Here is a 63,318-nt window from a genome sequence, read left to right as displayed (position 1 = left end):
CATTTTGCCTTTCGACATGTCATGAATCAGTTTTTAAAACTCAAAAATTTCAAAAATGCCTTCAACGTAATTTCTAACTAATTTTTTTAAACAATTTTTAAATAGGCTAATTATATAAAAAAATTCACTGAGGTGTTAATAGCAATGCAAGTTATACTGAAAGTTTTGCAGAACTGTGTCGCTCACTAATCGATCCTTTAAAAGTATGTTTGTATACCACTGCAGGATAAATCTGGGACATACTTCAGATTAGCCAAAATGCTCTGGTTATTTTTTAATACATGATACGGAATTGCTGCCAAACAACGATATGCCATATAGACCTTTTAAAGGCAAATTTTTTTAATCAAATTGAACATGAAAATCATCAAAACAATGTCTGGGGACTTTACCTTTGAGGAGTTGAGGGGGAAAATACCAAGGCCGAACCAATTTAACGATTTAAATTTTTTGTAAAAGTCCATGGGGGAAAAACAGAGAAAGGAGACTCAACTATATTCCATGGGAAACTCTATTCAATACAAAACAACAACACTTTATTTCTTAAAACAACTGCCTTCCTTTAAATGAGATAGAGGTATATAGGCTACTCATTAAGGAATGGAAAGTTACCTTAATTAATGGTATCTTGGCAATGATTAAACTAAACTTGCAGGTTGCAGGAAGAATTCCCCAAGAGGTCAAGATCATTTGAATGCCATGGTTCTGTACTTGTTTTCCCTTTCCTGTTGTGGGAAAGGTTAAAGTACACATCTATGAAAGGCCACCCATGCAGATCTCTCTCTTTTTCATCCACACACCCACCCACCCACCCACCCACCACACACACACACACACACACACACACACACACACACACACACACACACACACACACGCACACGAGAATTGCTATATCCAAATTTCCTCTGATGGCCAGTATGCAGGGATTTTAACAGAATAGGCCAATTTAAAGTCTGTAAGCTACAAAAATGGTGCTCGTGGTATTTTAATCTCTGAATTTAACATAGACAATACACTCTTGCTAGTCGTTTCTGGGAACGTAATGAAAGCAGCACTGACAGAACACAATTGTCCTTGGAACAAAGCTGCAGTGTATGTTCTAAGCTAACATTCAATGTCATTCCTTCTCAACCCATGCATTTACATTCATTTGAAAACCAAAGGTGAGAGACATGTACAGCCAAACCCCATCCTAACAACAAAGTTTACGTTCTTTAAACGCTTTAAATTTAAACACTTGGTGTATTAAACCATAAAGCAAGTAGAATTGTTTTGACGATGGCATGCATTGTATTCCTCCCACGCTGAAGGTTATTTACATAGAGGTGTGCCTTTGTTTCAGCCATGAGGAATAAGGAAGATGGTAATTCCGGCACTCGTCCGAGATATGGAAATGGAATGCAGATGTAAAGCTTCTCTCTGCCAGATTACAACGATTTTTTGACTCAGAACATGAAGTTATATAAAAGTCCGTGAATCATTAAACAGCTGATTCTAGAATTTCTGTGTTGAGAATGAACAGGTTTCGGCTTTTAAGAAAGAATGCCGATGCCATCAGTAAGAGCTTTGTGCTCAGAATGGTGTTTGGTTTCTTTTTTTCTTTGATGTCTGGCTTTAGTGTTCCCTGTTTCTTTCTCCCTCTCTCCCTCCTATAGCCTCTGTAGAATACAAAAACATTTGTGAAACTGAGAAGGGACACGCTCATTCACAGAAGAAATCAAAGCGGCCCCTGACAATATTGCATTGACATTAGTAGTGTTTACAGACTGGAGTCTGTTTGTTGTTGTTGTTGTTGTGCGGTACTGAGCTCAAAGGCTCTATCGTAGGCTGTGTGATTGGTACCATATGAAGGACGTTGTTGTTAGGGCCACTGAATACAGACATTATTCTGAGGGCTTTAGTGGAAAATGATCTCACAGTTTCGGAATGTGAAAACATGCTGCTGCTGGGAAGCGAGGTCTGTGGGGGTGTTACATATCCCATATCCCATACCCCCCCCCCCCCCCCCCAATCCCACTCCCTCCCTCCCTCTCAGGGATCTGGAATGCAGACCACATCCCCAAAAATACGAGGCAACGTTTTGGTCAGAGGAAATGATACATCATATGAACATCAGATAGAAATAGTAGGTAAAAAACTCTTTCCTTTTAAAGGTTTGTGTCCAGCGTTAATCAGTAGGGAAACATTACGCAATGAGTACAAAAAATAGTCCAGTTTGACTTGTTTGACCCAATTAGTAAACAGTTCTTAATGGGACACGTATGTTTTGAGGTATTTGGGTTGAGTCTATAAATTAGGTTTAGTCTGCTTTTGTTTGAGCTGTCATTCCCTTCTGCATCAATGTCCATGTCAAAAGCATTACATCGTGACATTACATAAGGCCAGGGTTCTGTTTGGGCATGTTAGAGGACTGATGTTTTGACCTCAGAACAGAATGTTCTTGTCTGCATCCATGGTGACGTAACGTCTCAGACGTCCAGCCCACCGCTCACATCATGACCTCTTTTTGCTTCACACAGAGAGAAGAGTTTTGATAAGGGGATCAAGAAACAACAACTGTTTGAATATGTTTTATAAGTCCCTGTGGAATGTACTGTTTCTACTGAATATTTAGTGTCTGACAGCAGTCCTCTGGAACATTGTTCACGACTATTCTCAACAAAAAAAATCTTTTCAGATTCAGATCAAGACATAAGCATTAGTGTCTTGAAATGACAGAAGTGAATCATTGGCACATGTATGAAATATGTGGAATTTTTCCAAAGATAAAACATTTTTGTCTTTTCAACAAATGGTGAAAGGAAGAACATTTAACCCTTAGAAAATGTTGATCAACCTCAGGTGCTTAAGATAACTAAAATATTAAGTGAGGTTTGCCTTTTTATTTTATTTGGGACATAAATACAGTTTAAAACCCAGTATGTACATTGTTTTTAATAGATATTTTCCTGCAATAAAAACACCAGACTAAAATAACAAAAACAACAGGGTGGCAAATTTAGTCTAAAATTAAACTGTCACTTAATTGGGGCTATAGTTGGTTTGTACAGTATAAACTCACTCTATCATTCAGGTTTGTGGTCAGAATTTCAAATGTTTTTGAAAGAACTCTCTTATGCTCACCAAGGTGGCATTTATTTCCTCAAAAATACAGTAAGAACAGTAATAGGCTATTGTGACATATTATTGCATTTTTACACAATATGTAATCTAATGACTCCAGTCTTCAGTGTCACATAATTTTTCAGAAATCGTTATAATATGCTGATTTGGTGCTCAAGAAACATTTCTAATTTCTGTGAATGTTGAAAATGTTGTGATGCTTAATATTTTTGTGGAAACTGTAATTTCAGAATTCTTTGATGAATAGAAAGTTCAAACGAACAGAAATGATCTGAAATAAGTCTTTACAGTCACTTTTGATCAATTTAATGCATCCTGTATGGGTCACAGTTCATAAATGGCAGTGACATGCTTTCTATCCATTAAAATGGTTACGTGAACAACTAGGGAGACTATAGAGGCCAAAAATATTTGCACACTTAATAACATCTCTGAGAAAAAGGGAAAAAACACACCACTGCAAACATTTGAACCTGCAAAGCAAACTCATTTACCAACATAGCATCACTTTGCTTGCATAAATCTTCATTAAATGATGCGTCAAAGTGTGACGCTATGCCATAAATCAGTTTAAAAGTGTCAAGCATAAATAAACACCACCACATGTGACTAAAAGGTGGGCTGTTAAAATGACAAGACATACCTCAAACAAACATACATTGATATACACACACCCCGTACTGACAATACAGCATGTACTGAAGCACTTTATGTTCTTAAATACACAACCTGCCATACATGTTGCAGTTGATTGTGTGAACATAAGTTAAACCAACTGTGCAACATTTTAAATGTCTTCACAATGCACCAAAGAGATAAACTGACTCGTTTGTATTGAGATATGATTTTAATGTTTACTTCGGTTTAATATGCGCTTGGTCCTCAAATAGAAAGAAGTCAAATTGTATTCTCCTTCAGGCATGTAACAAATCCACATTATTAAAAGAGTGCATCGCATGCCAGTCATACTCATGACTTATGAGATTAATGTTTAGAGGCAGGTACCATCATTACTAAACTCAACTCCCACGAATCATTCATCACCTACTGAACGAAACTATGAAAGGCAGAAACAAGATATTCTTTATGCATGCCTCTGCATGCAATTATCAATCAGTATGTGGTGTTTATCACATTTTGATATAAACAAATTCTGATAATACTTCGAAACTTTGTGATTGCCATTTGTTCTTTCGACGTGAATAGTGTCTAAATGAGTAATTGATTGAATATAATAATATTCAATATTATTGCTATAATACAGCAAACTTAAGCAATGAAATGAAAACAAAAAGCAAAAGTTTGACTTTTGAGATTTTTTGTAGTTTTAGCATGTCACTGCCAAGTTATTATTTGGCAAAACCCCCTGTTGAAGTAGCTTTTATTTCCCAGAAAGGTGTGGGAACAAGATCAATGGATGCCAGAACATGATGACATCAAAACATCAGGCATTGATGCCATGGATCGGACTATGCCACATGGTATGTTCAAAAACAAACACGACAAGCTGTGTCATGCAATTAGGTGACATAACAGCCACTAGAGCGGTGGGCGCACTGTGTACATTGTACATTTCTGTGAAGTTGAGAGAGAGGAACATTTGAAACTTTGAAAGATATTGAGATGTTTTAAGGTGAAAATGACAACAAAGCCCTGGCTGCTGGAAATGTGTTTCTAAGTAACTGAGTCCTGCATGGGAAAAAGAGTTCAGAGAGATCAACTGAAATAAGAGTCGGTCGTGGGAACAGAACAGTGACAAGTTCTCACGTGTTTATAGTTACTGTCAAGTTCGCTGTCAATGTCAAGGTCAATGTCCAATCAGAGGATAAATAACTTGTACTCAATGTTATTTGGCCATTCTTAAAAGAAGTATTTAAACCATTACCATTTGAGAATCCATCTTTTTTTCTACATTTGAGGGCAAGAACTCTGTCAAAGAAATGTCTTACTTGTAAGTAAAAATCATAGGCTACATAAACATAAATTTTTGTCATTTGGATATACATTGATACAAATTAATACTAGACATTGACTAAGTTAGCGCACATTACTAGTCTGTGTTAAAAAAAAAAAAAGTGTTTAGTCAAAATCAGAAAATTTGCTTTCTTTCTGAAATGGCATTCTTTGTCTGATGAAGTCATTTTGATGGACTAGGTATAGTCACTCCCCCGGTTGACCCTCAGTGAGCTAGAGATGGAAAGGAGGTGTGCTAAAATCAAGCCCGGCCCTTTATTCAATTTTTTGTTTAACTTTGAAATATGTCGTTGGTTGCAATGTCCAGTTCATGCTAACTAGTTTCTGCTAAGAAAAAAGTCCAGTACGATGTACAAAATATTCAGTTGTGCAAGATACACACTGCAACTATATTACAAGATGTATTTTCATTATAGTGTAATACATTTGTGAGATCATATTAAAGCGTGAACATTTAACCTCTTTAATCTGATTTGCCAACAGTGCATCTGAGACTCTATCTGACACTCCTCCATTCACGTTTATAAGGGGATCAAGAAAAAACAACTGTTTGAATATGTTATATAAGTACTTGTGGAATGTACTGTTTCAATATGCAGAATATTTAGTGTCTGACAGCAGTTCTCTGGAACATTGTTGGAATTTGCGTAGGCATCCAAACCTGCAATAGCAAGTTTTTGGAATGTACAAAACCCCTATTTGACGGCAGTGTTTTTGCAACAGAAATGTTCAATACAATGTTGTATATTGATATATGGATAAAAAATAAAACCTAGACACCTGCAAGTTGCAGAACCTTTGGCCTATTTACAACTGTATGCAGCATGCAAAACAGCTGACAGTTGAAAAATGATCCTTTTATACTGTGTTGTGTATGTGTTTACATTTTATTATCTGCAACATAAAACCTCCATCTTCGGAGGAGTTAGTCAAAGTGAAAAGTTTCTTCATTTACATTTCTTCTCAGGCAAAGTTTTCCACACCCTGGAACAAACATGCTGCAGCAAGACACTTTTCATGACAACTTGCATTTTGGCTGCATTTACAGACATGCGTGTGTATTTTGACATTCACGATGCAATAATTATAAATGTATAGACACAAATAAAATAAAATAAATATCTCACCCACCAGAGATGCATCATGCAAAATAATTGCAAATAATTTTCTAATAACTTCCTGGATGTAAATGGGTGTGGTTTCCTATTGTGCACATTCCTAAAAGCTACAGATATGTAATAAGCTGAAAAGAGAATCAATAATCTTTCTATTCTGCATACATTAGATATAATTAATGAATTAATAAAGAAACATGCTTTTCCATTAAAAATGACAACATCCCAGCTAACAAAATATGTTCTAAGAACACTTTGCTAATGTTTAAGATATAAAAAATATTATTTCTGAATGTTCAATCTTACATTTTTTCTTTTTTATGTTTTAAAAATGTTTTTCTTGTTTATGCAAACGTTAAGGGAACATTCCATGCTATCATTTGAAAATATTATTGGAATGCTATTTTTTAAGTAGCCTACATTTAGGCTAAAAAAAAACAGAACTTTAAACGGGCATCACCGTTAAACATCGGGCATCCCCGAAAAAAACGCTCCATGAACCATGTTGTCCCGGTTAAGTTCAGTTAGTTTCAGTTTTCATGGACTTTTAGTTTGTTTTCATTCCTTCCTGTGTTCCTTTGTTTAATTTCCCCACTTCTCCTTTGTTTACAGTATATGGTTACAGATTCTAAGTTCCTTGGGTTTAGCTGTGTTTGATTAATTATTTTGTTTGAGTCTGCACTTAAATTTCATTCTCTTCTCAGGTTATTGTTTGTGTGTCTGTGTAACACATGCTGTTACGTTTTATCACCTGGATTAAACCTCGTTTATATTTTGAATCTGCCTTCGTCCGTCTTTATCTTGTAACAGTATTTTTGGGCTAATATTCTGTAAACATTATTAAAGACCATATAATTTTGAATGAACATTCTTTTAATGTTTCATAACTTTGAGAGAACCTTGCCAGGACGTTAGCTAAAGTTCTGAGAACTTTACTGTTGGGATCTGTTTCTCTATTTTTATCTGACAGCATGTGACAAAAAATCCAGAAAGTTCAACGTTTAAAACAGCAGAAAGGAGAACTCCACTAATAGAGAAATTCCAAAGGACTGACTCCATTTCCCCTTAAAACAAAAAAATTCCAGTACTTCAAAATTACCAACTGTTTAGATGACTTGTAATAATTAATTAACCTTTATTTAACCAGTCACTTTAGAACAAGTTCTTATAAACTTGTAAATCAATCATTACACAGTTTAACTCTTAAACATTTGATTGTGATTGGACAGTTTGGATAGTAAGATTAAAAAGATCAACCTTACTATACAGATCAAAGTACAAGCCACATGTGTCCAGTCTGGACCATTCTTAAACGTCACACCTCTATGATGTCTATTTCTGTTTTAAGGCATTCAATCATCTTTTTTATCGTTTGGTCGATCGTAGGAGCAATATGCTCTATAGGCCTATCAATTCAACCTTTTTATCTCTTTGAATATTCTTGGTGAACAAAATAAAAATTATACTCTCACAAACAGAAACCTGTTTTAACAACTTGATATAGACTCCTGTAACATTTTATTGATAGACTGCAAGACTATGTCCTTTGCATTTGCTGATAAAATAGTAGGCCTAATGCAGTTTTGTGCAGTGGTAAAAGTACCAAGAAGTCAATCATCCCTTACCAGAATCTTATATAAAGAAAAGTGAAAGTAACTCAGTACATTTGGGTGAAGGAATTTTAGCTTTGGTCTAGGAACTGAAATCTAACGTGAAAGAAAAGTGGACTGAGAAAGCAGGAGCTTATACAGAATATAAAATATGGATAAAAGCAGACTCATACAAAATATAGAGACTATGGAATAATGAAGTGCCATATTATAAGGACATGTGGCATCACACAATATGTTATGGTGAATTATTATAGAAAAACTGTTGATTAATAAAGACTTCCACAAAGTATTTGAACAAATGTTTTCATAATTTCTATGCTAATATGCTCTATATAGAGTGACTTTTTCTCAAACCTGATGGTATACAAAAAAGTCATACAGCTGGAGTTGCTATGTTCTAAAAGAAAATCATACCGATTGCACAACATTTTTGACCACAACCTTTTCACAACACCAGTCAGTCTCAGATGTTAGTTGGAGCCATGAAGTTATTTTGACAATGAATGTATGGCATAGGTCAATAACCCTCTGGCCTTGTTCAACTCATACATTTTGCAGTCTAAACATCAAAACAGACCACATTGCCACTTAAAACTAGCCTGGACCTGCTGCCTGTTGACCACACGTCATTGAATAAATCCTCATGACTGTAAACATGGTGACTTTCTGTAAAATCTCTTAGACAAACATACTGGTGTCTAAATCCAAGAAGTGGCCTTCCATGATGGCAATACCTGACACTTACTCAGTATTTCTCAAAACTCTTTATGTAAACAGTTGTTTTAGCCACTAGCAGTGGAGTTCTCAATACTAACACATGAAGACAACAGATAGCTTATTTAAAAGTTGAATCTGATTTATTTTTCAACAGCTATTGAAACATCAGCATTACCACAAAGTACAAAATGCAACAGTTCCAAATGTTCAAAATCAGTTTCTGCTCAAATATAATTACAATATTGTACCATCTTTGGTGTAGCTAAACTCACCCAAACAGAGTAACATCTTTTGGATTATGCATTTACATGTGCTTGGAATTAATGATCCAGGACAGAAGCCTCCATAAGAGGAAAAAACATGAGAGGGCCGGAATAAGGGAAATCAGATCAGATAAGGAGATTTTATTTACATGATGAATGCTAGTCGGCAGCCTTCTACATGTGACTTGTGAATCTTTGCTCATTTGTTTGTGTACATAGAGCAAGGAACACTAATTGCAAGACACAAGTCAGGCGACTCAAAGGCAACAGTGAGTCCGTTTTTTTTTTTTTTTTCGGTTACACACTGACTAATATAGACTCCACTGGGAATTGTTTAGCCATTTAACCAGAAGATTCATTATTTGAAATATTTATTAAATACATAAATTACGCATTAAAGATAGTCACCTGAGGGGTCAGAGTTTGGCACACACTTTTTTATTTTAGAGCAGTTATCTTTATGACAGAATGTGGAAGTGACGTGTTTTCCCTCGTGGAATCATGCTGTATAGGGGAAAGGTCACAGACCTGATGATCCAGCAACGACCTACCATGACTAGCAGAATTTTTATTTCACCAAGATTACCATACCATGCTAATCTGGGAACTTGGGAATAAGGAAAACCTTGATAAAGTTAAACAGCAAGGTAAATGATCAAACAGGGCCACTTGCTTCCCTGCAGAACTTCATTTGGACAACACTTTATGGCCAACGTTTTGAAGATGCATGATCTTTAATGACTGAAATAACTCTTCTTGAGGAAACACTATGCTTCACAAAATAAACACAGAAAAAATATCATAATACAGTAATTAGATCTCAAACTAGAATACGAATCAAAGATGGCAATAAAGGTTATAAAATAATTGCTTAAGATAAAACAACTTTTATTTATACACCAAATGTTTTCTATTAAGTGCTACTATAGGTATTTTCTGCCTACTTCATTTAGACCAGGGGTTTTTGAGTTTTTCAATGCCACAAACCAGCAAATGATCATCCTCATGCGAGGGATCCCATCTTGAAATTTAAAAGGCAATTAAATGGCTAGTTAGTTAACTCTAGATGGCGCAAGGTTGATTGGTTCTTTAAGGAGTAGTTTACTTTACAATGAAAATTACCCCATGATTTACTCACCCTCAAGCCATCCTATGACTTTCATTTCTTCAAACGAATACAATCGAAGTTATAATAATAAACAACCTGATGCTTCCGAGCTTTATAATGGCATTGGATTGTAAGCAACCATTGCAACCATCAGATTGAAGTTTAAAAAAGTGCATCCATCCATCCATTATAAACGAACTCCACCTGGCTCCAGGGGGTTCATAAAGGCCTTCTGAAGCAAAGCATTTAAAAAGTATATGTAAGAGGAATTTTAAAACGCTACAAAGTAAAATGCTAGCTTCCGTCCAAACGGGCATAAGCAGTCTACTTGAATTTAAAGCACAACTTACGCAACTTATGGCGTTGGGAGTTGCATAGTGCTTTAATGGCGTAGCGTAAATATCAGCAGTACATCGCATTTATTCGCATAAGTTGCGCTTTACACTTAAGTCGAATGGCCGGAAGCTAGTTATTTTACTTTAGTTTCAAATATTCATATTTTTTTTACACAAACTCATCGTTTTGCTTCAGATGGCCTTTATTAACCCCACGGAGCCATGTGGAGTTTGTTTATGATGGATAGATACACTTTTTTGAGCTTCATAATACTAATGGTTGCAATTCACTGCCATCATCAAGCTCGGAAGCGTCAAGGTGTTTATTAATATAACTCTGATTGTATTCGTCTTAAGGAATAAAGTCATATACACCTATAGGATGGCTTGAGGGTGAGAAAATCATGAGGTTATTCTCATTTTAAAGTGAACTATTCCTTTAACGCAGCTGATGATATTTACTGCGTTAACTACTGGCAAAAGCTGAGTGGTTCATGTCGCATCTGCAAGCCAATGAGCTTGCTGCTCATAACATTAAAATGGCTGGTTGGCATTTCAGAGTTCCTCCAAACCACCCACCTTCCCCAGCTCCACCTGAATGGATCTGCTATGGGTAATTTATACTGTATATATATATATATATATATATGCTATTTGTGCAGCAGCAGTATAGTCTAATCTAATCACAGTAGCATATAAGCGTATGTGTTGGCAGTAGCAAGTTCCTGAACTTGCTCGGCAGCAGCAGCAAAAATCGGCAGCAGCAGAAATAATCTACAACAACACCAATAATCAACAGCAGCAGAAATAATCTACAACAACAGCAATAATCAACAGCAGCAGAAATAATCTACAACAACAGCAATAATCGACAGCAGAAGAAATAATCTACAACAACAGCAATAATCAACAGCAGCAGAAATAATCTACAACAACAGCAATAATCGACAGCAGCAGAAATAATCTACAACAACAGCAATAATCGACAGCAGCAGAAATAATCTACAACAACAGCAATAATCGACAGCAGAAGAAATAATCTACAACAACATCAATAATCAGCAGCAGCAGAAATTAAGCAGCAGCAGCGTAGCAGATCTATTCCACCAGGACCAAATAAAATAACATTGTCATAACCATTGCCATGCTAAAATCTTCCGAGAGTTGTCATGATAGAAATATTTATAAGTATAAAGACCCAATTAATACTGTGGAAAAAGTATATTATAAATGTAAATTGTGTTACATTGCGGTTTTCCATTGTACTGTTATTTGTATTATTTAAATCAATTTTATTGTATATATTTTACAAATGTTATTTACTTTAATCAAATGTTTTTATTTATTCATTTATTTATCAATATTCTTTTAATTTTAATCAATTTTATTTGTTTATCTAGTTAATTAGTTTAATCTTTTTTATTATTTATTTAAATCTTTTTTTTACACTGCTTTTCTCTTAACGTTTCCACGGACCTCAGCATTCCCTGGATCCCTGCTTGATAAACCATGCTTTAAACAATAATGCATGCTCCTCCTATTATTGTTCCAAATTCACAGAAGTCAATAGACAATAGGCCTACATCTAACAAAGCAGTTTCTAATAATAAATGCAGTCAGGATATCCATATTGTTTGGACACTCAATATTTGTACATTATTCTTTACATTATTATGTTCCACTGGATTTTTATCCACACCAAGTAGTCTATTGTATAACACAGTCTAGAATGTTTGATTCTGATTGCGTTCTAATGTTTTTCAAATAACAGCAAGGCTATTAAAGGGATAGTTAACCCAAAAATGAAAATTCTGTGAGTATTTACTCACCCTCATGTTGTTCCAACCCCATAAGTCTGTTTTTGATTAAATCTGAGAGCTGGATCGCTCCTCCATAGGCTTCTAAGGGATTGACACTTGCCAGCCCCGAAAAATTATTAAAGACATCGTTAAAATAGTCCAAGTGACTACAGTGGCTCAATCTTAAGTTTATCAAGCGACGAGAATACTTTTTGTGCGCAAAAACAAACAAAAATAACTACTTTATCTCAACTATTCATTTCCTTCTCTGTTGGCCTCTAGTCAGTTAACTGAGTGTAATAGCGTAGAGCTACATCACACGTAGGCTCACTAATTGGCCGACGCTGGTCATTATGTGTGATGCGTGTGACGTATAACAACAGAAGCACTTATGCTGTTACACTAGTGAACTGACTAGAGGCCCACGGAGAAGGAAATTAATTTGAAATAAAGTTGTTATTTTTGGGGGTTTTTGTGCACAAAAAGTATTCTCGTCGTTTGCTAAACTTAGGATTGGGCCACTGTAGTCACTTGGACTATTTTAACGATGTCTTTAATAACTTTTTGGGGAACAAGTGTCAATCCCTTAAGAAGCCTATGGAGGAGTGATCCAGCTCTCAGATTTAATCAAAAATATCTTTATTCGTGTTCCGAAGATGAACGAAGGTCTTACGGGGTTGGAACAACATGAGGGTGAGTAAATACTGACAGAATTTTCATTTTTGGGTGAACTATCCCTTTAAGTAGTTTCACTCTTTACCACATTACAGTTCCATATCACTTTGAAATTGTATTACAATTATTTTAAAGAACCAAGCAAAAATACATCTATCATAAATAAGTGGCTTTTTAAGATGTCTGTTTTGTAATACTTAAAAAAAAATACAATTCCAGGACTACCATAGCACAAGACTGTACAGATTAGTACATGTGTTGTCACATGGCTTTACCTGTATTCCACAGAGTTTAACAGCCCTGTGCCTCCTGGCTCAGGTAACCACAGCAGGTGAACTGGAGGATCAGGTGAAGCCCTGTGTGTGTCATTACCATAGTCCTCTTTAGACCCCACGGGTGGCCTGTAACCAGACACGAAGCCAATCTGAGCAAATAAGCACACTCACACAAATATTGTTTTGCTTATGCAGAAAAAACAACTACAGACTTCCTAATGAAGGACTAAAAAAATTTAGGACAGTTTTTTTTGTCAGCGGATTCTTTTTTTTAAAATTAGTTAAAGAAGTTTTAAGTAGACTAAATTGTTTTACATACTGCAAGCTGATAGATCTTGAAAAAAAGATGTTATATGTTACGTTGATAAGGAAATTCCTGGTTATAGGAGTTAAAAGGATAGTCCTAATTCTGTCATGTCACTTAAATGGTTTCACTTTAATTCTCCTAGGGAAAAATGTATCAGGTTTTTTCTTTCTTTCATGAAAGTCAATAGGGTCCAAGTTGATTTGGTCCCCATTGACTTTCATAGACAAAAATGTAAACCGTCTTCCTATTATCCTCTTTTGTGTTCCACATTGGAAAGAAGGTCAAACCTGTTTGGAGCAACAAGGCAGTAAATTATAGAATTTTCATTTTTGGATGAATTGCCCCTTTAAGCCATTCGTTTTTTGTTTTTCTTCTCTTGCATAAGTTGTCAAATGTGGGAATGCTAATGAAACAAACTATTTCTACCCTGTACCAGGTGTAGCTATCTCAAATACATCTCTTCCAGAGCAGGATATATCAGACTTTTGCTGTATCCCTATCAACCACACCCGAACCAGCTAGGATTCAGGATCACTAAAAACTTCCAGGCAGGTGTGTTACAGCTGAACTCTGCAGAATGGTGGCCCTCCAGAAGCAGGATTGGATACCCCTGGTGTAGAAATACAAGCATGTACTTTGGAAGATGTTCATAGACATCATAACATCTTCCCTCTCATTGGACCCTCACTGGAGATCCATTGACTTGCTCGTGTTACATGACTTTTCCAACTGGCCTTTCCTTATCACAAATATATGACACACACATGCAAAAATATTAAAGTTTCCATTTCGCTATGGAAACATTTCCTTTGCCCTTTTTATAGGTAGTGGAAGTCATTCATTAAGGAAGTGGATAATCCCATACAAGCCACTAACATCTGATTTCATTCACGCGATTCATTTCATTCATCCAGTAATGTTTTCGAATGATGTAACCTGCAGTTTTTTTGGAACCCCATGTGATTTTAAAACCATGGCCATAAAACGTGACTCATGGATACGGAAGTGTAAAGTCAGTAAAGTAAATCACACGGTTCTACTGTGTGACAGTCATATTGTTCGCAAACATTACTTCCACATTAAAAAAGCAACCCAAACTGGCTACATCCAACACCTTCAGGCAAAAAGTACAGCAAACGAGATTAAGAAATAAATTGGGAAACTTCTCTGTATGTGGAAGAATCAGAAGATGATGACAAATACTCAGTCAAGATTTTAACACCTTCTACAGTTAAAAAGCAAAAGGAATTTGTGCTAATGTATGTTTTGAAGAATAATCTCAGCAAGAATCTCACAAATTAAGATTCTACTTGAGCCAAAACCAGATTACAGTTAGCTGACAGTCATTCACATTGGCTAAGAGGTTTGGTTGCAGTAGTCACAGTAGTGACTCATGATGACAGCCAGAAAGATGGCAAGGGGTTTGTATATTTTTAATATGTTTGGGTCCTCTGAGTAGACAGTGATTCAACAAGGTGACTAAGCAACACAATGAACTCTTTGAAATAAGACACATGTATGAATGGCATTCATCAATGAGTTTCACTCTGACGATCCTCCTAAAAAATTTCCACAGCACAGTGCAACTTCATACCAAAGGCTGAAACAAGAGACTACACAGGAAATGTAAAGTCTTTGGCAATTTACACAACTCTGCTGCAATAAAAATGTAGAGGAAAAGCTAGAAAACCTTTGATGCTAATAATGGGCCAGATAAAGCACATATACTTCAGACTTAAGTTTACGACCTTGCCTTAAGAGTTTAATAGATTTTTTCTGTTTAAGGTTTCAATTCAAACACCTAAGAAAAAAAAAAACAGGTATCAGCATTTTGGTTTTAATTTAAGAGAACAGTATATTCACAGAAAAAGGGCAACGACCATGACATGTTCTCAAACATTTCAGTGTATGTTAACCAGCAGGTAAAGAAAACAATTAGCAGCCTTGTGGGTAAAGAGTTAGTTCACCCAAAAAGGAAAACACTGCATTTACACACCTTCAAATTGTTCCAAACCTATATGAATTTCTTCTGCTGAACACACAAAAAATATATTTTGAAGAATGTCAGTAACCAAACAGTTGGGCCCCATTGACTTCCACTGTACTTTTTTCCATACTATGGAAATGAATGGGGCCTATCAACTATTATATTGGTTACTCATATTCTACAAAATATCTTACTTTCATTCAGCAGAAGAAAAAAAAATCCATTCAGGTTTGGAACAACTTGATGGTGAGTAAATGAAAGAATTTAAATTTTTGGGTGAACTATCCCTTTAACTGCTGTCATAGTCCTAAATTAGGACTCAAAACAGAACCACCATGAGCTTTTAGATAAAAGCTTTAAAGCTTATTAAATCAGCTATAGCCGGCACCTGACGTTATATGTGTGTGCATTAGATTGCAAAAAAATATTTCTGAAACAGGAAGTGACTCCATGAAAATGTGAAGGTGTTTTACTACAAAGGCTAATTACACAAAACTATATACAATTGCAATAAAAACTTGAGCTTTAATATGCCAACTTCACAATTCAGCCAAGTTTATGAACATAATGTCTTTACACAGAACACTGGATGGAGGTGATCATTTCAAACGGGATTCCACAAAGAAAATCATCTGTCATTGAAAGTGTTCCATGTACTTCAGATCTGACAGCTGAAAATGATTTTAAATTTTTACTTTTAATAAAAAAATAGTTTTAGATTTTAAGAGATTTGGTGGACCAACTTTTATAAACGGAAGAGTGAAAACATGAATTTGCGCTCCTTCTCAAAAAAAAGGAAACATTTTAGAGTTCTTGTTTCTCAACATCGGTCACAAAGTCCATGTGATTCACCGTATCAAATAAGCAAGTGCAACTCCAAATGTAGCCACACTACCAATGGCCATCAGTGTGTTTCTCACAGCTGCCTCTGTATCCGGGATAAGAAAAAAATCCACAAAGCCATCCTAAGGGGGGGGGAGAAGAAAAAAAAACACAAGGTGATTACAGGTTAAAAACAAAGGGAAAAAAGAAGCATGCGCAATACTGTTAAGGACTTAAGCGAAATGAAAACTCACCCATGCTTTGTTTTTGAGCAGCCAGTCCCGCTGGGCTGTGAGAAGATAGGAAGCGATGTGTTCCGCCACCAGACTCACACACTTGCCAAGTCCTCTGTCATTCTGATGCCTGCACACAATTGCCCCAAAAGTCAGCAAGCTTGCAATACGGCCCCAGTTTGTGTTGCCATCGCTGAAGATTTCCGTTGCCACAGTCGTGACGAAACTCATGTCTTCTCCCTTCTGCTCCAGATCCAGACGTGCAATCATACCTAAAAGAATCAAATGTTAGAGGCCACTGCGGAATCATAAATGTGAAAATACGTGGCATAAAGTGGAACCTGCCAGGCCAGGTGCGTGTTTAGAGGGTGAGGCTCTTAACAATATTTAACCTGTTCTTATCAACAACTAAACATTATGAACGAAGCAAAGGGGAAACAGTGGAGCGCTAACGTTACATGTTCAAATAAAATGAGAACTTGTGAAATTACCTTTGTAAGCGATTTCGTGCTTTACCACGAGACTTTCCACAACCCGCTTCATCGTTGACAAAACTTGTTTTTTTCCCATTTTAGAATGAGGGAGTCCTGTAAAGTTTTTGAAGAAAATGTCAATAGTTTCTCTTGTTTCCATTTCAAGGGACGTGTAATCATCTATTTCCTCGCAATCCGACCCAGGCGTGGTTGGCACCGAGCCTTGGAGACCGTTCCCTGTAAATTGGTTCTGAGTTTTCAGCTCTGGCATGACCAGTCGCTTGCCACTAAACCCACTGGAGCTGTTGACGTTAAGAGCTGTTATTCCAAAGCATGGCCAAGAAACTTTACTCCCAGGCAACATGTTTGCAACTTCACATCAAAGCCTTTAATCCAGTAAATCGACGATGCATTTAAGAGGAAACGTCGTCTTTTTAAATTTCAATTTAAACCGAAAGCTAACCTACATTGTAATTTTGCAAGGCGGAGGCACAGAACTAGAAATTTCTGCATCTTTTATATGCTTTTTAAGGGGCGGGGCAAAGAGTTAGACCAATCACTGACGACACACGTACTGAACGCAAACTGCGCTTTCTAAACCTCAAGGACAGCGGGTTCTGCACGTAAAATGCATCATACGTTCGTGTAAACCCTATGGTGTAACCCCCCCCCCCCCAAATCTGTGACATTGAGAATATTTACATTCTCAGGAATGATATTTAAAATAATGTTATGTCAAAATGTTTCACCGTTAGGGAGTGTGGTAGGATTATTAACGACATTTCTGTATATGAACGAGCAGAGATGTTTGTGAAAACAAGATGTGTAGGCTATGTGTGGGTTTTAAAAATATCACCATGTTGTTCTTTCTTAGATCCACCCATTTCAGCTTTTCAAAGAGCGGCGCTCCCCCTAGTGAAATAGTTGTAGTAGAACAGAATTTGTAGAATTTGCTAGAATTTATAACATGCAGCACACCCAAATAAGTAGCTAGAAAGTTCAGATTGCTCTCGGTTTTAGGTTGTATTTTTCAAAGAGCTCCATTTTGAATTTTACAAACAAGATTAAAATCGGTACACTGGAAACTAGTAAACACTGAGAATGTTCAGCTCTATACTAAATATTTTACAACAAAATTTGTTTTGAATATATGATTATGATAGCCGCACGCGCCTTTTTTTTAATTCCTTGATTACATCAATTTTGCAGTGTCCTTTTTGTACACAGCAAAACAAGAATTGCCATAAATATTTTAAAAAATTGACAATTTGATGATACCTTCACACGACCTAAAAAAAGGGATGTCTGTATGTGATCATTCATTTGATTTTACTTGCACGTATAATAGCTACAATTGTTATATAAGTCAAATAAAACCAAAGTAAACACGTGGAAGTTTTAAACCTTTCATTTAGCAAATAGTTTAGCAAAAAGTACCACTCAATGTTTTTGCTATTAATGTAAAACTTTATTTGAAGTTCAGACAGCTCCAATATTGATTTTAAACATCTATCTTTGCTTCATTATTAGCCATCATTCCATGTAAATATAATCATAAGGAACCTGATGACTCTGGAAATCCATTATCAAACACAAATTAATTCAAGCAAAACATCTGAAATAATAATGCATATGGGGATGGAAAATATAAATAATTAGAACACCAAATGCTTCATAGTATGCAAATCATGAATATATTTTTTTGTGTATCTATATAGCGAGAGAGCCTTAAATTGTAGGTTTACAGTTAATGTTACATGAATATCACATTGCAGTATAGTGGAAGGTTTTCAGCTCCGACCTGTCTGAATTTAATCCATTCAATTACGAAGATTTCTTTAATTACAATGCAAGAATCCTTAACCCCCATATTTACATTTCTCACACTAGTTTGATGATATTCTTGTCATGTTGCATTAAAAAGCAGAGATTCAGACACATATTAACAAATGAAAAGATAAAACAAGCTTTGTGAATATTGGAAAGAACATTTAAAACTTTTAAAGACAACCAAAACAGGATGCAAGGCAAATTGCACAAATATGACACCAGATGCACAGTTTGACTATTTACAATTTGGCTGCAGCACAAAATAAGATTATCTCCTAGCATTGTGCAATAATGCATTCCTCAAAGGAAACATTGAACATCCACACATACCACTGAGTGTCAAATACTAAGTGCAAGACCATCATATTTCCCTGATGTATTGCCAACTGCCACCAGCACCTCAACCATATATGGAAAAAAACACATTCAATCCCTTAAATGTAAATCACCATTTAGTGAAATAAAGTACGGTATTTTTAAAAAATTTATTACCAAGAATAACATGCATTTATATACATGTTTTATTGTTAACTTCACTTGGCTAAACACATTTTCTTTTAAATCTTCAGGCCACGTGTAGGCAGGTGTGGTTTTAGAAGGGGCAACTTGATTCGACTATGCAAATCCTGACTTAGACATGTGGACTGTAAAACTGCCTAGGTTGAGTCTAGATTTCCCTGTAAAGTTATCTATAATCATACTAGGACTCGGTAAAGAGTGCACAAAGTCTTATAACCTGGAATAAATTATCTGTTAAGATCCACTACAAAGTTTCCAATGATTTACAAACTTTGAAGAAACTACAGATGTTTATCGATTCATGTCCTCTGGAGAACACTTTGCTAAATGATGAGTAACGGTATCTCTTTAAAGACCACAGATAATAAAAAAAAAATTAGTCAAGATATAATATTTAGTCATTTGATGTTGGTTTGAAACCCAATAATAGGCTGCACGTCAAAGCAATCCATGGGTAGGCCTAATATTTTCCAATTCTTTTATGCGTTTAAACATGTAACTGTGTCCCAGTTTAAGTAGAGCATTTCACTATTTAGATCTGAGATATTTTACAAATATTGAACCAAAGGTTCTGCTCCATTCTGCAAATGTCCTTCTACACCTCATTCCTCATAGATATTTAGGACCAAATAGACTCACTTTGTTAAGACGGACAAGATGATTGCATCTCAGATGATCAAAAGGGTCATGTGCATCATACCACATACCTGTTGGTTATAACAATATAATCCCATTAATAAACACACTGCTGATAATGTACATGAAAGCAGAATGACTCCCGATGCCAGTGAGATTTAACACAAATAGCCACTACTATTAAACATACCAAAACGTTTGACGCGTAACGTATGCTATGATAAGATAATTTTCTTACGCCCCTTTTCTTATGCCACATCCAAAGACTGTTTCTGCTCTTGGCTATTATCAGTGAATTACAACATTCTCTGTTTTCACCCAAAAGCTACGATTACAATAATCTAATCAGCCTGATTAGAACCGCTTGCTCAGGTCCTACCATGGAAGGTGAAGGCTGAGAAAAGTGAAACAATCCAGTCGTAAGCAGCTGTCATTTGGTTAAACTGAGCCATACTTAGAGAGCGAGAGGTAGAAGAGGTGATGAAGGCTACACACCCTACCAGCCACTCTTTAACACTATTGCTCTAACCACTTGTTCACTGACTTTTTCAAAGAAAATCTCATTAAACATTCATTCTTTTGTCACTGCGAATGATTAGAGGGCTGCCAATGTACATCTGGGGCCAATGGCTGTCAAGTATTATCTATGTAAAACAATGCCTTTTAAAACAATCTTAAATCATTTTCAAATTATTTTACACTTTTAAAAGCATCAAACAGCATTTTATGAAGTCTTCAGGGTTTTGTTCGTAATATGACTGATGTACAGGGTACACAGATTAAAGTGCATCATGCTCAACTGGGGTCTGGAATACCGAAGGTTTAGTTTTTACCCTACCATATGTGGGACACTGAAGAGGGTAACAGAGCTTGGTTGGTTAGACCTACTGAAGTTAAACAAAAATGACAGCAAAACTCAACACCCAAATGAAAACAAATTAAACAAAATAAATTGATAACCAGTCCTGATGAAGCTGGTCTGGTGGGGCTGGGGAGGTTTTGGAAGTTTGCTAAGAGGGTTTATTCAAAACCTCTGGGTGATGTTAGCCAGCCAGTTTACTTGTAACCAATGAGGACTTTCTTTGCGGAAGGTCTTGTGGGGTTGGAATGTGATCCCCGGTAACGATGTTCTTGTCTGGACCGGCTGCGGCAGGCAACTGTTTGTTCTTCATCTTTGCCTTTGCCATGTTGTAATCTCCTGAGTCAAAATACTTTTGCTGGAGACAAAAAATGCACAATTTGGATGACATTTTAGAAGTTACATTAAGGGTACATAAAGGGTATTGTTTGTTTTGGCTATGTTGCAAGTACCTGGAACTGTATGAATATGCCTTTTAAAATGTATTTTTTATTTAGATGTACAATTGAAGTAAAAAAGTATGTTGAAATCTTTAAACATACTCCTTTCTGCAGTCTCTTCATCAGAAAGTCAGAGCCACCTGGTTTTTGACCCAAACTGGGATACTTCGCTTTCAATTTGGCCTCCTCTGTCCGCACTGGGTTTGAGTTTGTGTCCTGAGATTCCTGAAAAACATTTATTTCCATCTGTATTTATTAGACAACAGTTTAAAAGTTTTCATAGTAAAAATTCTTATATGTACAGTACACAACCATTCAATGAGGTCATTAAAAATGTTTCATGTTTTTGAAAGAAGTCCCTTATGCTCAACAGGGCTGCATTTATTTAATCAAAAATACAGTAGACCATATTATAGTGAAATAGTATTGCAATTTCTAATAACCGTTTTCTTTTTTAATACATATTCAAATGTAATCTATTCCTGTGGTGGGTGGCAAAGCTGAATTTTCAGCATCATTACTCCAGTCTTCAGGGTCACACGAAATTATTCTAATATGCTGATTTGGTGCTCAAGAAACTATTGGTGCTATTATAATATATTAAAACAGTTGTCTGCTTATTTTTGTGGAAACCGTGATACATTCTTTTTAGGATTCTTTCAAAAAGAAATGTAAAAAGAATAGCATTTATTTTAAATGTATTTTTTTGTAATAATGTAAAAAGTGTTAATTGTCACTTTTTATCAACTTGATCACATGCATTCTTGTTGAAATGTATTAATTTATGTTTTGAATGAGATTATTTAAACAATCTTTATTAAACACTGGAGGTAGAAAGACGGAACAAACGAATTATCAACACTCAAAGTAATAAATCTCATTCTCACAATATAATAACAAAACAATAAAAACAAAACCTCTTTCATCATATCATTCTTCCTGTAATTCCCAAAAGGTGTGGACCTTAAAACACATTTCAGGGCAAGGTACAACAAGACTGTTTAGTTTGGCATTAAATTATCAGGTGTGTTTATAACAACTCTCTGACTTTACTATTAGATAGGGAAATTACATTTTGGTTTCAATTTGAATGCAAGCTAAAATAAACAAACACTCGGAAATTATGTCATAACTGAAACTATACAACATCCAAGTTAAGGCGATTTGTAAACATCTTCACGTTTCTGTTTTGTTTTGGTTTAAAAGGGGTTTGTTTTGAACAGTAAAACAGCTAAATCTGTCTTCAGGTCTTGCAATTGTATAGTACAGCAAAACGTACCAAGATATTGTAGGATACAGAAAGAAAAATATTTGAGAACCAACATAGGTTTCCCTCTTATTTGAGTGCTTGCATTTTGAATCATTCTCTGCCTCGCCCTAAGCTGAGGAATCATGTGGTGGTGTGTTTAGACTGAGGCTTGGATAATTGTAAAGAACAAAACACAATGATATAAACTGCAGAATACACATTTAAGCATGCTTCCATTATGAATGCATGACTTGAGAAGATTTAGACCATTTTGCAAAGAACTTGACAGTGAGTCAATAGGGGCAACTCTTGCATATAACGCTGGCTAAAAGACACATTTGCATTCAATTGTAGCAGAAGGCAGATTGTAGAAAAACAGGTTTGTAAATCCTCAGGACTAAGTTTATGTTCTACATGTAACACCCTTTGAGTCTCTGTGAGTAACAAATAATTAATAATACAGCATTTTAAAACACAAAGGAAGAATCCTGTATAAGTTTATTCCACTAAAGGACCCAGGAAATGGCATTTCATTTTTCCCCAATGGTATTGATCAAAAACAGGTCTAGCCAAAATAATAATAATAAAATAAAGCATGTTGTTTTTCATCACGTCCACTGAAAGCGACAAGTCTTACAAGCTGGACTTTTTTTCTTTAAGACTGTTCATAACTTTGAGTCAGTTACTAAAAAATCTAGATTGGTCAAATTTGATACAGAAAAGTAAGCCTGGTTGCCCCTTGGCTAACTACTAGTTGGTCATTCTAGGTCTTAAGACATAGCCTTAACATAACGGCTGTTTAGGCAACAGGCCCCTGGAGAAGAAACAGACTCTTCGGATTAGGTTCAGTATATGCTGATTCACTAGATCTACAAGTAATTTATGAGCTGCTATATTCAGCACCACCTGGGAAAAGTGCAAACAAGGCTGTTAAGTTCCCACAGTAAAAACTAGTCTTAAAAGCTGCATGCACTTGGGACTCGTGATCATGTCCTGAATCTCATTTTCTTATGGATACAGTACATGCCATTTTAGCAAAACAACACTATCAATAAACAGCAACAACATTTTTTTTTTGTAAATAGAACATCAACAAATAAATTAAATCAACTGTTAGTGTTTTCTACAACTGCTTTCATAGTATGGCTTGATAACTTTGCGGGAAACTTATGAAAATGGGCGTAAAATATATTTTTGTTCATACAACCCAACGGACACCATCAGGTTAGAGTAGGTGTAACAAACATGAAAAGCGACAGAATGTACCAATCAAACGCTGTTATTTTCGTGACGTCTGAGCTCACTAACCAATCAAAAGGAGGTTCATGCTTGCGAAATGTTCGACTATCACCTTTTTCAACTCATGCAGGTGACAGTTTAGCAATAACAAAGAATCAGAGAAATGTCTGTTTAAGGTGTCAGTGAGCAATAAGCAGTCATTTATATAATAGAGAATTCAGGCATATATAACGACATTAGAGTGGATGAAATCGACAGACACTGTAAGAGACTGCAACCAAATGCCTCGTCTAATCTCGTATATGCAGCCCCAATCTAATCCCCACCTGATTCTCGTCCATCAGCTCCGATTGCGTCTCCGTGTCCTGGTTATCTGATGACATGTCTGTTCGGCGTTTGCTGCTTAATCAGCGTGTTGAAGTGTAAATTTTGCTGTCTATTCGTGCCCGCTCCGATCCACCCACGGTGTTCAGTATCAAAATGGCGTTCGCTGCAGCGACGTCACTTTGGGGGACGGTCACGCAGCGAAAAAAAGCCAATAGGAATCTGGTTTGATGTTTGAGAGACCGGAGAACCAGCCAATAGATTTCCAATAGTCATATCAAAATAAATAAGTGACCAATGGTAAGCTACAATCCCTTTGTTAGCTCATACTATAGTAAAGATTATATAGAGCAATCGAAACTGTGAATTTATCAAAAAAAATCTACAGGGATGTTAATAAGAATTCTCAATAGGTTTTCAATGTGTAAAATGCCTGCGACTATATTGCTATCTAGGAGAGACATTATAATTACTATTTTTGAAATAGTAATTTTAAGGCCTAAAGGCTCAAGTAGACTTCATACAATTCTTCAAAAATGCATTTATTAGATTTCCAATGACCAATCAAGCTACAATGCCTTTGAATCTGCTATCCCCTACACTAAATGTATTATAGTATTTTCCCTGCACAACTGCACTGAGGTAAGAATAACATTTAATACTTTAAAAAATGTGCTGATACTGTATTTTTGATAATGTCACGAGTTCAAAGTAGAAAATCAAAAAGTTTACACTTTAAATAAAATAAAACTTAAAAATGTATGTGAAGAGCGATTTTTCAGAGAAGAGCGAGTATTTTCACAAGTTACATAAAGCCATATAGTACGCGCTGCTGTTTTTCAAATGAATAAATAATGCTTTATTGCTATACTTATGTGCATAATTTTACATTTCTGTATAAATAACTTAGCATTTGATTGCTTGTTTATAAGGTACTTAGACATGATTAGACAGGAATTAATAAGAGAGTTCACATTCCTAGTACTACATGTTTCAGCTTTCTTTTATTTTCATGACGGTGGAGTTTTTGGCGGGAGATAGCGCGCGTCCGCGCGAGAGTGATTGACAGTTAGAACGTCGGTTGATGTGAGACAGGCCTGCGTAAATGCTATTATCCTATTTGCAGATGGTTATTTTGGACTTTTGACTGGTAATCTGTAACAATCATCATGGCATGTGAACAGAAACTGCGCCCTGTTCAGGTAAGTTAACGTTAACGTTACAAATTTGTTTTCTCAAAACCATCACAATACCACCGGCTTTTTAAAACGAATTTAACATTAGCTTGTCTATGCTTTTGCTAGCATATCCATATGTTGTAAATCTAACGGTATCTTGCTTACTGAATGTGTTTTTGTGTGTTTTTTCCAGAACTGTCAGATGCTGCCTGATGTGGTGTCCACCGAACAGCAGTCACTGGTGCTTGTGAAAAAACTTCTAGCCATTGCTATCTCAAGCATCACTTACCTCAGGGGTCTTTTCCCAGAAAAGGCATATGGACCCAAATATGTTGGAGGTAAAAGTGGAGCAGGTAACAAATCCTTCATGATTTCATTACCAGAACATACATTTAGTGTTTTTTCTCCTTTCTTTTTCGCAGAGCTGAAAGTCCTGATACTGCGAGAGCATAGCTGCCCTGGTGCTCAGCAGATTGTACAGTGGTAAGTGAACAGTTGACACACTCATGTTTTCACATTCCCTTCATGAAAAAATGTATTAAAACATTAACAATTAAACTACATATACATTTGTAAGTGTAATATGTTCAGAGAACATCTGGTCAAAACTACATGAAGAGTATCTCACCGACCTAGGCCTTTACTATTTCAGGTTACAGGGGTGCTTTGATGCACTTCAAAGAAGATACGTAAGTCTGTGCTTTCATACACTTCTGCATTTTTCTTTTTCATTTCTAAACCAGTTATATGACTGATCATCAACACTGTTAGTAACCTTTTAACCTTTTGCATCTGTGTTTCTTTATCAGCTGCGCATGGTTCTTCTATCAGTGAGTATTCACTAATTGATTTGAGAACTAACAGTAATCAATTTAAGACTAGATGTTGCATGCAGAAGTATAATAGTGTGTATGGTATAGCTGATAATAATATATAATAAAATAAAAATGTGACTATTTTTTACTTGTAGATTTACTGTGATCCAGACAATCCACAGGTGATCAGACATTCTCTCTTTTTTTTGATTGAATGCCATACAATGTTACCTAATTTCTTTTTTAATATAATGCTCATTAAATCACTTCATGACGATCTTGTGTTTTGTATTTCAGACTTTGAATGTGCTTTTGAACGTCTTGCTTTTTTTTGCAGAAAGTGACTGAATGTTACCAGTTTAAAGTCAGATACACAGAGAAAGGACCTCAGATGGACTTTGAGAGGTGGTATATCTTTTTGAGCAGTTAACAAAACTAGATGATGGATTACAACCCCAAAATACTAAATATTACAGCCCAAAATAAATTACTTACATAGGCAGCCTTATATCATTTTTTAAAGCAGTATTATTTAATGCCACATAATAATGTTTCCTCTTTTGAAAATAAATATCTGTATTTTTAGCAAAAGCGGGCAGAGCCTGACTAAAATGGCCTGTGACAACGCCCAGAAGTCCAGTATGCTGCTGGTGCGTAAACTTTACATGCTGATGCAAAATCTCGGCCCACTGCCTGATGACGTCTGCCTCAACATGAAACTCTTCTACTATGATGAGGGTAAATCTACGCTTGCTTTCTGCTACAGCCTGTACCATGCACATGAAGTGCATTGTTTGTCTTTCATTTCCCGCCGGCCAATGTTGGCCAGTGATAACCTTTGATTTTGCCATATCATATGCTTGAAGCATTTCTAAATTTCTAATTTATCTTTTTGTTTCATTGTTTAACATTTTTGTAGTGATGTAGATATGTAGACATAGATCATGAATTTTCATGGCCGATTCCAATTTCTATTTTTTTTACAAGCAAATTGCCCAATGGCCAAACTTTTTGCCTTTTTTTTCTCTTTTTAAGCAAATTGTTTTGTTGTTTATTTGCTCTATAACAGGCAAACTGGCCTTTAACAAAAAAAATATCTGTAGCCATTTGAAATTAAAGTCAACTACTTTATTTTAATCACAAAACATACAAAGATGCTACACACTTAGCATGAGCAATAGTTTTTTATTTGAATTAGATTTTTAGATAATTAGATACTTGAAGTAGATAATTTCAAGATTCAAGGCAAAAATAGAATGGTCTGACTTCAAATTTGTGAAATTATGCTACATAAGACACACCTGCACAAAACAAAAACAGCAGGCTGACTGAACGAAAATGCAGATTGTCTGTCTGACAGTAGGAGGCGCTTACGGAACAGCAGCAGTTTCTTTAGGTACCGCTGAACACAAAGCAAAGCTGCACTTATGAACACTTTTTTTTATATGGAGGTAATAGGGAAATATAATGCCATCCAAACTTTTCTGAAGTGAAAATCTGAAGTGAAGCACAATCTTTTCCCTTCAGAGATACATTAATATAATATATTAATGTATCTCTGAAGGGAAAAGATTGTGCTTATTCAATATTCAACCACCCCACTCCAATTTAATATTTCTATATATATATTTTCTATATTTCGAGCATCGCGAATATTGAGCTTGCTGTGTGCGTCTGTGTGCTCTTTGCGTTCGCCCTTCGTGTGTTCAATCTCTGGCCTGTGTTAATGTCCTGTTTACAGAGTTTTTTGTGTGCAAGTCCACAATAGAGATCGGCCAAAATAAAACTTATGGCCGGTCGACCGGTGCATCTCTAAATTTGTAATTTAATTTTTACATTGAAATGTAGAGAACATAAGTTCATTTGTTTTTATTTGTTTTTATTTATTTATATTTTAATATAATATATTTGAATATAATGCAAAATTTACTTTTAGCCCACAGTCGAGTTTGATTTTTGGCTTTTCTTAGTAAATTGTTTGGCCACCTCTAGTAGTGGTGTTTTATTATTCAACGTGTATTTGTGTTTCAGTGACTCCCCAGGAGTATCAGCCACCTGGCTTTAAGGAGGATGACAACGGGACACTGATATTTGAGAGGGAACCAGTAAATTTGACCATGGGAGAGGTGGTCACACCTTTTCATAGCCTCAAAATGAACGTCACCACTGAGCGGAAGAGACTTGATCCGGTGAGATAAAGAAGCTAAGCACCTACTAATATGCCTGGCAAAAAATATAATATCAGTCCTGTAAAGATGTGATCAATACAATACATGTATTTATGTGCGTGAACAGCCTGATGAAGATGATATGGAAGTATGCGTGAGTACGAAATGGTCTTTGAAAATGTTTGAGGATGGGACGATGTCTGAAACTTCAGTGCAGCAGGTGAGGTCCTTTTAATAATTATCAGATATTTACAAAATTCCTTTTCTGCCTTTACAAAACTTTACAAAATGTGAGTATTCGTCTCAAATGATGGACTTATTTGCTCACAGGAGTTTATGACAAAGGAGAATGTCATCACTGATGCTGGCATTGAAATCTCAGGTGAATGTTACACTCTGTGTTTGCCAGTTTAAAGACTTTGGTATGAACCTAATCAAGGTAATCACCACTAACTCCCAGCAACCATTACTCATGGTCTGTCACATTTACAGATACTCAGGAGAACTCACAACAGCCTCACAGAAACAGTAAGGAGGATCTTACAACAAATGCAAAGGTAGCGCTACACAATTCCCCATCACAGTCTGCTCTACTGTCCTGTATAGGAAGTGTTTAATTATGTGATGTTTATTTTAGATGGAAAATCTGGAAAAGAAAACTGCTGATCTTAAGGTGGGCGCCAGGAAGACCAGAAGTGGGCGCATATTTGAGGCCCAGGTGGGAATACAATGTCCATGGCCTGTGTTTGTGTTGTCATTTTTGTTGGAATTTATCACTTTTACCAGTATAATCACTGGAACTGTGTGTGTATTTTTTATTAGTAGTTGAATTTAAATGCAAAGTTTAGCTTCATGCGACATTTCTCATTCTCTCTATCATGCAGTCAGAGTCAGGGAAAATTGTTTAGTAAACAGAGTTTATCACTTTAAAACAGGTTATTCAAGTGTTCATGTTCTTATGAACTGTAGTGTACCACAACTAAATGCACTTCCTGTACCTCTCCAGATCTCTCAGTTACAGTTCCCGCTAAGCCAAGATCCGCAGCCATGTGCCCCGAAGAGGCGCAAAGTCAGTGTACCCAAATAACACTTTGACTAGGACACACAATATTTCCAGTACGATCACACAGCAACATACTGACCCATGCTGTATGCTTTTTAATGTATTTTGGTTTGATTAATTCAGTTGCAGAAATGCTTTGTAAAACAAGTTGTATGGTTCAAGGGCATACGATAACATGATGCGTTCTAAATTGTGTATTTTGTTATATATGTTAATATTCTTTGAGATACATTTGAATAGTATTAATTTGCTTTCAGTGCCAGGAAATTTTAGGCACTAGATGGCATAGTTATTAGTCCACTAGATGGCAGCATGAACATTGTATCAAAACAGTGATTCCAATAAAAACATGCTTTTTTTGTTGTGAAGCAGACAGTTTTATGGATGTTCTAGTGATATAATTTGATAAATAATGCACTTTAGAATATATGTCTAGAGGGCTACAGACATGTGAGCTAGATTCAGCTTTTGGTTTCCTGATGCTGATCTGTACAGGCAAGCAACACATTTTCCTTTTCAGTCTGTGATATTTACTACAAGGTTACTTTGGCTTGCAGAACCAAAGTGACATACTAAAACAATCTATGCAGACACTGAAAATACTTTTTGCGGTGTTGTGACAATTTGTAAATTACATACAAAAAGTATAAACTCAGAAAATTATTAGCAGCATACGTAGGACACTGCTAACAAAAATATGTTTTAGGAACGTTTTGCTAAAGTTCACATTAAGTTAAAGTTATTTCTAAATGTTCTATGAACGTTCATAATGTCCTTTTTTTTTCTTGGTTGTGCGAACATTAAGCAAACATTCTAGTTTACAAACATTATAGGAATATTACTTTTTAATGTTTTGAAACAATTTTCATGGGGAAAATAACATTCCATAATTGATATAGAGATAATGGTTTTGTGCTAATGTTTTGGAAACCTTATTAAAGACCAGATAACTTTGAATAAACATTCTGTTAACGTTACTGGAAGAAAGTTTATTCATAACTTTGAGAGAATCTTGCCAGAATGTTAGCCAAAGTTATGCTGAGACTGTTTCCTGTTAGGAATACAGGAAACTGGAAACTGTATTGTTGTACATGCTAAATTAAGCTAAATCAACTATAACATACAATTTTATTAGCTTTTATCACACCTACTTGAAAAAACACACAACGACTGCATCCCAGTTCAGAGGCTGCAACTTCTCAATTTGGACGTAGCTCATATAGCAAAGTTTTTATTTGCAAACATATTCTAGATATCTCCATGGTAACAATAATATGTTAGCAATAGTCTGTGTTTACAACAGTGTTCGCTTTATCTAGTTCCAGAATTTTTTGTTGGCTCATTGCCTGAGTGGACTAAGAAGTTGGCTAGATACAAAAGTGTCTCAAACTCCGATTCCAGATCCGCAGTTTCAGGCTTGGCTGTGAAACACTGTTAGCGACTGGATTTGTCACTGAACAGAGACAGCAGAAGACCCTTCGCCCTTTTGCTTTCACACTAGAGCTTTCGTTTTTGACATCAGAGTTTGGTCTGTTTAGCATCTCCTCTTCCTGTTTGCTCTAACATTGGTGATGCAAACATAACGCAGTTTGGACCTAAAATGTACAATGTAAAAAGAGACCTGTGGGGGAAGGGGGAGGGTAGGGAAAGTCATTCTGGAGTTTGGACCAAGCAATCGAACCAAGTTAGCTGCTGTCAGGCTGTGTATCTATGTGTGGGGGGTGATATCTCCCCTCAGGGCTTCTGGTAGAGGGGGGGCTTTGGACATTTAGCAGGGGACTGTGATCCCCTGACCTTGCCAGAAGGGTAGAAAATGTTTTGCTGCTGATTAGCAATTCTCCAGCTTAGCAGCTTGGCTAAACTTTAAGTGCAATTCAATGTTTTTCAAAGGATGCCAACAAAACCTTTTAAACAACAAGTTCACATTTGAATAAAAATACAGAAGATAGTTCAGTTTGATTGGAATCAATACATACAGCAAGTAGTCGGGCGTCTTAATAGTCATTAGTTGTGTGTTTGTTTTTTGCTTTTCCATTGTTCGTATCTGAAAGAGTATAATTTAAATATCAAGGCAATTTTTGCAGTGCAATCAAATCATCAGACAGTCTGATATGTTTAGAGAAATCACATATGGATGCAAATTGCAACTTTATCGCTGGCCAAACATAGCAATAGTTGAATCTTTTAGAGTGGCTTCCACTTTTACCATATTTATTAGTATCCAAAACACGAGATAAAATGCATCTAGACCAAGCTGAGTTCTTGGCATCTCTCAACATGACAGAGTGTTTTACACGCGTGTCCCTTCTGAAATAGCAGTGCCGTACACTTGACCTTGGGCTGGATGTATGTGCCTGTGAGCTGTGGACCATCACTCCTGTCAATGGAGTGCGTGTCTGACCTTGGGCTGTAGTTAGAGACTTGGCACTGACTAATTTCAGCGCTGGACTTCATATCGACACTGCAATCGCTAATATGTTGGATGATAAATAACTATTGACTGAAGTGAATGGAGCTCCTGGACAGGACGGAGTGGCTCGCTAACGTGGACTTCGAATTGAATACAGGAGCTGCCCACCCATAGATCCAAGACCAGAGCTATCTGTCTTACATTAGACTAGACTAGCAGTATTTGAAAATACAAAACTGATTCTGGGTCAGTAATAATTCACATCTCTTTTTTTCTTTTTTGGCAGGTGAAATGTTAAATATCAGAGATTTCATCTAGCCGTAGCTGTTCAGGTAGATCAGTCAATGACTTGTGTTTATAAAAACATTTATTTATTTTTACTAATAGTTTATAAATAGATGATTTAATAATAATGATTTGCTAATTTATTAAAAATAATACTAAATTATTTTTAAAAATGTTCCAAACGTGTATGACTTTTTTTAAAACACCATTGGACTCCATTGACATTTATTATTCCACAGAAGAAAGAAAGTCATACCGGTTTGGAACGACATGAGGGGGAGTAAATGATAGTTCATCCAAAATTGTATCTCTTTAAATTTTAAACCTGACCCACTAAGTGGTTATATAATTTGGCCTGAGGTAAAACTTTGGTACCTAAATTTACACTGTGTACCCAAATGTGATAAACATCAACTATGATTAATTCAGCAATGCATCTGTGTTCTTTGAAAACAAAGCAAACCCAATGAGAAGCCACTCTTTAAACAAAATGTAGGCGAGCAAAATCTCATATCGTGGAGCCAAGAATTCAAGAAAAAAAAAATTCAAGGCACCGCGTCTGACAAATCTCAAGAATTCCGAATCACGCATCAAGACACAGCTCGTATTAGGATGCAGTGTGCACGTCTGCTCCATAAAGTTTTGAAGTGTGCTGCCAAGTTCACTGCAGGCTCTTACTCTCACAACATATGCAGAGCGCTGGAGGCAGAGAAAACTTTCCCTCCATCACTCCTCTCTCCCACATGCCCGGCCCCACTGCGCCTGACTTCTGCCCCGGTAGCCGCTGTGCCTCTCCGAGTGGATGGGTTTTCATCTCGCAGGGATGCGAGGGCAGCCACTCCGCTCCCCCTCACACTCCTTCCCCGTGGAAACACACATTTACATTTGTACTGCTGCACAGTTCTCAGTACTGCAGGCGAACAGCCAAATCCATGCAGCACTGATAGAAACACAGAAACAGCTCGAGCGACTTCAGTCAGGTCTCTAGAGATCGAGGACTCCTCAGCCTGGGATGACGGAAGTGTATGTGTTAAGAAAAATATCTTTTTGCATTATCAGTAAGAAACATATGGAGTCAATACACTAAAATGTTTGCTTTAACACACATGGAACTGTACTGATGGTTTGAATAGGCTGTATACAAAATTAAATGTTCAGAAATTAGAAATTTGCACACTAGTACTATAAAACGAATTATATATTTTGACTCAAAATGTCATACCGCTAATAATTCTTCTTAAACTCACACTGGGGAGGACAGATGGAAAAAGAAAGATGTAGCCGACATCTCAATCATTTGAGTAATTTTTCTGAGCAGTGGCCATAAGCAAGGAAAGGGCCTTTGTCCTAGACCGCCTTTCATTTCCACCACTGTAGGAATTGTGATGGCTGTGCCTCGGGGCAACAGAGGCACCTTAAGGAGCCCCACCTTTAAATCCAGCGCCGGTGGCTCCAACCGTGACCTCTAGCTGCAGGGATCCCTCAGGCCAGATTTAAACGAGCTCCCGCAGGTCCTCCTCCGTGCCTCGCTCTCCTTCACAAGCTCTTACTGAACCGGAGCAGTGTGGACTCCTAGGCCAGTCTGATTTGTATAACAGTCAAAGCAATGGCTGGACTAAACGGCCTTACATTAGGTAAATGCCGTGCGGCTGTTCGCATATGCAGAGAGAGGGAGATGTCCGGAAAAATCAGATGTGACATTTTCCGTGCTGGGGAAAGCGAATTCTGTGTGGGCCGCACGCAGCGCAGCTTATGGCAATTCTGGAGTGCCGTACAATGATTGTGAATAATACAGGCAAAGTGGCATGATGGCTCTCTGTTGTTTTTTAAAAGCGTGCCTTTCGAACCTAGAAGGAACTGTCGGGTTTTTTTTCTTCTTTGCACTTGTAACAAAATAGAGCCAGCTGTCTTTTTACCATTGTATCTTGCTTCTTCCTTTAATTTTCCTTCCCACTCACTATCATTACCACTATTATGGAGGCCATGAGAGACGCAAGGCAAAAGACGCATACAATATCAGGTATTGATCCACACCCATCACCACACAGAGGGAAAAAACGTGGGTTCAGGGGCTGCACAATTCAGACTGGACAGTGCGATCGATAGGATGCTCTATCAGCCGTTGCCATGGCAACTAACAAGAGCAAGGACAGAGCCCCAGCGTTTATTTACACCTGTCTCCTACTCCCTGCCACCTCGAAGTCCCATCTAAAAAGGGTTAACATTTGATGTATTTTACAGTTTGTTTTTGTCAATGCTATTTGCATATGCTTCCCCTAAAAAAACATAGGATTTTGAAGTTGTGCTCAATATCTTTTTCTCATTGGCTACAATTTCTCCTCGTTCTTTGCATGGGACTTTACTTTGCGTTGACCCCAATTTGTAGGTCAAGTAAACATGTTCAATGCTGCAGCCGTTGACTTGATGAGGTCATAAAAGAGAGCCAAAGAAGAACAGGCTAAGGCTTTTTTTTTCAATGGGCGCATGAGTGAGCAAAACGCTGCAACAAAGAGCAGATCAGCAGACAACTTAACACTAGAAGCCAGCCAACTTAACACAAGAATCCTCTTAGACGTAATCTATGTGAATATGGGTCACGTTCAAGGAGTCAAATAGCTTAACTAGTCATAACATAGAACATCTAGTTTTTATGATGACTTGAAATAACATACACAGTAAGATAGTATCTGCCTACACTTTTATTAAAAATAAAGATTCCAAAAGGGGGGGTTTCACAGCAACGCCTTAGAAGAACCAACTTGAGTTTCGCAAAGTGAACAATTATTAAATGAACCAATTTGTCTTAGTGTAAAGAACATTTTAATAATCCAAAGGACCATTTTCCACTAGAAAGATCTTTTTGTGCATTTGAAAGGTTCCAAGGATATTAAAAGTTCTTCATAGAATCATCAATACCAATAAAAAAAACTTTATTTTTAAAAGGCATTGGAAGAAATCTACATCTTTAAAAGAGTTATAAAAAAGGATGCATCCGTTTTTTTTACAAATTCCAATAAGCTGATGAACATTTTAATTTTATAAAAACTGATCAAGTGCAGTGTTAAAAATAAACTCTCACAAACTAAAATGGAATTTTTTACAAATTCCAATAAGCTGATAAACATTTTAATTTTATAATAACTGATTAAGTGCAGTGTTAAAAATAAACTCTCACAAACTAAAATCGTTTTAAATGCTACAAGTGAATTTAGGCATATAAACATTATAATATATATTAAAAAGAAAGAATAACTTTAAGGGAGGGCACAATTACATATCTAATATCAATGACACAGATAAATAAATGCTAATATTAACCAATAACTGATATATTATATCCCTAGATAAATATAGTCTGATATACAGACTCAAAGGGTTCTATTTACTTGGATTGTGTAATAGAAGGGTATCGGGCCGGCACACCAAGATCTTTTGCCTCTGCTGTGTGTGTATTTAGGTGTGTAAGCATTGCTGAGGCCATTTTGGACTCCCTATTGCAGTGCTAGGAATTGAGGTGAGCCCATAACCTCACACACATGCACAGTTCTGACCGTCAATGCTCTCCCTACCCCCTTCAATCAATGATAGTTTCATGTGGCCTCTCAGCCCTGCAGTGACGTGCGTGTGTGTGCGCGCGTGTGTGTGCGTGAGTGACCTATTGATTTATTGACTGTCTGGCTCAGCCCGGTCCATGGTACTGGCAGCCTGGAGCTGTGGATCATTGGACCTGAGGTTGCTAGGGTACTTTAGCCAAAGTAGCCGCAATACTAAGTTTGCCATCAGGTGATAGATTTTGTCACAGTGCTTACAAGAAAGCAAAATCTAAGAAGGAAATCTGCTAGCCAACCAAACTCAGTCATTGCTAACTTACTAATTGCCTCTCTGTGGGGTCTATGTGTGCCAGACCCGCTTCTTTTTTTTCTCTTCTTGTTTCCAATTGCTCTCATCCACACCAGGCTATTAAGCTTTTCTCTCGCTCACATGTACCCACACACACTAGGACACCCCCTGAGGAGGCAAAAGAGTGGCGAGTGTCCAGCTGTCCTCCACCCCACCCCATTCCCTGCCTTTTCACTGGTCAGTGTAGGCAGATTGAGGGGGCCTAAGGGTGTGTGCGTGTGTGTGTTTGGGGAGGTGCCATTAGCACAGAACTAGTAGCAGCTGGCCTGAAAGAAGGGATTGAGTGTCACTGACCTGGCCATAGTGTCCAGCTGAGGGTCACTGCTCTGCCCTCCTTCGGGCACGTGCTGACCAACCATCTGTGTGTGTGTGTGTGTGTGTGTGTGTGTGTGTGTGTGTGTGTGTGTGTGTGTGTGTGTGTGTGTGTGTGTGTGTGTGTGTGCGCGCGCGCGCGCGCGTGTGTGTGTGTGTGTGTGTGTGAGCGTGCGCGTGTGCGTGCGTGCGTGCGTGTGTGTGTGCGCGTGTGTATACAGAACGCCCTTTTCTTTTTGAATGGAGTGGCAGTTGCCTAATCTCGGAGCATTTTTGTGAGCAGCTGGCCTGTTTGGTCTTCATAAAATGTCTATAAAGCATTGCTAGTGTCATCGTTCAGAGGGAAACATTAAGCCCCGTTTACAGCAAAAACTATATTAGGGTCCACACCAACAGACCATAATGTTCTGTTTATTATATGCGAACGCTGCTGCTTTAAATGCTCGAGCTCTCAAAGATTCTGATCGGCTGTCAATATTTTTGCTGTTTATCAGCTGGAAAAGGTAATTCTGAAAGTGATTCCAACGATATCTTTTTAATGTTTCGTTAATGTGTCTTGCACAATTAGAACAATTATGAAGACGTTATCGTTATATAAATGTTTTTTTTTACAACAATTTTATTTATATAAAAATTGTCACACAAGGTTAAACAGCATTTACATTTTTCATTATAACTGGATAAAATAAATTAAAATAACAATACATACATTAAAAATATATATATATAAAACATACAGCCATAACACAGGCTCTTTATCATTATCATTATCATTTATCATTCCTCTTTTTATGTCTGACGTCACGCGTCACCATTTCTATGTTCAAAAGCAATATGTGTGTTAATATGCACTTGCTGTAATACTACTGAAACTAACCTGTATCTCCATACCAAAATCTCAGATGGCCAATCAGTGATGCCATGATATATGAATAAATAGTGCTCATAACCTGCTGTTGAGATAGTATTCTCAATTTAAATGAGCAGATGCTTGGACTCAGAAACTGTATTCCTTACGTCACTACTTAACAAGCAGATTAGGTCATCAGGGTCATAAATTCTCATATTGTGATGCCTTCTGTGTAACCGAAAATGATGATTAAACTCCTCTCGAATGATGTCAGGGTGAAAGTGCGGTAAGTGAATTTCGTCACATCACCACCAGATTAAAATACAGCACAAATGTAGTCTAGGTGGATCAGTTTTTCATCCTTCTTTTCTTCTTCATCCCTCCATTCAAGGTGCTGCAGGCCCCGATCAAAGCACAGATTAATGCTGCATCTGCACCCGTCCATTCTTTGGTCGCTTTCTCCACCCCCCTCTTTTCATTACCTCCTTCCACACTGGACGTGCTGCCTCGGACTGTTTAAGGTGATTGGATCGTGCCCATCCTCCCCTCGTGGTCAGTTGGGGTCAGAGGTCAGTGACCTTTTCTTGATTGGATGAAATGGAATGGTCATCGTTGCCCTTTGCTGTCATTCAGTGAAAAACAAAGATTTTGGTGTCAAAATTGTGCGGGACACTAGTTATCCCTAACATTTTTTTTATGTTCATGCTGAGAGGCTCATTATATTTCCTGTGCATGTGCAAGCATGACAGTCAATTTACAATGCTTAAATGGAGGCTTAATATATACAGTATAAAATGATGCCATGACATAATTCTTAAAATGGATGACTGTAATTCTGGGGATCTATATTAACGTTTCTTGGAGTGCGTGTAATATCTGCGATAGCCCCTGGTCTTTGACCTCTGACTACTAGGCCTCTGTTGCTAGGTGACTAGAGCATTTTTGATGGAGGTTTGGGTTGTGGGATGACAGTGTACAGGGGGGGTCAGGGGGCAGTGGTCACTCTAAACCTCTCTAGGGACGCTCACACACACACACACACACACACACACACACACACACACACACACACACACACACACACACACACACACACACACATCAAACTCGGAAAGAGCTTTAACCTGAAACACAAGCTTGCATCAGTGCCAGAAATATGATAGGGCTTCTATTATATCAGAGATTTCTGGAACATGGCACTTAGGCTTTTTCAATTAGTCATTAATAATTCCAAGCATGTAAATAAGCCTCATTTGGTGGGTAAAGCTTAATGATACTGTATGTAGAAATAAGAAAACTTGTCTTGTACCTTTTACTTAAAGGGATAGTTCACCCAAAAAAGGAAAATTCTGTCATCATTTACATGGCTTCGAAATATATTTTCTCACCTTCTTTTGTGTTGAAGTAAGTCATACAGCGGCATAAGGGTGAGTAAATGAAGACAGAATTTACATTTTCAGATTTTTTTCGGATGTCACATTAAAGGAATATTCTGGGTTCCAGAAAAAATATATTTTGACTTGTCCCTCCTTTTCTTTAAAAAAAGAAAGAAGAAAAACACTTACAATGGAAGTAAATGGGACCAATCTATAAACATTAAAAACAACTCACTGTTGCAAACGTTTAGCCACAATATGTAAATTATATGTGTTACTAAACTTCAGTTTAAAGTTATATTCAATTTTACAACTTTTTTTGCCATGAAAGAATGCCTTATACCCTACAATGGCTGCAAAAAAAGACAAGAACAACTTAACAGTTCAAATAAATAAGTTTTACCAGAATAATTAATAAAGTGCTTTTATAAGTTTATAAGCTTCACATTTCTGCTTTTAAATCCTTCAAATTTGCCCTATCCAGTTATATTGAATGTTTTACCATAACCTTGAGTTTTGCTTCTTTTAAATAATAAGTTAATTAATAAAACAAGAGACGAGTTAAATGTATTTGTGTGTGTGTGTGTGTGTGTGTGTGTGTGTGTGTGTGTGTGTGTGTGTGTGTGTGTGTGTGTGTGTGTGTGTGTGTGTGTGTGTGTGTGTGTGTGTGTGTGTGTGTGTGTGTGTGTGTTTGCGTGTGTGTGTTTGTGTGTCAACCAAATATGTCAACCAAACATAAGATAACTTTGAAGTACTCTGCTGTTGCTGTTGTTATTTTGTCCTTCATTTGCAATGATTGTGCAATGTAAAAGTAGGAGAATCATGCTAAAGTGTAAGTTCAGTGTTGTGAGGCAGAATTTTTTAGCATTGCTTTAGATTGTGTGTGCTTAACTTGCATTGAACAGAACATTCCTTTTTAAAAATCGTTGCCTTTTATCCTGTATCTAAATAAAATGCATGCTACATATTAGAATGCAAGAAAAACACTTTATCTTTAGAGGAATGTACAATCTAGGTTCTCTGATCTGGCTGCACAACATGCAAACAGTCAAAGTCAACCAAATGCAAACATAAAAGAGAACTTTGCTTTGTACACACTGCAAAGAAACTACCATGAAGTAAAAACAAGACCGCAGGTCTGCAGAATGTCAGCTTTAAAGGCCATTCAGTGTTTGCATGTGTGTTTAATGTCCCCCAGTCCCCCCCCAAACATGTTCTTCTGTAAGGGAATTCTCTTTATCCTCTGCCATTTTTCTCTTTCCGCCCTGTTGGATTTGGCCATTTGTAGTAGAAGACCTTACCCTGGGGTGAGGAACACACATACTCACTAAGAGATATTTTTACTCTTGGTGTTGATGTTAGGATTCAAGTGTATCACTTTGTGCTTTGATATAAGGTGGGAAAGCATTCCTTTGTGTTTGCGGATCCCTCACATTTAATAAAGCAAATTCTTGAATTCCCTCTGAAATGCCCATTTCAATTCTCTTTGCTCTTCAGATTCCTTAAAGATACCAGTATCAGACTGGTAAATCACTGGAAGATGACTGAACTAAAACTAAAGAAAGTATTCTCTCATTGTAATTATATTTTTTTCTGTTTATTGCAGCCTCTGTGCTTGTGTAGTGTGTGTAAGTGTATGTGTGTGTGTACGTCAAAGAGAGAGGGGAGGGAGGCTGAGATGGTATCAATCGCCAGGCCATTGAACGTATTGATTAGTTACCTTTCTTATTAACATGCTGATTAAAAAGAGCAGGAACAGAAACCGCATCTAGCCACACGCACACTGAGACAGAGAAGACACCACATCGCTGGGCAGGAAAGCAAAATGGATACAGGGACAAATTGTGTGGAAATAGATGGACACTGGAAAATGGGGGATTTCTGGGGTCTGGAGAACGTTGTCTTATGATAAAATTGGAGATGTGATGGAGAACATGGATGCTAGCATCTGCAGAGAGGAACGGAGAAACAGAAAGAAGGGAAGAGGGAAAAAAATGGAAGACAGAGGGGCAGGGAAAAGGATGCTAACCGATTGCAAGGCAATTTCAGACCCTCCACCCACCCACCGAGCGTCTATTAGACTGGATATACCCTTGTGCAGAACACATCTTATAAACACACAAACAATGCTGTGAGACCCTCACTCACAATCTAAGAATGTGTGTCTGTTCTGCATGGACAAAAAGCAGATCATTGTGTTTGCATATATGTGAAATTATTGTGCAATGCATGTGGGTGTTTGTTTGAAGTACTCTGCTGTTGCTGTTGTTATTTTGTGCTTCAGTTGGAATGAAAGTGCAATTGAAATGTTGCAGAATTGTATGTTCAGTGTTGTGAGGCAGAGGCAGGGTTTTTTAAGCTTTGCTTTAGATTGGAAATGGCTGCTGTTTTATTTAATGCTGCTACCTTTGATTTAGAGAAGGCCTTACATCTTAAATTATTTTAATAACTAAAATCTAACGCTATTTGTATTATTATAAATCTATAAAATAAAACTCAATTTAAATGTTGTTAGATTATTTAAAAAAATCTATTCCACTCTGATTAATCTGGATTGCATCATGGTGTTGCGTCAAAATCTAAACTAGGGGCTAAAATGCTATAGGCTACTTTGTTTAATGCGTATAATTTAATAGGTTCACTTGAATTTAAGCGCTTTGCAGTAGTATGTAATTTTTTTAAAAATCTTTTAACAATTTATATTAAACGTGCTGTATTATACATTTGGCCAGTTGTTATAACCTACTCCGATTGCTAATAATTCACAATGGTAATAATAGATTGCCATCCTGCATGTTGGCAGCACGCCCACGTTTACCAATCGATAAACAGAACCAAATACACCGGCGCGCGCCCATTTGAATGCGGCTGAACACTTGCTGTGGCTCAGAGGTTAAATCGTAAAATCATAGAAAAGATTATCCTTTAACACTGTGGATGAGTTTGTGAATGTGACTAGTGAAACGTTACTGAAAGCTGAATATGAGCATGACCTTAATAATAATTCAGCAGACTCCCCTAATACAGTCTTGTCTCCATATTTGTGAGAATTATAAATCTCTCTCATGGGTTTGTCTGAAAACGGTTCTCTTTATATTGAACCTTTATAATAAATACCTTTACATAAATAGGATAACTACATGTATGCAGACCTAGGTTGGCCTATAATATATTTTATTATTTATATAATTGTGAATTCTAGTGAAGAATAATTTAATTATTGACTTGCGGGACAAAGGCATATGTATTGCATATGAACATAATCAGATTTTTTTTTTCCAAACAAAATAATGCATCCAGTGGACATAGACACCGGTATTGTATGAATATGCTCTTAGATGTAAGATAATTTTTAATGTAATATGTACTGTACATAGGTCTATATTTTCTTATTTTGTTACAGTTAAAAATAAAGATTTACACTTCAACTTAATTTTAAACTCTAAAACGCAAATTCAAGCAGAAAGTTAACGCTAAGGTTCTTGGACACCAAGAATAATGAATAAATCCCTGTACTTTTTTTCTGATGCAGTTTACTAATCTTATCTTCCACAAAATAAAATACAAAATAAATAAATATATAATTTAAAATATTTATAGATAGGCTATATAATTTCACGTTTTTTCAACGTTTTTTAAATAATTCTCGGTTTGAAGTTTGTTATTGTAAAGTTAAAGTGTATCATTACAGTCTGTCGCACAAAGTTTTATTTTTCAAATGATTTTCTTTTTCTGTTTCATAAGGCCTGCTCTACGTGCGGTTGAGCATGTTAATTGAGTTATTGACTTTTTTTTATCGATCGAGTTCTTTTTATTATTCACCATGCGTCCTATTATTTTTGGACGAAATTAATTTCTTTACCCCCTCGCATCTGAATCTACGTTTTATGTTGTAGGATCGTTTTATTTCATTTATTCTTGTACTATTGGCCTGTGCTTCCGAGGCCAAAATAGTAATATTGATATAGGCCTAAACCATGAAAACAGGAGATAAAAACATATGATAAAAAATATTGCTGAAAATGTTCACAATTAGTGGCCTATACTTAAACACTTCTCAATGAAATTGGTTATAAGAATAAACGACATAACTTAGGTTAACTAGTAAAATATATTTTTTATTTTTTTAAGCTTGTTGCACACTTTCATGAATTGTTTTGCACGACGCATTCATCACAGTGCATTAGCAGATTTGTGTTAGTTATTTTTTTAAGATTACTTATGGTTTTTAAAAAGGTCTTTGATTAACTGTAGGCTAATATTTTTTCAGGCTTTATATAGTGCCTTATAGCGCTGCAATCCGAGGACAAACAGAAAAACTTGGATGAGGATGAAAAACTAGATTTAGCTAATTATACTCCTGTAAAGAATGTTTTTTTAAAACAATATTATTTAAATAAATGTTCCTTGATATCTGCAATCAGGCTATAAACACTGATCTCCAATTGTCTATTAAATGTTTATATAAATATTTCTTATGTTATATGAAGCTATAGTGTTTCAACAGATATTGTATGTCTTTTCACAAAATAAATGAACAAAACAAATCTAATATTCTGACAAAGGTTGCAAGAACAACACAAACAAGACAGTTTGCAAATGTGATCAATAGCATTTATCTTCATGAGATTTATCAGGAGGCCGAAAACCCCAAGCATGCAGACGGATCTGCCTAAAGGCAACATCGTAATGCAGATTAGGCTACATTTTGTGTGTTGCACTGAATTGTAAAATTATTCCCTATAAACAATACAAATATTTTGACATAGGTGTGTGCGTTTATTTTTTCTGCAACAATTGTGGTTCTGTCGCATTTTCATCACTTAATGTATTCAGTTTTGCGCATTTAGGCCACTACATAAAATAATATATAAAATTTCACTGATGTTATACTGAGTGATATGAGCTAATTAACACCGCATCTATACGGCGTCTGAAAGACGAGATAGTAGGCCTAACATTATGGCTGGATGTGAAGGGGTTAAACTCTGCAATAACTTTCGAAGAACACACACTGTTAGTATCTGTCTGCTTAGCTCTGTACGTTTAGCCTCATGTATGTGTTAACCTACAGGCCTCTTGATACTCCACTCGGGAGGAGGACGTGGCTCGACCAAAGGCTCAAAGAACTCAATAGACAGGTATAAATAATTTACTATCTCGCTGGCCGCTGTTTTGATTTCCACGGTTTGTTTTGAACAATGTTTGATCATTGATACGCGTCCCAGACAGAGAAAGGGAAAGAATAGGTGAATAATAATCTGCAATGCCTTACATGTTGCTCTCAGATAAGCTCTTTCTAATTCATGCAAAATCTTAAGAGTGGCTATCTACATAAAATTATATTTAAATAATATTAATAATAAACATTCTTGATACCTCGAGGTAAAAAATGTATAGATGAAATGTCACTATAACACAATGATGAGGATACTGATGATCATTGACTATTGTTTAGCCTATCTATATTATTATTATTAGCCTATTAATATTATTTATATCACGAGTGTACAGTCGGCTACTGACACAATTGAATTTTCCAATTTAACCCTAACGCTATGCTGCTTTTTCTAGATGCCCTAAAATGCACAACAACATTATTAAAAGGTTTTAGGGAAATTTGTATGTTACTATTGTCCAAATTACAAATCATGAAGGGTGTAAAGGGTTATCTCTGGATTAGGTTGTTTTCATTCGAGTGTTCTATCTTCAATCAAGCTCTCCAGCCGCAGTGAGTGAACTTTCACCTCGACCCTCAAACAGACCTTTTTTGCGGTAAGAGCTGACCATTTTACCTCCAGCCACACACTCTCCGCACGCACGCACACACACACACACACACACCCTCCCTCCCTCCCTCAGCCCTGCTCGGCGCGGATCGATAGTGCAGCATCTGCTGAGGGAAGACAGCGGTCCCACATCGCACTGGAAATTTTTTCAAGCGCTAGAATTGCTCATCTCTAAAAATTAAACTGACAGACAGATATGATTAATATTCCAAGTTTCAAACACATATACTCGCATCAACTCCCATCTCCCTCTCTCTATCTCTCTCTCTCTCTCTCTCTGCCTGACACACACAAACAAACTCACAGCGTATTAAATGCCTTTTTTAATGGAGATATGACAGAAGTGTAATTTTGTTGTGTATTAGGTCGCGTGTTTTAGGAAAGGTCGCATGTACTCTCAGAAAGAGGGTCATAGGTGCGCATTGGATAGACCAAGTGCATTGATCTTGTTTAGCACTTCTGTGATTGAGGAGCAAACTCTTATTTTAATTGTCCACTACACTGTAAGCTGACAGCTGATAAGAACCGCTCTCAGTCCATGCGCTTTGTTGCTTCAGTTAATTGCCTTCCGCTTGGGAAAATAAAAATGTAGTTAATAGTAGCTACATAAACGTTTTGGCCTTTTAATTGGATTAAACTGTGTTCGATGTTGGATATTTTCCTGTAGGCCTATAGACTATTTAATGAATTCAAAATGTATTAGGCTATCAACAAAAAAATAAACCTGATAAATTCTTGAAGGTAAACAGTTAACGTTAACAGTAGAACGAAATACAAAATATTATAGTACCCTAGCCTAATATCAAACTGAATATTTGGCTTCAAAATATTGTTGCGCCTATTTTCAATAGCAACTAGCAAATGCAAAATCGCGTTGATTTTAGGAGTAACCATAGCAACAGTAGAAAATTGACCTAACACTAGAAAACATATCAGTTTATAAAATAGGCTACATTAGAAATGTATGACAAAAGACTTTGGGTTTCTTGAGAAACTCAGCAGATTGCGCCATAAAATGTTCTTATTGAAATCTTTTTTTAAGTCAACTAACTCTGAAACTGTATAATTCGTACACTGTCACGAGCAAAGACAATGGCTTCTTGAGGTCCGCAGGAGGGAAGGAGTTAACGAGGGTTGTAAATTCACCCCACATCTGTCAGATTTTAAGAGTGTGACGTACAGAGGAGGGGGGCTGGGGGAAGAGAGAGGAGAGAAAGAGTTAGGGCCGAGATCGATGAGGATACAGAAGGGCAAAACCACAGAGATAATGACAGCGACTGAGCGCGATGCTTAGACATAGATCGGCGCTTATTTTTGACACGATTGCAGCATAGCGAAGTCCGGACATCGGACGAAATCATAAGGGCTTACGCATAATTTGTGTTGCATCCTCGGCAGTTGTGGTCCAGCGAGAATCTCGCGGATAACGGCGGTGACGGACCGGACCGAGCCTTTGCTTCTTCTTCTTTCTTTTTTTTAATATTGAAATGTGCTGATGACACACAAAAGTCGCTGTTACACTAAACCGATTGCTCTGTGATTGTAAAATCGGAATTTCTGCAGGTGTATAGACCATCCTATCCCATTATCGGCTTTTGGTTGCGTTTTGGAGAGGCTGATTCGCTTCTCTCCATCTAACGTTAGTCGGATAAGCTGCGTTGTGAGGTAAGCAATTCTAACTTAATTCTTTTCCACCTTTTTTTAAACGTTGATATGATTGTTGAAGTTAGTTTGGAAATGAAAGAATTTTATTAAATAGATAAGCTATAATAAATGAGTAGCCTATGCTATTAATAGACAAAAAAGTTATTACTTAATAACGGAATTAATCATCAGGGTGGTGCAGGCTATTTTAATATTTGTGACGAATTAATACAGCTGAATAAATTATCAATAACAAATCAGTGATCATGGTCCTGTCTCTTTTTCAGCATTGGTCACCAAGGCAAAAGCAAGACTCACATGGATAAATACAGATGCATTTATGGAACACAGTATTTGCTTGCATGACCCAAGATGGTGCCACTGTGATGAAATGTCTCTGAGAGTACACTGAAATCAGATTTTGAGATATAAACATCATCAGGAAACTGTTTTTTTAAATATTATATTACAGTAACCACACATTAGACTGTTAGAAAAATACATCAGCTGGAATTTAAGGAAGAAGCGGAGTGAGGAAGGTAACAACATGGATGGTAATATGGGTGAGATGTCCGTGCACAGCCATGTAGAGCTGGCGCACAGTCAGGACAGCCGAGCCATGCTGCACTCTCGCGATCTCGCGGCTGCTTTCCCTCGTCCCTCTCTGGGAGGCTCCGCCATGGGCCTGGAGTCCGACCACCAGAGCTCTGCGTACGACCACAGCATGGCAACTCTGGGGTATGGTAGGGATGTACCAACCAGCTGTGGTAGCACCTACACCACATTGACACCCCTACAACCCTTTGATGACAAATTCCACCATCATCACCACCACCATCCCTGCCTGCCTGTCAGCAACGTCATCGGCAGCTTCACTCTTATGCGAGAAGATCGAGGTCTAGGAGGAAACTATTACACGTCGTATGGAAAAGACTTTGGTTTGGGACAAGGTCTGTCTCCACCTCTGGGCAGTGCAGGCCTGGAGACCGCCATGCATGGCTATGGTAGCCTGGGAAGTCAGAACGGACACAGTAGCCAGATGCTTCCAGGTGGCCATGAGGTCCATATGGGCAGCAACGGGGGGAACATCTGTCGAACAGCGGCAGACTTTGTGAGGGAGATGTCGCCACCCTCTTTGGGGGGCGAGCATGGGGTCAGCCACCAGCTAAACAAAATGGATGGCCATCAGCACACTCCCACCTACCACCCCCATTTATACAACCAGAGTTATCAGCACCACCTCTCCAGCCAACAGGCCTCCAAGCTTGGGGAGCTCCCTTCTTCCTCCCCTTCCTCCTCCGGCTCCAGCCTGGGAAGAGAGGGCATGCTGGCTGGCTCACAGAATGGTGGCGGAGGGGAGGAGATCAACACTAAAGACGTGGCTCAGAGAATCATCACTGAACTGAAGAGGTACAGCATCCCACAGGCCATTTTTGCAGAGCGTGTTCTGTGCAGGTCTCAGGGCACTCTGTCAGACCTGCTCAGGAACCCCAAACCTTGGGGGAAACTCAAGTCTGGCCGCGAAACCTTCAAGAGGATGTCCCGCTGGCTACAGGAGCCAGAGTTTCAGAGGATGGCCTCCTTACGTCTGGAAGGTAAAAGAACTTGTTCAGTTGAATTGTAGTTTAAATGTATTGTTGTTGTGAAACAGAACAAATGCCCAAAATTAACAAGTCGAACTGGGCGAGTATTGTTTAAGACAATGACAATTGGTACATATATGATCAACCACAAACAAAGTAAAATTTTCCATTACAGTTATTCAGTCACTATTCATGAATAGTACCACAGATACAACAGTATTTTTGACCAAAATTTGATCAAATTACAGTTAAAATGAGCATATCAATTTGTTGCAAAAAGGCTAAACATTTTTGAGAGACATTATGGAGAGGTTTCACCTCAAACCCAGTGCATCTTGCCTTGTTACAATGTTTTGACATTGAAGAACCTGAAACTTTAACTGTTGTCCAAAGCACACAAAGAGATCTAGAGAAAAACAGTAACATGAGAATGGACGATGGTGGTGGGTGGTGGGGGGTGGAGGGATGGGGGGCGGTGCGTTTGGCGATGCAGGGATGGGGCGGTTTTCAAAATGTCGGCTGGCGTGCTGCAGCAGCCACTGAGGATTGTGGGGTGGGAGACAAACACAGACACGCAGATTCTCCCGAAATCTTTCCGAATCCCAAGCGATCAATCACCTAAGCATGAAATACGCTTCAGAATGAATTATTCTGCTTGCATTACCACTAAAGATATTGATTGGTGACCACTGTGTCCTCAGTCGTAGGGGTGTTCCGTGCAACGAAATACATGGAATCAATCAATGCCCTGTTGGCCTGAGTGGTACCATGTCCTGCTGTTGTTGTTATTTTGTGGTAGTCGCTAAACATGCCATTGTGGAAATCTTCGTGATTGGCAATAAATGTTCATACAGGATGATGAATGTAAACAGTGTTTTGTTGTTTTCTTTTTGAGTTGAATTTTTCGTTTTATTTTCATGCATAATTCAGGCTTTGGTTGATTATTTTTCCTAAATTTGAATTGATATTGACTCTGAATTGTCTGTTGGCCAATTACTATTGGATGTTTTTTTTCTTGAGGCTTTTTTCACAGCTTCTGTGCACAAAAGCATAAGTGGACACTTCTGTATTTCCCTATATAACCCACTTTCCATGAGTGTTGACTTTTCTCACCATGCCCTTTGTTTAATTACTAGCTGGTATTGATTTCCTTGGGAAAGCAACGCAGAAGGCTCCTGCACACACCTCCTGTGAATAAGACGGCATGAGCAAACATTAGAATGCATGCGGCTACACGCCTCCTCTCTCAGAGGCAGCAGGAGTTCAACTTACCGACACATTTAATGATGATTCAGCTTAATGCAGTGATTTTTAACCAGTATTTACACAACATATACCCATCCTTTTAAAATCCATCAGCACTTTTCAAATACTTGTTATTGGGAGGCTAAAATGATGACTCTTTTTTTTGTTCCTTTTTTTTTTTACAAGCTTTCATGCATATTTGCAAACAGGGCCTGAGATCACACTGCATTTGTTGTACAATAAATGCATCTTTCAATATTTCATAAGCAAGATTTATTGACCTAAAATTCATATCCTGGTTTTTCTAGATATCACAAATCTATTTTCTCTTTCTCTCACTCAGTTTTTGTCTTTTGTGTGGATGTGTTCTGTTTGTTGTGCCTGTGTGTTTTCGCAAACTAGCTGAGCTTTGATTGGGAGAGAGATGAACAGAGAAAAATTCAGTCGCAGGGCAGGGTAGAGATCATTACTCTAAAGCTAGGTGTTCGGACAGCATTGGGATTTCAAACACAAGCACTGAAGCCTAAAGCTCTTGTCTTAAGGAATCACCGAGATATAATCGGCTTAAATAGCAAAGGCTCTTTCACTGATGCTGTTACTTTAACATTTTTTGCCCCAAACTATTTTTATATAAAATTGCATAGTTACGTTTAGATCTCTCCGGCCTGCTGAGATTGACAACAAATGTTGTTTGGCACGCAGAAGCTCCCCTTTCATCCAGCACTAAAGGGGTTAAAGCTCCTCTATAGGTCGGGGAGTCTGAGCAGCCCAGATTTAATCAATAATTTCTATCAGCCTGTGGCCGAAAAAAAATCAGCAGGGGGTGGAGTAGGCAAGGAGTACAGCTTCGGGGGGAGAGAGGGGTGATAGGCAATGGGGGGTGGGGGGTGGGTTATGAAAAAGGCTTTCGATCACGTTTCAGCTACATGAGACAAGTGGTATACATCATGATTAGGGCCTGCTCCCACGATCATAAGAACTCTATGGGGGGAGGTTTATGTCTCAGAGTGTGGTGGATTTATAGCATGGTAATTCCTACCTTTTACACATGATTACAACATCAGGAAGCATTTAGTTAATGGTCGCCGTTGTACTGCCGAAAGCAGGTTGGACCGATCGAGAGGATCGGGAGTTGCTTGAAAAGGAGACAGGGGTAAAATGCTGAATTGAAACATTAAAATGTGCCTTTTGAGGACAACAGACTTTCTTCTGGTTTGTTCGCCATATATTTGATATAGATGGTTATTGTTCAGCACATTTACAGTCTTTCTCCATATCACTTAATCTCTCTTATCCTGAATTTCCACTCAGGGATCAATAAAGTACATTTATCTATCTATCAAGTTGGCAGTTGTCTGATTGAGACTCTCTCTGGTTTTCAGGCAATAGTCTGGTCAACACCCAGTGCGGTATTTAATTAAGCCGTGTATTATATAACAATAATAGCTGTATATGATAATTGTATGACATAAAAATGCAGAGTATTGACAACATTTGCTCTAACTGATCTTTTGCATCATTTTTGAGTGTGCAGAACTATTCAGTTTCATTTTACATGCAATGTTTTATATTTTAACGATTTTGAGACCTTTTTAGCCTTTGACTATAATTTCCTGATTTTGTTTGCATATTTTAGAACTTAATCATCTCTCATTTTGGTTACAATGTTTAACATTTTAAAATGATGAGATCTTTAAAATGTGAGATTTATTTCATCTTTTGACTATATTTTTACTTGATGAAACTGTCCGCCATTACTTGCTCATCTTTTTTTTTCCAGTTTGAAATTATTTATATTATTGTTAAAGACACAAGCCACTTGTTAAAAAATCTACACTGAAACAGGCGCTCTTTATTTTCTCTGCAATTAAAGAAGTTTAGAGATTAGATAACAAAGATAAATAGCTAATAATGATGAAAAGACCTACCCTATTTGTATTTCCAGGTCTTTTTTTGTAGACCAATGTTTTTCTCTCTCCGTCTCTTTTTTTTCCAGCTTGTAAGCGTAAGGAGCAGGAGCAGTCCAAGCTAGAGCGCAACCAGGGGCCCAAACGCACCCGGCTAGTCTTCACAGACCTGCAGCGTCGCACTCTCTTGGCCATTTTTAGAGAGAACCACCGACCGACCAAAGACCTGCAGATCACCATCTCTCAGCAGCTGGGCCTTGAGCTTTCCACCGTAAGCAACTTCTTCATGAACGCTCGCCGCAGAAACGTCAACCGCTGGACCGAAGAGGGCCGCCCATCCTCCACCGGCTCGTCGGGGTCCAGCACTGCATCTCCAGCTGTGACCTGCTCCACGGCATGATGGGAAAACGAGCCGTTTTCCGCTCTGCACAGCACAGGTTTACCTGTAGCTCCTAGAGTTTTTAATCAAGGGTGTTTTTGAATACAAATCAACAGCATATGAAACCAAAGATGAAGTCTTTAAGAGGGTGATGTCCGCAATGTCTAGATGAGACAGGCATTGGTTGTAGTTTTAGCGTTGGTTATTTTAGCTTTAATCGTGAAGGACGAGCCCAACACATTAGGGCTTATGAAATCATTCACAAATCAACATATTGAGGGTTATGAATAGATATTGAAACGGTTTATTTTGTAATTTGTTACAGCGTCTAAAATCAGTGCAAGGTCCAAACGTTTCTGGTTTTTCTTTGTTGTTCTTGACAGACGGAAAGTGGCTAAATGATATTTTTAGGGTTCTCGAGAGTGAGATGATTTTGCAACAAATGGACAATTAATGACCAAAGAATCAAAGAAGGATGCAAGCGAATATTTCAGAGATTCCTTTAAAGGGAAAAACTACTGGACAAAGAAGCTGAAACCAAAATATGAACATTTTTCGAGAGCTTGTTTTCTTTTTATACTCCTTCGTTACAAAATGCACAGGATGGTGTCGCATCCAGACAACATTAGGAAGAACTCAAAACAAGGTGGTGGGGAAAGTGCAGCCGTGACACTTTTTGCAACAGACTTTCAACTTGTTGGTGAGTTTCTGCTGACAGAATGGCTGCAAAAAGAATCCAGAACGCTCTCTTCTCTTGCAAAATCTGATTTCAAAACATGTTTTCTTAGATATGGGGATGGAGAAATCTGGTTTTTGTTTGTATTTTGTACAAATTTCAAGCACACAATCTGGCCGATGGCTGTTCGTACCGGAAAAAGCTCAAAATCTCAATGATCCTGATGAAAAATACTTACAAAAAGCTTGAATTGAATATGAAATGAGAACCACTTTGTGTATTTATAATTATTTATGTATTTATTTCTAATCTTCTAGCTATTTATTTTATTTATTTGCAAGTTACAGTCAGTATTTATTTGTTGTTTGTGCGTGAAAAACGACCCTGTCTCTGATAGGAGTCCCAATACCAAAGATGAATATTTGTCCTCCCTGAATGTCCAACGTTTCTCGTCTCCTGACCGCTGTGTTAGTATCTCGATAGACAGACTAGCGTACCCATCCATGTTCATCATTCACATGCTGCATGTTTAGACCCTTTAGGCCACAGCCTGACTGAACAGATCGAGACTCGGCGTGATCGTACAGCGGCACACAAGTGGCTATGAAGTCAAGATGCTTCTATATTTAGGCTGTGTTGAACTGTGATCTCCTCACTGCGGTCCACATTTACTGTACGACGATCATACATGCTGCGCTGAAGTCTCTCGGGGTGGGCAGTCGAGGGAGAGATCGTCCCCATTTCAAATTCAATGCTCTTTCTCGTTCCCCTGTGTTTAACCTTTGCAGGGCATGTAGTGAGGCCCCTTCGCAGCACGCACTTGAAAGAGGGCCCATGAAAGAGGCCATCGACTTTTGCCGACTTCAAAGAGGCCCTTTTTATCTGTGTCCTCTCGGTGCTCGGTGGCTGGGGCCGGCGCTCGGCCAGGCTTAGGGCGTTCACCAGGAGGGGTGGCAGATCAGAGGAAGGGGAGGGGTGGTGAATGGGAGTTTGGGGTTGGGAATTAAAGTTTAATGAGCGACAATTGTAAGCGTGCTGCGCGCAGGGCAAAGGGTGTCAGCTTGTGCGTCTCAACTCTCCAGGTCACCCTGTTGCAGAGCTAGTAGTTAACTGGGTGGGCCATTCTTTTCGTAGAGATGTAAGGATTTAGTTTATTATAATTTGCAAAATTACAGCGGTAGATCGTTAGAGATCACTGGACGACCTGTAGAGTCCCGAAGATCACGTTTAGCAAATGATGGTTGACGTACGTTAGTGTTTGGCGCCTCCTGGTGGAACATTGTTCACACACTTATTGTCAATGAAGAGAGCAACACATAAATCGCGGCATATTCTCGTAGTTTTTAACCTCTTCAGATATATTTAGAAGAGTTACTACAGCGTGTAAATCTGAAGTGATAGCTCCATTCCGCTATCCCACCGAGGGGGACCCGTTTGGCCCTTTTTGTTCTACCCGACAGCTCTAATTTCATCTACCTCAACTGTGTGTGATGATGTGTCGTGTAGCTGAGATGTAACTGTACCAAAGATCCCATCCATTCAGGGAGCGTCTCTGCGTTACAAAGTGTTAATAGCCAAATGTGCTGGAATCAATCCGTGAACACAACTAAATCACAGCCCTACCTGCAGGCAGAGAGAACCTTGTTTGTGTGTTGAGCGTGCGTGTGTGTGTGTGTGAGAGAGAGAGAGAGAGAGAGAGAGAGAGAGAGAGAGAGAGAGAGAGAGAGAGAGAGAGAGAGAGAGAGAGAGAGAGAGAGAGAGAGAGCGATTGAAGAACATTTATCAATTTAAAGACCAAATGGGAATGACAATCGGAGCAAGAAAGGGGATCTTGCTGATCTTATGATTGCTTATCCCTCCAAAAAGAAAAAAATAACCAAAGTGTTACCATGTAAAAGTGAGGAAGAAGACCAAAATAAATGTTTGTCTCTACAAATATGATGCAATTATGTTCTAGCTGTATCATATGAATCACCCCCAAAAAATATATAATTTTAGCAAACCTGATTGGATCACAACATATAGGCTGACAGAATTCACTCTCAATGCTTTTTTTTTTAATTGCACCTGGAGATCCACTTATTTACAGTTCAGATAAGCAGACTGAAAAGGTAGCAAGTGTTTTCTTTTTTCTTTTACCTATCACTCATCTGAAATCTCTTTCTGCTGGTGTGAACATCTGTCATTTTATGCCATTCTCTCCCTTGTGTTACCTTATGAATGTGGCTAATCAACCAAAGGTGTAAAAATCACAGCAATCTAAATGTCAATCATAACTGGACATTGTGTGCTGATCTTGAAAAATCCTTTAATACCTCATGTGAAACTGTTCGTTGTGATGTTGCACTGAATAAAACCAATTCATTTGTAAACATACTGAATAGAGTGAAAGTATATTTCCTTTAAAGCTTCAGAAATAGCCAAAGAAAACATTTAAAATTCAATATTTATTTTGTAAGATACTCATAAGATACACTTGGGATTTGTTTAAAAGAAATTGTAAATACAAAAAAAAAAAAAACATAGAACACATTTACTGTTAATAAAGTAAATTATAAAAATGTGCATTTCTTGTTTTGAAATATTCATATATTTCACCATGGTTTCATTTACATAACCGGGTAGCAGGCGTATGAGGCAATGCCACACATGTTGTTCTGGTTTCTGGCCATACGGATGTAGCCACCTTCTCCAAACCCTGGACCCCAACTGTTAAAGCAAAAGCAAACAATCAGCATCTGCATTTATTCATCTAAGGCTTGGTTTCACAGACAGGGCCTAGATTATGCCTTAGTTTAACTAAGACATTTAAGTAGACTTTTATAAACATGCCTTAGAAAATAACATGACTGGTGTGCATCTTGAGACAAAACAATGTTGAAAAAAAAGACCCATTATGCCAACATAATTTCACAACCATTCTGATTGTACTGTACCTGTTTTTGACCAGCCAATAGTCCTCCCCTGCAATTGCACCGTATCCCACAGCCAGCACTGCATGGTTTGTCTCTTGGGTGCAGGATGGATCACTGTAAACTCCTGTGGACAAATATGAGATAATATCATAATAGTTTCCAAGAAAAAGAAAAATAATTTCGACCTTCATTTTCCAACTTAAAAACCTACTCTGGTAATCGCTATGACTGAAATGTGTAGAAAAGAAATACTCACCACTGTGATACAGAATAAACTTAGGGTGGGTGGCATCAATGGCCACTGAAATAGGCCCGACATTGGCCAAAGCCTCCTTCAAGGCCTCTTCATCTCCCTTATGGACAGAATAGTACTTGGTGCAGTTTGCTGCACGCTGGGATGGATTGTATCTGCACTGCCCTTGCTGTAGGACACATTTATTTATTAGATTATACTCATAATGATAATGATAATGGATTGCAGCTTTTAATGTGCCAAACACTGACAAATCCAGTGATGTAGAGACCTGACATGTGTTGTTAAAGTTTTGCAGTAACAGTTCTTGCCACTTCTAATATGGATTGTTTTTTCATATTCTTTCTTCTGTAATTATCACTTGTTTTTTCTTCACTTGGACCCACACAAGCAACTTACCACTGCTTCATATGGGTAAGATGATTCTGAGTCTATTCCGCCATTATCAATGACGTACTGGAAGGCCCGGTCCATATAACCACCATTGCAGCCCATGTTTCCATATTTGGAGGAACAGTCCACCAGGTTCTGAGGACTGAGGTCGACCAGCTTGCCTGTGGTCTTCATCAGCTGACCTTCAAGAGCCCCAACAGAGCTGAACGCCCAACAAGAGCCACATGCACCCTGACAGCAGAGAGAAAAGCATGATAAAACTACTTAAACAGGAAACACATGAACTGAGAAATAGTTTGCCTCCATGCTAGATATAATGCATCTTAGGTTGGATTTATGGGAAATACTACAATGTGAAACTTGACATTTTTAAAATTGCTTTTGTCTCTTGTCTATCAAAAGAAACAAAAATAGCTGTCAAACCAAATAAAAAGCTACGCAGGCACAAATCTAAATGACCAAATATCAGATTGTATTCTCTCAAAATGGTATAATACCTGGTTCTTCACACTGGAGACATATCCCTTCTCTCTCCAGTCAAGAGAGTCTGGGATAGGAACCCCAGAAGAGCCCACGAATTCTTCCGTTTGTCTCTTAAAGCCAGGAGGAACACGAGCCGTGGCTAAGGTTTGCAGGATCTCCTCTGTTGTCTGTGATTCAACATGACAAACAGAGAAATGTGAGTTTCAGATGATAAATTTGTTTCTTGCTTTGCAGAGCATATAGCCTATGCAGCTATCACCCTGACCGGTTGCTCACTGAAGCTAAGCAGGGTTGAGCCTGGTCAGTACCTGGATGGGAGACCTCCAGGAAAACTAGGTTGCTGATGGAAGAGGTGTTAGGGTAGCCAGCAGGGGCGCTGCTCACCCTGTGGTCTGTGTGGATCCTAACAGCCCAGTATAGTGATAGGGACACTATAATGTCAAAATCACAATTCTTCGGATGAGATGTTAAACCGAGGCCCTTACTCTGTGGTCATAAAAAAATCCCAGAATGTGCTTCGAAAAAGAGTAGGGGTGTAACCTCGGCATCCAGGGACAAATTTTGCCCATTGGCCTCATGGCCTCCTAATCATCCCAATATATATTTATATACTGATTTGCTTCATCTCCTCTCCACTAATAAGCTGGTGTGTGATGGGCATTCTGGTGCACTATGACTGCCATCGCATCATCCAGATGCTGGATATGAATGTTGGACATTCCCCCCTTCCATATTTAAAGCGCTTTGAGTACCCAGAAAAGCGCTATATAAATGTCACAAATTATTATTATTATTATTATGCTTATCTTTATGGCTGTATAAATGCTAGATACTATTGCAAATTAGATCTAGAACGTATTGTAAGTAAAACATAGTAAATGAAAAAAATAAAATGAATCATTGTATTCGTATGATGTATATTGTTCCTTCATATAGTAAACAATGCTCAAATCTCACAGTAGTTTCATGCTAAAAATATAAACAAGGAAATAATAAAGTATTGCATGCCAGGAGATTTTTTGTCTGACAATAATCATGAACAAAAAGACAAGGCAAAAAGGTTAATTAGACTCATGTTCTCACCATGTCACCCATGTGGTTCATGGCCAGGTCATATGAATGCATGCCCATGGAGACCTCCAGGTTATGAAGGGTGATAATTTCAAGGTTTTTCTCCCACAACTCCCTCCTGCCCAGTTCCTCAACCTGCCAATATGAACAAAAGACGATTCAACAATTTAATCCAGCAATATATGAAACTATTGATATCACTGGTCAAAACTATTTATAACTATTTATTAACTATTTATATAAGTCTCACATGAATACAAATAAATGATCTATCAAAAAAGCCCATGAAACAAGCTTTACCGGTTGGATGAGTATCAAGGAGGAACAGTTTGTTTTCCTCACTGAACATGTGACAAACAAAATATGATTCTTTCTGGCAGTCGGGAAAAGATCAGCTGTGAGATAATCAGATAGATGCTTATGAAACTCATGTTCTCACCTCAGTGGAGTAAAACTTGTCATGTGTCTTCTTCCACAACTCCCAGTGCTGGTCTAGATTTGAGTTGAAATGGGCCAGTGCTGCGCTACAACACACGGCAAACAGCAAGCTCCCGAACATCATGGCCTGACAAGAGCAAAAAGTTTCATGAAAGTTACTGACATGCATTAAAACATCAATATTTTATCTGTTAATACTGTATATGCTCACACATTAACCACAGTATGAAGAGATTATTTCATGAAGGAGACTTCTGAAACAATCTAGAATACACCCATGCTGAAGTTGACTAAAAAGAGGAATACAAAATCCTTCACCATACCTAGAGATTGGCATGGTTCTATTTCAGTTAGCCTAATAGCTGGTTTGATTTGCATTGAGAGATGATCTTATGGAAAGTACCCCATGCCAATCTCTAGGTATGGTGATGATGTGGGGCTATTTTAATTCCAAAGGCCTAGGGAACTTTATCAGGATGCATAGTATCCTGGATCTATGAAATAACTGGCCTTTAAAAATAAACATCTGCAGGCCTCTATGGGAATTTAACATAGGGGTGTCCCGACTTATGCACCCTGTAATTTAAGGAAGAACATTTATTTATTTACGATATACATTATTCATTGACAAAGAAATTTGGTGTCCTTAAAGGTTGGATTTTTTTAATTAAGGCATTAAGATCAGTTTCCAAAAGATGATTTTTTTTATTCCTCTTTTTAGTCAACTTTAGCATGGGTGTATTCACTTATGCCAAGCACTGTATGTGATGTCATTCAATGGTATCCGTAATTTTGTAGAAATGTGGAGAAATTTAAAATAAAGTGAGGGGGAAAAAAAACTCTCTTTCATGAAATAATATTTTATCTCTTATATGTATATATATATATATATATATATATATACACATATCATATATACACAATCTTTCTATTCATCAAATAATTCTGAAATAAAAACATTCAATATCAATAGTAAATATTTCTTGAGAATTTCTGATCTCTGAAGGATCATGTGACACTGAAGACTGGAGTTATGACTGCTAAATTCCCGCTTTGCATCACAGAAATAAATTACATTTTAAAACATATTACAATAGAAAAAAGTTACATTAAATTGTAATAATATTTCACAATATTACTATTTTTCAGTACTTTTTTATCACATATATTCAGTATTGGTGAACATAACAGTTTTCTTTCCAAAACATTAACTAATCTTACCAACCCCAATCTATTGAACAGTATATGTTTATATACATATATACAGATATCTATGGAGTGAAACACACCGTCATCCTGATTTTTCTATAAAGCAATCAAATCCATACAACGTCATTTAACTTTCTAAACCAGTCAATACCTAAAAACTGAAAGAGAAACCTTTCGAGAAAAATATCAGAAAAGGAGATACATGATAAAAAAAAATATACATAGGCTAAATATTAAAACAATACATGAAAGTGAACAAGAAATTAAGTCAGATGTGTCTCGTCTCACCTGTACACTCTCGTTAAGCTGCACTTCTTCGTCGTCCGTAGAGGAAGTGATAATGAATTGGAGTTCCTGGTTACTTTGCTTTTATTTTGTTCCATCACGTGCTAATCTCTGCCTATTATCACATGGCACAGTCTTAATTTTTGCTTAGCCCTGTTACATGAGTAAAAAACTAGGCTATTTAATTAAAAGGAATAAATTATGTTGGATCACTAGGCTGGCAGAATTCGCTCTCCCCGGAAAACCATCTATAGGCTACATTTTTGGCATCTTGAGATCCAAATAGTTGAGTTAAGCCAAATGAAAAGGTAGTTTGAAAAGAGTTTTTTTTTTTTAAACTAATCTAAAATCTCAACTGATGTCTTGTAAAGTCAAGCTTTTTTTTAAATAATTTGACTTAGGCCATTTAATCATATAGGCAATTTTTATAAATTGATAGATAAAATGGTCATGCATATTTGTTTCTGGGTTACATCGGAAATTGCACATCAATTGTTGATATCGCTAGTAAAACTTATAAAACAATATACATTACATACACGGACAGTTCTTATCCTTTTTGAGTCTGAACAGCCACAAGCAAATTAAATGTAGGTGAAATAGCCCCGTCTAGTGGTGAACTCAGTATTAGCATCAACAAATCAAATCAGAACATATTCCAAACAAATACTTTTACAATAAAACAATTGCCCATTTTGATTTCATGGTGACTTTGAGGCATGCTAGAGGGTAGAGGGTAAGTTGCACACTTTAATTTATGACTTGGGCGTTTTACACAATTATTAGCAGCATACATCTCTGGATCAAAGTGCGCAACTTGCCCACAGGTAGGCTATGTCTCATTAAAGTCACCATGAAATCAAAATGGACAATTTTAGTTTATGCAACATTGCAGTATTTATCAATGATTTATCTGTGCTCATCTTTTTTATTATTCATGGTGATTAATTTGTCGCACATCGACTCTTCAGATAAGAGAGTTTGAATCCTTCCATGCCACATGGTTTTCCGTTAAATTGTCCCAAATCAGACATTTTTATAGACAAGTTTATCTATCTGTGGATTGACATCTTAAGTATATATAAAAAAAGTGCATAACCATGTTACTTACAAATATTTCCATACGTTTTTTCCCACCCCCAACAGCTAATGTCTCAACGCCACTTTAATTGTGAAGTAAAAATTTTCCTTCAAATAGTAGATTCACCTTTTGGACTCCTGCTTTGAACTGGAGCATCATAACGTGCTTCATCCTACCCGCATCACGGCTTGGAGCTTCAGAAAAAACATTTAATACTTCCAGTAAATACCTCCAAAACTATTGTGGTGTTACACTGACCATTTGTAAACATACTGAATTGAATGAAAGCATATTTCCTTTTAAAGCCAGAAAATATTTCCTTTTCTGGTTTACAAGACAATATTTATTTTATAAAAGATAATACATTTGTATTTTTTTTTAAAAAAAATGGGAAAAAAAAAAGTTAAAACCCACACAGAACACACATTTACATTCAAGAAAATAGACAATAAAACAGTAAATATCGTATTTTGATACGTTCACACATTTCAACAGGGTTTTAGTTAGATAACCGGGTAGCAGGCGTATGAGGCGATGCCACACATGTTGTTCTGGTTTCTGGCTATACGGATGTAGCCACCATCTCCAAATCTGGTACCCCAACTGTTAAAGCAAAAGAAAAGTATCAGCATTTATTCAATTCAATGTTTTGACAGAGACAGTCTGCTTTTACACGACTTTACAAAAATGTCTATTTCTCATGAGTGGGTACATTTCCAGAACCATATCACTTATGATCACAAAACTTCACAATGATTCTTATTGTACCTGTTTTTGACCAGCCAATAGTCCTTCCCAGCAATCGAACCGTATCCCACAGCCAGCACTGCATGATTTACTTTTTTGGTACAGGTCGGGTCATTGTAAACTCCTGTGGACAGATGCGAGACAACGACACAGCCTTAACAAGATTTTGATCTGATTTAAAGGTAAAGAGAAAGTAGTACTTACCACTGCGGTACAGTATAAACTGAGGACGGGTGGCATCAATGGCCACAGAAATAGGTCCAACACTGGCCAAAGCCTCCTTCAAGGCCTCTTCATCTCCCTGACGGACGAAATAGTACTTGGTGCAGTTTGCTGCATGCTGGGATGGATTGTATCTGCACTGTCTTTGCTGTAGGACACATTTTTTTTATTACATTACACATTAGACTTATAATGACAATATTGCACTTTTTTTTTTAAACACATGCTCATCAAACCCTGACAAATGTAAACCCAGCAATGTAGAGACCGGTTTGTAAATGCACGGATCAGAATCTGCGGTAACAGGCCCTGACAATTCAAATATGCAACCAAAAATGTGCGCCTAACGTTTCTTCAAGTGTAATTTTTAGATGACAATTTAATCATTAGATGTAAATGTTTCTTCTTCACTTGGACCCACACAAACAACTTACCACTGCTTCATAAGGGTAAGATGAATCGGAGTCTATTCCACTATTATCAATGACGTACTGGAAAGCAGCACTCATAAAACCGCCACTGCAGCCCTTGTTGCCATATTTGGAGGAACAGTCTACCAGGTTCTGAGGACTGAGGTCTACCAGCTTCCCTGTGGTCTTCATCAGCTGACCTTCAAGAGCCCCAACAGAGCTGAACGCCCAACAAGAGCCACATGCACCCTGACAGCAGAGAGAAAAGCATGATAAACTAAAACAGGAAACACACAAACTTTTGAATTACAAAGGCTTATGAGGCAGCTGAAACATGGTTCTGACAACGCGGTTTTTAGTTGCTGATTTTAGAATTTCCAAGTCATTGTAGGGGAAGTTACAAAAAACGGGAAATAAATTTGCTCAGACACTGACAGGACAATAAGAAAAATAAAGGAAGTGAAACTTTTTTTTTTTTAAAGTATGTGACAGTTCTCTGACAGAGAATGGGGCCAATTCGTTTGACATCATGAGAGCAATAGCTAAACCACAACAATGTCTCAGCCATTTTCTTAGGGTTGAGTACCGAAACCCAGTGCCGACATGGAACGAATCAAAAACTAATATTTGGTGCCACTTAAATGCCTGAGCTGTCGATTGAAATATTTGCCCTCTGGTTCTCCGAAACGGATGTAAATAGCAAGCATCATCACCGCATGTGATCTGAGAAGTGGATTAATTGACGTGTTGTAAATCTGACAGATGCAATTCTCTGAACTGTCACTAACATGGCGCCAGTCGTGCATTATAGATCAACTAAACATGAATCATGGTCATTATAAAGGTTTCTTAAAATGACAAAACGCATTCATTCACTTACATGCATTTAATAAAAAATATCAGCCAAGATCTGACTGACATGTAACGCAACCAATCACAATTCGTTTTATTCCACGTCATGTTTAGTGTGAAAATATAAAGTCGATGTCCCTACAATAACAGACCGGCATACATCTAGTAAATGAATCATTCCAGAACGCCGAGCAAGTTAACTGCAACAATAGAGCCGCGAACTTCATATACTTTTGAAGATCCAGCATTCAGTTGATCCTGATCAGCGCTCATCACAGCCATTGTTCTTCCGCGAGGGGTTTCGGGTCACGGCATTTAAGGTGATGCGTTCTAAAATAACGCTCACCATTGCAGGACATGCAAAACGTCAGGAGGGGTGTCATTTTGCCAGAGAAGGCAAAAAATGTGTTTTCATATTTCTGCAAAGAATTGCTAAAATGTAAAGCTGGTTTGCTGTTATTACCACTGTAACTGTTATGTAGAGTTATTTAAGGTTAAATTATTGTAGTTGGGATGAGGTTATGTAAATTTGTTGTGTTTTGCATTTAGGCTACTTTATATATTTAAGTACACTTTAAAATTAATATGTTTTTAAATTAAGAATCTTTTATTCTATTTTTTTTTTAAATAAAAAGCCGTTCTTTATTGTCATTCACCATCGTTTTAAGGCTCTTTTAGGTATTTTAAAAGGGCCCCTATTATGCATTTTTGAAAATTATCTTTCATGTAGTGTGTAGCAAAGTGAATGAAAACATCCTGCAAAGTTTTAAATCTGAAAGTGCACCGTATATAAAGTTATTTTCTTTCAAAAGTATTTTTCAAACGAGTCACGAGCAGTTTCGTTGTGATGTCAAGACAAAAAATTAGCATATTGCCCGCCCAGACACCAGGGAAAACTTGAACCCCCAAACCGGCAGCTGATTCCTGTGGATACTGGATAGCAACATGTCGAGAAGACGGCGCGGTGCTCTACAATGTGGTAAAGCCAGTTTTTTTTTTTTTCACTGCCCAAGGGTGAGCATGTGAAGAATCGGTGGTTAAAATTCATGTTTACCACGATTCAACAGCAGTATAATCCTAAACTTTGGCTGCATTCCCTTTATTTTACTTATGACTGCTTCTCAAATATCAGAGTTCAATGCAGGATTCACAAACCACTTGCTCTTGAAAGATGGTAAAAATGCTTAGTTTTGATTTTTACATTGTGTTGGTCTCCTGGTAACCTCACATTATTACTGTCTTACTGAAATACTTCTGCTAATCAGTTGTGGGCCACCATTACCTAAATCTGTGTCTAACACGTTCACCGCAATATATTAGAAAAAAACTCAGTAAAGAAATTAGTACAAATAAAATAATCGGTTTGTTGATGGACATGCACTTGTTAATGCTGATGATGAGGAATTACAGTTGCAACATCTCATAATGTACCTCAAACAGAGTAGTGAATCACTGAGAAAC

General features: G+C 37.5%; 6 protein-coding genes across 6 annotated transcripts in view; 2 read left to right on the top strand and 4 right to left on the bottom strand.

Annotated features, from left to right (window-relative positions):
• Positions 1–14,721: 14,721 nt before the first annotated feature.
• mcl1b (MCL1 apoptosis regulator, BCL2 family member b) lies at positions 14,722–17,344 on the bottom strand. Its single transcript, XM_077215124.1, has 3 exons — positions 16,841–17,344; positions 16,371–16,621; positions 14,722–16,259 (listed from the first exon to the last, which is right to left on the bottom strand). The coding sequence occupies exons 1-3, from the start codon at positions 17,184–17,186 to the stop codon at positions 16,143–16,145; spliced, it is 714 nt and encodes a 237-aa protein (XP_077071239.1). The 5' UTR covers positions 17,187–17,344; the 3' UTR covers positions 14,722–16,142.
• A 924-nt stretch (positions 17,345–18,268) lies between these two features.
• On the bottom strand, positions 18,269–24,109 carry ensab (endosulfine alpha b). The gene is made up of 3 exons (XM_077214355.1): positions 23,921–24,109; positions 21,209–21,331; positions 18,269–21,024 (listed from the first exon to the last, which is right to left on the bottom strand). Exons 1-3 carry the CDS (start codon positions 23,975–23,977, stop codon positions 20,851–20,853), a joined length of 354 nt encoding a protein of 117 aa, XP_077070470.1. The 5' UTR covers positions 23,978–24,109; the 3' UTR covers positions 18,269–20,850.
• An 852-nt stretch (positions 24,110–24,961) lies between these two features.
• On the top strand, positions 24,962–29,521 carry hormad1 (HORMA domain containing 1). The gene is made up of 14 exons (XM_077214345.1): positions 24,962–25,120; positions 25,290–25,434; positions 25,519–25,579; positions 25,749–25,785; positions 25,906–25,926; positions 26,067–26,093; positions 26,249–26,316; positions 26,498–26,649; positions 27,943–28,100; positions 28,207–28,299; positions 28,410–28,461; positions 28,572–28,636; positions 28,717–28,797; positions 29,086–29,521. Exons 1-14 carry the CDS (start codon positions 25,088–25,090, stop codon positions 29,164–29,166), a joined length of 1,074 nt encoding a protein of 357 aa, XP_077070460.1. The 5' UTR covers positions 24,962–25,087; the 3' UTR covers positions 29,167–29,521.
• Positions 29,522–45,172: 15,651 nt separating this feature from the next.
• On the top strand, positions 45,173–53,874 carry onecutl (one cut domain, family member, like). Its single transcript, XM_077214322.1, has 4 exons — positions 45,173–45,729; positions 45,996–47,303; positions 50,533–53,156; positions 53,236–53,874. Exons 2-3 carry the CDS (start codon positions 46,256–46,258, stop codon positions 50,841–50,843), a joined length of 1,359 nt encoding a protein of 452 aa, XP_077070437.1. The 5' UTR covers positions 45,173–45,729; positions 45,996–46,255; the 3' UTR covers positions 50,844–53,156; positions 53,236–53,874.
• A 52-nt stretch (positions 53,875–53,926) lies between these two features.
• LOC143722772 (cathepsin S-like) lies at positions 53,927–58,677 on the bottom strand. The gene is made up of 8 exons (XM_077214331.1): positions 58,549–58,677; positions 57,053–57,178; positions 56,626–56,748; positions 55,557–55,709; positions 55,066–55,290; positions 54,670–54,835; positions 54,435–54,537; positions 53,927–54,207 (listed from the first exon to the last, which is right to left on the bottom strand). Exons 2-8 carry the CDS (start codon positions 57,173–57,175, stop codon positions 54,108–54,110), a joined length of 993 nt encoding a protein of 330 aa, XP_077070446.1. The 5' UTR covers positions 57,176–57,178; positions 58,549–58,677; the 3' UTR covers positions 53,927–54,107.
• Positions 58,678–59,946: 1,269 nt separating this feature from the next.
• Positions 59,947–63,318, bottom strand: part of ctss2.1 (cathepsin S, ortholog2, tandem duplicate 1) — a 5,743-nt gene continuing 2,371 nt past the window's right edge. The window contains exons 5-8 of the mRNA XM_077214307.1: positions 61,030–61,254; positions 60,578–60,743; positions 60,395–60,497; positions 59,947–60,229 (exon numbers count right to left, since the gene is read on the bottom strand). Coding sequence (XP_077070422.1) covers positions 60,130–60,229; positions 60,395–60,497; positions 60,578–60,743; positions 61,030–61,254 — 594 coding nt within the window. The 3' untranslated portion in view covers positions 59,947–60,129. The remainder of the gene's footprint in view (positions 60,230–60,394; positions 60,498–60,577; positions 60,744–61,029; positions 61,255–63,318) is intronic.

The sequence above is a fragment of the Siphateles boraxobius genome, unplaced genomic scaffold, assembly GCF_051911475.1.
Source record: "Siphateles boraxobius isolate OS27281-9 unplaced genomic scaffold, OSU_SipBor_1 12, whole genome shotgun sequence".
Taxonomy (NCBI): domain Eukaryota; kingdom Metazoa; phylum Chordata; class Actinopteri; order Cypriniformes; family Leuciscidae; genus Siphateles; species Siphateles boraxobius.
This window is presented reverse-complemented; position numbering and strand designations above follow the sequence as displayed.

Excerpts from the sequence above, each read along its gene's own strand:
- onecutl (XM_077214322.1), top strand. The coding sequence starts at position 46,256 with ATGGATGGTAATATGGGTGAGATGTCCGTGCACAGCCATGTAGAGCTG. Across the intron at positions 47,304-50,532 it reads GGCCTCCTTACGTCTGGAAG|CTTGTAAGCGTAAGGAGCAG; the intron begins GTAAAAGAACTT and ends TTTTTTTTCCAG.
- ensab (XM_077214355.1), bottom strand. The coding sequence starts at position 23,977 with ATGTCATCAGATAACCAGGACACGGAGACGCAATCGGAGCTGATGGAC. Across the intron at positions 21,332-23,920 it reads AGCTGATGGACGAGAATCAG|GAATCTCAGGACACAAACTC; the intron begins GTGGGGATTAGA and ends AATGTTTTTCAG. Across the intron at positions 21,025-21,208 it reads TGAAGAGACTGCAGAAAGGA|CAAAAGTATTTTGACTCAGG; the intron begins GTATGTTTAAAG and ends TTTTGTCTCCAG.
- mcl1b (XM_077215124.1), bottom strand. The coding sequence starts at position 17,186 with ATGTTGCCTGGGAGTAAAGTTTCTTGGCCATGCTTTGGAATAACAGCT. Across the intron at positions 16,622-16,840 it reads GCACGAAATCGCTTACAAAG|GTATGATTGCACGTCTGGAT; the intron begins GTAATTTCACAA and ends TGATTCTTTTAG. Across the intron at positions 16,260-16,370 it reads TGCTCAAAAACAAAGCATGG|GATGGCTTTGTGGATTTTTT; the intron begins GTGAGTTTTCAT and ends CCCCCCCCTTAG.
- LOC143722772 (XM_077214331.1), bottom strand. The coding sequence starts at position 57,175 with ATGATGTTCGGGAGCTTGCTGTTTGCCGTGTGTTGTAGCGCAGCACTG. Across the intron at positions 54,836-55,065 it reads CTTACCCATATGAAGCAGTG|CAAGGGCAGTGCAGATACAA; the intron begins GTAAGTTGCTTG and ends TGTGTCCTACAG. Across the intron at positions 54,538-54,669 it reads GTTTATTCTGTATCACAGTG|GAGTTTACAGTGATCCATCC; the intron begins GTGAGTATTTCT and ends ATTTGTCCACAG.
- hormad1 (XM_077214345.1), top strand. The coding sequence starts at position 25,088 with ATGGCATGTGAACAGAAACTGCGCCCTGTTCAG. Across the intron at positions 25,121-25,289 it reads AGAAACTGCGCCCTGTTCAG|AACTGTCAGATGCTGCCTGA; the intron begins GTAAGTTAACGT and ends TGTTTTTTCCAG. Across the intron at positions 26,317-26,497 it reads CCTCAGATGGACTTTGAGAG|CAAAAGCGGGCAGAGCCTGA; the intron begins GTGGTATATCTT and ends CTGTATTTTTAG.